The sequence below is a fragment of the Panthera pardus genome, unplaced genomic scaffold, assembly GCF_024362965.1.
Source record: "Panthera pardus isolate Hobbes unplaced genomic scaffold, ASM2436296v1 HiC_scaffold_13, whole genome shotgun sequence".
Lineage (NCBI taxonomy): Eukaryota > Metazoa > Chordata > Mammalia > Carnivora > Felidae > Panthera > Panthera pardus.
Genome location: NW_026526688.1, coordinates 2,473,140 through 2,545,228, shown reverse-complemented (window position 1 = coordinate 2,545,228; position 72,089 = coordinate 2,473,140).

Sequence of the window (72,089 nt, the reverse complement as noted above, 5' to 3'; positions counted from 1 at the left end):
GAGCATGAGCAGGGGAGGGGCAGGGAGAGAGGGAAACACAGAATCCGAAACAGGCTCCAGGCTCCGAGCTGTCAGCACAGAGCCCGACGCGGGGCTCGAACCCACGAAGTGTGAGATCATGACCTGAGCCGAAGCTGGATGCTCAACCGACTGAGCCACCCAGGCGCCCCTCAGAATCTTCTTGATACGCTTGTGCAGGGAGTGAATTCGTTTTCTTCCCTGTCATCAAACTCAGAGCCCCGTGTCGGTTCTCAATGAACAACAGTGAGGCGACAGGAAAACACAGGCCTCTGTTTCATTCCCTGGTACCTCGGACCCTCGGAAGCCTCAGGCGGACCTCCTCCTCCCCAGCAAGGCTGGCCGCTCCCCCTGGTTCCACCAACTGGATGGAGAAATGTCTCCTGTGCCCCCACCCCCGATCTTCTCCAAAGGCCTGAACCGTGAAGCAGGGGGCAGAATGAAATACGCTGATACTGTTAAAATGATCATTTACAGAATATTTTCCGTTAATTTTACATTTTATTTCATTAAAACTGACAGTAAATGCACATCTTGTAAAATTCAGAAGTAGCAAAAGACAAACAATTAACTTCCTTTGACATCTGGGCACCCAGTTAACCTCTGCAGAGTCAAATACTATTACTCATGTTTTTTATGTATCGTTAAGAAATTAAGTTTAAGGATAAATAGTGATTAATTCTGACACAGCATGTTTTTTAAGTTTATTTTGACAGAGAGAGAAAGAGAGAGGGGAGGAGGGGCAGAGAGACAGGGAGAGAGACACAATCCCAAGCGGGGTCCATGCTGTCAGCACAGAGTCCGATGCGGGCCTCGAACTCATGACCCGTGAGGCCGTGACCTCAGCGGTCACCAAGAGCTGGACGCTTAGCCGACGGAGCCCCCCCACGTGTTCCTCTGACAATTTTAAGATGACCTTTTTTTTTATTTACACATTAGAAGAAATGATCATAATCTTCCAAAAAGAACCTATCAAAATACGGACAGAATAATACACATTTGTATTCTAACATCATATATATTATTTTTTAAACAGATCACATGAGACTGTAATGATATCCCATGATAATCCAAATCAGCGTTTAAATAGGAAAATACTCACGGATCTCCATCCCACCCAAATAATTGGATAGCTAAAGCTACAGGAAAGATTAGTGAAAATACATGTTACGTATGAGGCTTAAAATGTGAAAACGGAGAACGCTAAATCTTACGAAAAGGCAAAAAAATAGATTATATTTGACATTTCCCAAGCGGGATTTCCTCCATCTCGAGAGGCATTTCGGATCAACCCTCTTGTCATCTCCTCCCCCGTCAAATCCGTGAGAGTATTCCTTCTCCAGACTTTCAGATTGTTTCTCATTAAACCCGAAGCCCTTTCCCTGGGACGTGGTGAGTGTCTAAACAGTATCCTCCAGAAGCACCGAGGCTGGGCTTTCTCCAGAGTCAGCAAATCTGGTGTAATGGATGCTTTCCACATACAAGTATAATGCAGAAGATCGATTTCCTAACTTTTATACGAAATCAAAATATCGCAGGGTCTCTGAAGTCATTAGCATGCCCCAAAATAACTCCCCGTTCTTCGCCTCCTGCCTCAAACAATTGAGAAGTAGTTACCAGAGGCGGAGGGGGTCACAGGGACAGCAATGCTATCAGGAGTGCCCCGGCCGGAGGGTCATCCCCTCTGACCCCCCTGAATCATGTAGGCTGTGCACCCCGTTACTGGCAGCGAGTAAAGTCTGCAAGACCCGCACCTACGGGCTTGGAGAAGAGCAGGCTCCCCTTGGAGGAAAAGCAAATCCCAGGGGAAAGGAGAACCTGTGAGGCTGATGGAAGGTTGTTCCCAAGCACCTGCCCAGAGGCCACCTTCTTCCCGAGGGAAGGAGTGTGGGGGTGGGGGCACTGGGGAGGGACAGCGCACCTGAGCAGGACACACACCATCGCTCCCACAGTGAGGAATTTATACCTTACTAATTATTTCCTATATTTCAAAGAGGATTGCATGTACGTGCAAGACATGTGATACGCATGGTCGCCCAAAAATCCTAACCCCCTCCAAGAATCTAAATCCTGAAGGTTAGAAAACACTGGCAAATCAAATAAATTATTAAAAATCTACAATTAATGATGTTCACCTTACTCATACTGAGTTTCATGATTTTTTAAATTTTTTTTATATTTATTCATTTTTGATAGAGAGCACAACGGGGGAGGGGCAGAGAGAGAAGGAGACACAGAATCCGAAGCAGGCTCCAGGCTCCGAGCTGTCGGCACAGAGCCCGACGTGGGGCTCGAACTCACGGACCTCGAGATCATGACCTGAACCAAAGCTGGACGCCAACCGACTGAGCCACCCAGGCGCCCCATACAAAATGATCTTTAATTAGCACTAATTGTTATCATTCCAGCAGGACCAAAAGGAGGCCAGCTCAACAGCTTTCCCCTTACCAGCTCTCCGCCTGGGTGACAGCTCAGTCGTGTGCAAAGAAGCAATGACAAAACTGAGAGGGAGTTCCAGTGAACACGGACCGTGTCCCCGTTAGCTTACTAGGTGCCACGTCCATGTGCAAAGAGGGGACACTGATGGATGCCATTCTGCCAGCCACTCCGTGAGGTAAGAGCCACCCCATTCCTGGGGTGCCTGGGTGGGTAGCTCAGTGGGTTCAGCGTCCAACTCCTGGTTTGGGCTTAGGTCATGGGATCGAGCCTCACGTTGGGTTCTGCACAGACACTGTGGAGCCTGCTTGGGACTCTCTATCTCTCCCTGCCCCCTTCCTCTGTCAAAATAAATAAATAAACTTTTAAAAAAAGAACTATTCCACTCCTATATTAGAGAATTCCTAGTTTTGGACAAGGAGGGTTCGAAAGTTCCTGTTAATTGCCTAAGACATGCAGCTGAATATACCAAACCCAGATCTTCGTGCACGCAACTCCTGACTTTGCACACTTAATCGCAATCCATCAGTGCGATGCCGACCTTCGGTTTGTTGAAAGATCGCATGGACAGACAGGTGAACTAACCCCATGGTGTGGCATTTTAAAGGTGAGAGCACACGGCAAACAGACCGGACGGGCCGCTCGTGTCTCAGGTATTTCGGGGACCCCCACGCGAGGCAGAAATAAATGTTTTTGTGTTCCCATCTCCCCTCCACCTGACCCAGTCAGGCCACACTCTCCTGGTAGCTCACCCGTCCACAGATTTCCACCACCACCTGCCCTCACACACGCAGCACGTTCCTGGAGGAGGAGGGGCTGTCTTCCCCCAACACGCTCATCATCTTGTCCCCGGCAGAGTGGCAAGCTGGGCACTCAAAGCCCACAGCCCTTCCGAAAAGCAGGCGGAGGTGGCCGCTGGGAGCCACCCGTGACCCAGACCCTCCTCACCCATCCTCCTGCACAGCTGCGCCCCTGCCTCCCTCCCGGCGCACCCCCCTGGATCCCACAGGATGCGAGAGCATCCAGAGCCCCCGCGGGGGTGGGGGGGGCTCTGCCCTTGCTCAGGTAACACGTCCTGTGGCCTGTATCGTCCGTGAGTTAGATCTAATAGAGGAGATCACAGGATGGAAATTATGTTCCACAAGTTTCTTTTTAGGAAAAACCACCTGCTAGGTTTTTGAGTGCAGCATTTAATTTTTTGCAGTCATTCTCATACATTCTATTGAAAATATAAAGAACTGGGGCGCCTGGGTGGCTCAGGGGGTTGAGCGTCCGACTTCAGCTCAGAGTATGATCTCACGGTTCTTGGGTCCGAGCCCCGTGTCGGGCTCTGTGCTGACAGCTCAGAGCCTGGAGCCTTCTTTGGATTCTGTGTCTCCCTCTCTCTCTGCCCCTCCCCCACTCACGCTCTCTCTGTCTCTGAAAAATGAATAAACCTTAAACATTTTTTTAAATAAAAAAGAAAATATAAGGAACGTACAAGCCTCAAGTCACTTTTGTTTCGTAATGCTAGCACCTTTAACAAAAATTTTCACAGACCACCGCGAGGTGCACAGGCAGTTGAGAGGGAGATCCAGGACGAAGGCAGAAGGGAGGCCCGCAGATAGTGCTGAGTTGGAAGTCGCAGTGGGGAAGTTTCCTCTTTTTCTCCTCCTTCGATTCATTGAGTCCATTCAGAGAGGCTGCAGGTAAGTTGTCTCACAGCCCCTTCCTGCCTGACACCAGCCCACGTGGGCGCCCAGGGGGCTCGAGGACCTTCTCTGCTCATCTCGTGTCAGCAAATCCTACGTAGAAAAAAAATCTTAAACCTAACGCCCAGTCATTTAAAACACGGGGGCCCTGGGTGGCGCAGTCGGCTAAGCGACCGACTCTCGGTTTCGGCTCAGGTCACGATCTCACAGTTGGTGGGATTGAGCCCCACATCGAGCTCTGCACTGACGGTGTGGATTCTCTCTCCCTCTCTCTCTGACCTTCCCCCACTTGGGCTCTTTTTCTCTCTCTCTCTCTCTTTCAAAATAAACAAATAAACGTAGAAAAATTAAATGTACTCACACAACTTAAACATATAACCTTCCTGGATGTGTTTCCAAGGGACCACAACAACCTTCCACTGAAAACTTGCACCTAAGTGAGCACATATCAAGCGGTGAAAGGTATATCAACAAAATGGTGAAGAATGGGAAACACGTTTCCTGTGTATGTTTACGTGATTATGTTCCCGCGGGCCTTCCCAACGGACGCAGGATCAAACCTCCAAAATATTGCCCTGTGCCCTCACGCTGTGGGTTGTCGTAGATGACACATGCAAATATGTATTCGAGTCTAGGAGCAAGGGAGAAACTGTGGGCAAATTTCTATAGGCTCTTCGGAGGTTTCTCATGTTTGCTTGCAGCTCCGTTCTGTGTCTCCCTCTGAAATATTCCGGTAGCCTACGACTAAAAGAGACCTCTCAACAATGTCTTTGTCATTCCCCTCCCCCCACAGATAGAGGTGGGCTCCATTTCCTGGCCCGCAGCAGATGCCGTCGCTGAGGCCCCCACCTTGCACATCTACGGGCCTGGGACCAACGTAAGGGTCACACTGACCTCTCCCCCCACGAGCTCCGAGCTCCTGGAGGACAGATGCACTTTCCTCCCCTGCGTCTCCCACTGGTGGAGTCTATCTATGCGGTAGATGTTCGTTGAATAAATGACTTTATTCGCTCAACAACATCTGAGCAGTTGACCCTTAAATGGCAACATGGGGTCCACACGGACTTGGCTTGGCAGGGTCTTGTAACTCCAGCGTCTCTCCTGGCCACCGATGGCCACTCTACTTTATCTCCTCTCTGCCCCCCCTGCCCCCGCAAGACTTTCTTCAAAGCCTCTCTCTTCTCTCAAGAAGAACCTTGGGCAAGTCTAAGTGTGCAGAGAACCGACTTCCAAAAAATGCCTGTCCAAAGCCAAGGCATACAACCTTCTGCATATAATATTCCACTTCCTAGATTACCCCCTCATCATTCCATTCAGTGTAGGCTAATTTTGTTAAATGTTCGCAGTCAACATGACCCAATTTGAAGAGTTCTTCAAGGATAGCTAAGGGTTTCAAGACGTCATAACCACAGATGGAGAGACAACATGACTAGGAGACAAGTGATTTTGACTCAATTACTAAACCCTGAGATCTTCCAGTCATGCAACCCAAGACCTAATTTCATACGATGTGACAGGAAAACAAGGGACTGTATGATTCACTGAATTCCTTCTGGTCCTAAAATACTGCAACTGATTGGAACATATTTTTAAAATATAACCAAAAGGAATTATTTTCAAAACATGCATAAATCATGTTTAGTATAGCAATTACATCACACTAAATACACTTAAAGATGTCATGTGTCAGTAATGCATTATTTAAATATTTTTAAAAGATTAAAATATAATGCTGTTGCCTATTTATATTATTTAAGAAATTACTATTGTGAACGAAATTCACTATTCTGCCAAGAGTCAAATTTCCATCATAAAGGATCACTATTTCTTTTCTTTCATTTAATAAAGTTTTTTTAATGTTTATTTATTTTTGAGAGAGAGAGACAGAGTACGAGTTAGGGAGGGGCAGAGAGAGAGAGAGAGAGGGAGAGAGAGGAAGACACAGAATCTGAAGCGGGCTCCAGGCTCTGAGCTGTCAGCACAGAGCCTGATGCGGGGCTCGAACTCATGAACCGTGAGATCATAACCTAGGCCGAAGTTGGACACTTAACCAACTGAGCCACCCAGAGACCCCAAGGCTCACTATTTCTTTTCCTTAATCAGTTAGACATGCGAAGCTGCTCATGTTCAGAGAATATTCACTTTGCTACTTTCACAAGTAAGGACAGACCCTGTGTCCCACTGGCCATGGGAAGCACTTCTTTGTGGTAATATATCCACCCAAGGACGCAGTCTGTAAATCTTATTTTACAATCACAGTGTCCTGGGGATTCCCCTCATTGTGTATGCTTTCCATAGAAAATAATTTTCCTCTTGGAAAGCAAAACTTTCCCTTAAGAAGAAAATCATTCATTGTTAATGGAATAAGTCATCCCCATACGGTTGGCTCATCCCCAAGACCTGAATGCCTGAACTCAAAATTGGAGAGTGGAATTAATTTACGAAGCAAAAACAAAACCTATACATGATGACACAAACACTGGAAAAAGAGCATAGCAGGGACCTTCTGGGAGGCCAGAGAAACTTGATGTGATTTCAAGAGGCTCAGTTATTAGCCCATGGGGTGTGATGGTAGGCAGGCTGTCCCTGTGTCCCTGAGATTTCCTCCGGATCCCAATCAGGGGGTGTCCTCTGCAGACAGCCTCCACGGAAGGCGCCCCGGGACACGGAGTAGTCTGTTCTGGAACAGGACTGCTCAGAAGTCCCCGGCAGGCTGGGGCTACAGGGACTGTGACAGCGCCTGGTCCTGGAGCCCAGCGGATCTGCAGGCCTGGGGCTTAGACCAGACAGAAGAGGCACAACTCCGGTGGGGAGGCCGGACATCGGCTGTCACTGAGTGTATTCTGTCCTCGCCATGGGCCCAGGGAACACAACTCATCTCCACAAGATGAAAAACCGATGAGGTCAGGCCACGTGTCTGCTTTTTCAAGGCAAAAAGAAATGACTTCTGAACACATTCCTATTAAAAGCCCTTCATAAGCAGATCAGATCAATATTTTACAATCTGTGGTGGGATTTAGCAACCACTGACCCCATGGGGGGTTCACTTAGGGCTCATCATGTAATTGCTGTCGCTGGTATATTTCAGATGGTATGTATACACCTATATATTTATATGCAGTTAGGTATTTATATTTTCATTCTACTTTTGAGATCGCGGGGTATGTTAGAAATGCTGATGTATCCCACGTGACTGTGCGGTAAGGGTAAAAAGAGAAGAAGTCACAGGAAAGAATCACAGGAAAGCCTATTTTTTTCACGTATTTTACAAAAGCAAAAGTTATTGCAGGTTCCGCAGTAAGGTCTTCGTTCTTTTGGGAAGTGATTTCTCCCTGGGTAGGTGGATCTTAGTCGCTTCCAAGGAAATTCTAATTAAAAATGTTGACAGAAGTCTTTCCAAGACAAAACCCCTTGGGGCGCATGTACTGTCTGGAAATGTGAACAGATGAAAATGTTAGTTTTACGACCTCCGAAATCCGAACCTCATTGAGGTCCCAACCACAAGCACAGCCCTTGTCACGAAGTACACTGGAATCAGAGCCCCTTGGGAAACGCAACCTTGGAGCTGGCTCCTGTTCTGCTAAAGCATCATCCCACACAGACAGAACGCCCAGCTTGCTTGCTGAATGAAGAAATCGATTCAGGTAGGTCACAAGCGACGAAGAGTGTATTCCGGCCATGAAAACGCATCACGACTGAAGTTTGTAAAAGACACAGAGCAGATAATTTGAAATTTTGGGGACACTTGCCCAGCTCTCATTATGGGACAAGAGAGACGCGGATTTCCCCCACTCTTTTTCTTCCCCCACATCATTCATAACACTTGCTCGTTTTCCCAAGGCCCGGCCACTCTGCTCAGCTCTGCAGGCATTCCCCATGCCGGGCCCTCGCCCAGGTCATTCCTTCTGGTTCTTCAGAGCTCCCGTGAACACCACTTCTGCAGGTAATGTTCCGATTGCTCAGACGAGGTCATTGTCCCCCCTACTTGCTTCCATAGCGAGGGCTCCCCTTCCGGTGCTGGAGCAGGAAACAAAACAGGAAGTCAGGAGCAGGTGCCTCTGAATATTACTGAAGCTATTACATTATTGAAGCTTTACGACAACTCCAAGGCAGAAGAATCATCATCTGTTTTGTTGCTAAAGAACCCAAGGTGCCCGCTTCCTGCCGGCTAACCAGGGCCTCACCCCCAGGCCTCTCCGGCCCACTGCCCCGTGTTCTGAGTACACCACCCTTGTCCCTGGGGTCAGGGTCCTCCCTCTGCTCGCACCACAAAGTAACGACCAATTGCTGCGCATTTTCAGCATTGTGACAAGTGGTTTTCAAATTGCCCCCCCGTTGCGGGATCTTTCACATGCAGGATCAGACCCAGTGATGAGCTTCTCAGGCTGGAACAGCATGGAACAGTCTGGAACAGCCTTTTGCTTCTCCTAAAGAGACAAGCAGACTTCAGGGCTGTGTTGCAGCAAACGTCTAAGATGTTCATCAGTGGCTCAGGAACCCAAGGAAAATGAGGCAGATTGTCTCCCACACTTCTAAAGCGTGTGTGCCCTGGGAAACCTAGACGCATAAAGTCTGAAAAGATATGGCTGAACTTACACGTATTTGAAGATAGGTGTAGATATACAGATACAGAACAAATACGGGTGATGCATTTATAGGCAGAGATATAGATAATGCAAACAGAGATGAAGGTGTGGACACATTTGTGTGATCTTCCCAAGAGAACCTGACTGAGCATCAGGCCAGGCCACCAGCTATCCCTCCAGCTGAACTCTCAGGCGGGGAGGGGGCTATCTTGTTGGAGGAAAGACTTACTGGGCCTTATCTTACATGAGGCAAATATTCAACAGGAAATATGGCAAATTCTCCTGGGCAGAGCAGAACTCTTACTGGGCTTTGCAGACTGTGCCCTCGGAGAAAGGTCAAGTTTCATGAGGACTCTTTCTCCTTTTCTGCTTCTCTTCCCTCTGACGTTCGCTCGTAAAGCCTCCATGTTGCCTAAAGACCAAGGTGAACCTGGGATGGAGCCATTCAAATATCCAGTGATCTAGACTCGACCAGTATGCACGGAGCACCTCCCATAAACCTGGGCTGTCTCACACGGCTCTGACAGGTGCACCCGTCCCCGTAGCCTGGGAGTCACCCTCCCTCCTCGTTCGTTGCCTTCCCTGTGGGCTCAGCCATCACCAGAGGCATAGGGCAGGCGCCTCCCCAGACCGTCCTGATAGGAATGCAGCCTCCAGCTCAGAGCATGGCCATGGGTGTCACGGTTGCTGTTATCTGGGGAAGCAACCCCTTTGTACATGACCGCTTATCTTTATATATGTTCTAATTTCACTGCCATTCTGTCTTCCTTTGTCTGAAACAAAATCACTATATACTCCTTTTATTTCTTTAATTCCTGCTTTAAAATTTCCTGGTATCCTTTTCTCCCGAGTGAGCTCAAATTTATATTCCCACAACAGACTTAATCCATTTTGGCTTCAAATATGTATCACAGTCATGTGTCTCAAAAGACATTCTGCAATATTCCCATATTAGAATATATATAAGATATTCATTAGATCTAGCCCACATTAACAAGCAAAGGAAAGTTCAGCGATTTGAAATCCGCACTGGTATTTTCCCCTGAATTATGAATCACTTTATCTAAAAAGTATCTTATTACATGACTTTGAACATAATTTAGGTCAGGAAATTAAAAAAGAAAGATAATATGTGTTGACTGCTTCCTGAACCCACACATAATCGATTTTAATCCTCTCCAAGGCCTGCTCGGCCCCTTAAGAACCATTAACCCCACTTTGTAGCTTTTACAGATGAAGAAACAGGTTCTGAAATGGGACCCAGCTTGGCTGGGCTTTTTGGAAGCTAATATCTAGCGGCCGAACGGTCGCTTCACATCGCCACATTCTGTACCCCATCCTATGGATGAAATGTAAAAATTCACTCCATGAAAGAAATGGTCAGAAGGCAGCTCTCAGTCCTGTTGCCATTTCGGAAACATTTAAGGGTATTTCCTACACACTTTGGTTCAACAATTCAGTCGTGGGTGCTATTGGACATTTGTAAGAGGAATTTATAAATGTTGTAGAAAATATAAAGCTGGGGGTGCCATATTGGTCTGACAGGCTGAAAGTCTAAGCTAGTCACGTGAAGAAGGAGTTACATGTGGTGTATGCATGAGACACCCTTTAATACAAATATTTCACACATGGTTTCAAAATACCAACAGCCCAAGATCAAGGAGACCAAGTCAGGTGCAGAACATAGGCAAATGCCTAACTGACCAATAAGAACTTGCTTTGGAACAAGAGTGTGTTCATGGAGGCTGAGTTAGGCTGAGTTACGAAAAACACAGGATAGTCAATGTCCATTTGAGCAAACTGAAATCTGAAGAAACTGCATGTTTACATGAAAATAGTCGGATGGAAATAACGTGAGAAATATCTCTCACCTACCCCCTGGGGTCTGTGTCTGGATTCTATTACCAGGTCACTGGTACATACAAGAATACTCTAAATGTAAGTACCTGTAATATATCATTAGAAAACATCTAGGTAATTGTCTCTGTGAATGATAAATAATTTAACACATGCAAACCCCCTCTCCCCCTGACAGACAGAAGAAAACCATATTCTTACCATATTCTTGGTGACTCATATGGCTTTACAGACTCTTCTTAAACTCTATTCTGTATCCACTGATGCTTCACCACATCAGATGGGAAAACGTCTGACCCACATGCCCTCCCACCTTCCTTCCCCCCCAGAGATGGAGGTGAGCACAAGAGACTCTTAAATACGGAGAAAAAACTGAAAGTTGACAGATGGAGGTAGGTAGGGGGTGGGCTAGTTGGGAGACGGGCATTGGGAGGACGCTTGTTGGAATGAGCACTGGGTGTTGTATGTAAATGATGAGTCCCTAAATTCTACTCCTGAAACCATTATTACACTAAATGTTAACCAACTAGAATTTAAAATTTAAAAGAAGAACATAAAAACCTCCATTTTAATCCTCACTACTTTGTTTACACATCTGTGTTGTAAAACATAGATTCTTTTGCGTAAGCATGATTCAACCTTCTACACCAGGGATATCAGCCTTCTCCTGGGCTCATCGCTTGGTGGTGCTAATTCTTGCAGAGAAGCAGGTGAAGGCAGCAGCATGAAACCGGCATAGTCTCCCTCCTGCCATTTTACAGGAGGTACGACTTACGGGTGAAATGTGGGGTCTGTCTTCCGTGGCACTGAGGATAAACTTACCCAGACTTCGCCAGTGCACAAGATAGTGTCTAATTTCCACCCTGTAGCAGCAATTTCCTCACTTTCCAATGACATATCTCTTACATGTTTGCGGGGAAAGCACGTCACCTGTCTCATGTCAACAACCAAATGCAAAGAGAGGTCACAAGGTGCAGTTACACATGTGCAACGTGTCAGGTGTGTCCCTCTTAGGGAGGTACCAGTGGATCACCATCGCCGTGCATGTGCACGAGGTCCCAGGGGACACTGTGTGAAGGCAGACGGGCCTGGACGGACATTGAGCAGCGTCAACCAGTAAGCACTCGAAAGACGAAGACAGGACCCAAAAGAGTGAGAGTGAGCTGTCAGAGATGAACAAAGAGAACCCCAAGTTCACAAATAGTAGGAAAGAAAGCGGTAGAAATATTCACAAATAACAGGATTGTTAAGGGTTTCAAAAAAAAGAGATTTAGGAAGAGGTGTTTACCGTAGGAGGTGGCCCCTAGGATGAAATCATTGACATTTTGAGTATCATGATGTTTTAAAAAGCCCTTCTGGCTAGGAAGAGACTGCTCCTCCCAGCTAGCCAGTTGTCCCAGGTGGCCAAGGGCCCCGCCAGGAGCAAGCCTGCAGTGTGCTCGCCAGCCCTTTGGGAGCCGTCCCTCCTCCATTTGGCCTGCACCCAGGAGGCAGTATTCGTCTGCCTCATCCCCCTCCTGGCCAGGCACCAGGAACTAGAGACAACCCCAGAGCCCAAAGCCCAACAGATCTACTTAAACCTGCCAGTCCTCAGAGCTCACCACCCTCTTCCTGCCTATCCCGTGGAAACCCAAAAAAAGGCTGTGGCCTAAGTGCCCCTCTGGCTCCTATCTTCTGCCTCCTGACACCTGACCATGGCTGCCATGGCAATGGCCATGCCCCCTGTCTCTAGGACCTCAGAGTGTAATGGATTCTGATTTCTTGAGTTTCTGCTCTGCCTCCTGTAGCCACACTTGCCTGGCCATCTCATGAAAGAACACATCATCAGGAACAATCTCTTTAAGACAGTCTCCACGGTGGTTTAGCAAGTGACCAAAATGGAGACAAAATTATAGAGGAGTATTTCGGGGTGTTTGTACAGTAAAGACAAGAGATTTAGTTTCAGAGAGGGTTCTGAGAGGGACAGGCAAGAGCATGTTCTTAAATCAATATGAAGGCAACCAAGTAATGAAAGCAAATGCCCACCCTATATTCACACACAAGAAAACACATGTGGTGTCCTTTCCAGATTTTTTTTAAGTTTAGTTATTTATTTTGAGAGAGACAGAGACAACACAAATGGGGTAAGGGCAGAGAGAGAGGGAGACAGAGAATCTCAAGCAGGCTCTGCGCTGATGACACAGAGCTTGAACCCATGAACTGTGAGATCATGACCTGAGCTGAGATCAGGAGTCAGACGCTTAACCAGCTGAGCCCCCCAGACACCTCTCCTTTCAAAGTTTTAAATAAGGTTGTGATCGGATCTAATGTTCATCTCATCTCATAATGACAGCTCGGGCTTCAGCAGGGAGAAGGGACTGTCTAGTGCATAAAAGTTTAATAAATCTGACCAAATAGGAGATTCCCCATGAATCTGATCAAGAGGCCGATTGATGGCTTGAATCAGGGCACTAATGTTGGAAGGAAATAGACACCATTTAGGATGTACTGACTGATGAGATGGCTGAGAACAAAGATCTCAGAAAACTAGATTTTCAGATTGGCTGCCTGGTTGGTGATGCCACTGATGGAAATGGGGACATGCACGAGTTAGTGTAAAGGAAGGTGTGGTGGAGGGGAACAGGGCTTCTCTCTGGGCATGGTAATTGTGAGCCCACGGACAACTCCGGGTAGAAGGGCAGAAGACACCGCTCTGAGATACAAGGCTGTACACACACATCAGGGAGATGTGCCATATACAGACGGTGACGAGGACTCAGTCGTGGTTGCAAATGTACATCTGTTATGCTCTCGATGTTCATGGCTTTTAAGATTTTCTGCAAGAGCCCTCAGTCACCTGACAAGAGCATTGCTTTGTGCGATCGATCTAACTCTGGAAGTTTGCTGGGATGGTTCAGCCTGAAGATGTAGCTACAAGGAGGTTAAGCGGTTGAGGGTGACCCCTGGGGAGTGGCACTCTAGCTGAGTGGTTCCCGCTGAATGAAGGCCAAGTAGAAACTCAAGAACATCGATACCTGTATTGTAACGTTAGTTCCTATGCAACGTTTCTCTAGGAAACGAGGGAGCAGGCGGGCAGAGAAAGAATAGCTACAATGATGAATCATTTTCTGTTAGCTATTTCATCACAATAACTTGTGTTCATAACATATGAAGTATTATACAGAAGCTGATATAGGCACTTTCTCCCTAATATTTATTCTACGGGTGCATGAATTCATTTACTTGTCAAACCCTTCTTGACTACTTGCCCTGTGTCGCATGGCCTTTTCTGTGCTGGGAACACAAAGCAGAAAAATGATGGAGAAAGTTAGCACCTTCAGGACCTCATACAGCCTCCTGTGGAAATAGAAACAAACCCTAAACAAATAAATAACTACGTATTTTCATGTATTGGAGAAGTATTATAACTTAAAACCGTAAGAAAGAGCAGAGTCTTGTGAAATTGATTTCTTGGGCCGCAGCTGACATTTTTGTTCCGCGTAATGCCAGAATGGATTAGAATGTGGCAGGATACAATATGGTGTGTGAAAAAAAAGTCTCAGAGTATAACATGTGCTATAGGTACTGTTGCCTAAACTTTTCTATCACACATACACACTCACACACAGGTTGATCTGTGCCTCTCAGCCGTGTGTTGTGTGTGTGTTTATTGGTTTAGGCATAAAGATTTGGGGATCGTGCTGGATTAGATGATACGATTGCAGCAGGAATGAATTGGGTAGAAAGAAGTGCTGTACCACACAGGGAATCATCTCTTTGAGGAGATCATCCTTGCGCTAAGACCCAAATTACGGGAATGATTTAAATTTGTAGATATTTGCAGAACAGAGCTCAGGGAATGGGACACATGTGTGTGAAGTCTGAAATAAATCTGCCATATTTAAGGAAGATAAACTTGGTAGAACATTGCAATGAGCCAAGGGAAGAAAGAGCTGAGATGAGAAGGAAGCCCAGCCCGTCCCACGTCTCCTCCAGTGACTCCCGCTGGTCTGTCGCCTGTGCGGGGCTCACCCTCGCTCGGCTGTCCTCAGTGCTCTCATTAGACCAAGCAACGAAGACATGGTCTCCTAAGTCAGGGTTCTCCAGAGAAGCAGAACGAATATCCTTATCGACAGGTAGGTGGTAGATAGAGGGACAGATAGATACACAGGTGGGTGGGTAGATACACAGACAGGTAGAGAAAAGGTTCGTTGCAGGAATTGTCAAGCACGGTTGTGGAGGCCTGGAAGTCCCGGGATCAGCCGTCTGCAAGCGGGAGACCCAGGAAAGCTGGCGGTGTGATTACATCCAACTCTAAAGGCCTGAGAACTGGGGGCTGGTGGTGTGAGTCCCAGTTCACGGGCAGGACAAGGTGAGATGAGATGTCTCAGCTCAGTAGTGAGGCAGGAAAAAGGGGATGAACTGTCCTTCCCTCATCGTTTGTTCTATTTGGCCATCGGCAGATCAGATGACGCCCGCCCTCACTGGGGAGGGCCATCCATCCTACTGACCCCAGCATTTCAGATGCCAACCTCATCCAGAAACACCCTCAGACATACCAGAAATAATTTTAATCGGGGCGCCCTGTGGTCAGTGACCCAGCACGTAACCCTGTTCTCTACCCCAGGTGGCCAGGCTAGCGTCACGCCCTGTCTCAACAAAAGGGAGGGACACATGTCCACATATATCTGTGCACATTGTTTTCTGTCTTGAATCAGAAAAAAGCAACATTAAGGAGATTCTCTCATTTTAATTCAATTTAAATACATATTTAACATCCTTTCTAAGGAAAAAATTAACAAGAGGCCATGACTTAAAAATTTCAACTCTTGGGGAGGCTGGGTGGCTCAGTCGGTCACGCGTTATGATCGACTCAGGTCGTGATCTCGCAGTTCGTGAGTTCGAGCCCCGCGTCGGGCTCTCTGCTGACAGCTCGGAGCCTGGAGCCTGCTTCAGATTCTGTGTCTCCCTCTCTCTCTGCCCCTACCCTGCTTGCACTTTGTCTCTGTCTCTGTCTCTCTCTCTCTCTCTGTCTCTCTCTCTCTCAAAAATAAATAAACATTAAAAAAAATTTCAACTCTTAACAAAATACAGGGGGAGAACAGACCCCAGAGTGCACCAGACAGAGATGGAAGGGCTCGGTCTCCTCTATAAATTGCAACCTATTAATTCTCAGTAGTGGTTTAATCGGGGATTTATTGCAAGAGAATGTAACTACAAGTGATGTAGCACAGGACACAGAGGTGACCTTCTTGGTCCAGTCCCTGTGGCAGTGTTTCTATGTAATGGTGTCCAAATGGCCCAGTAAGTGTGGGGCAGGAGAGAAGGTGTGGGTCGGAAAGCCACTGTTGCCATAAACCCCATTAGAAACCCTGATAGATGCAGTGAGCAGGGAAAATAGACCTTTTTAACAGAGCTAACAAATCTTTTAATACGTACATAATCTTTTCTGAGCTGGTGCGTGTTAGAGGTCAGATGTTGGAAGGCCTGAGAAGGAGGACGCTCAGTGTCTACCTGCTGAGAGATTGGATGGGTAACATTTGGTTCCAAGTTAAATACCAAGATTCACTATCTTATTTTAAGGTTAAGAGGAGTTTATTAATAATTTTTTTAAGCTTAAACTTTCACTAGCAGTCACTTCCAAGTTATACGAATGTAAAGCATTAGGGACATTTGAATACGTAACTTGTCCGTGTTATTTAAGAGTCTGGGCTCATGACCTCTGATAGAGAAAAGCCCTGTCCGTGACCGGAAAGTCGAGTCAAGGACAAGAAAATAAAGCAAGATGAGCTTTGCACCATCTGAATAAAACCTTCAACATGCATCTCAACACAAAGCAAGTCAACCAAGCTTTCATCATCTACAAAACAAGAAGAAAGGAAGCTACTAAGAATTAACAGATCACTTCCCACATGTAAAATAATTCTCGGTGTTCTGATGATACCAAATCGTATCGTGATCGTCACCATTACGCTAGATTTACTAGCTGTTATAGAACACGGCATCTTTGCTCATATGTTCAGTTTCTAAATCGAAGCGTGCATGCCAGAGTTACACGCGCACACACACACACGTGCGCACACACACACGCACGTATATTGAACTATATCATTTAATTTTGCTTTTTAATTTTTTCCACAATCATGGCACACGGTTCTGACGTGCCAAAACTGTCCTTTTAGAAAGTGGGCATAATTAGACTCGTCACACTCTTCTCTAGAAGTTGTGAATTTGCCCGTACGTAGTTTGGTTTCTAACCAAAATGATATCTGAAACTCTGGATCTTGCATAGAAGCAGAAGTTCAACTGCCTGCCTGCTCTCTTTCCATCCTCTCTGCCTCCTTCTGCTCTTTTGGTCTTTGATTCTTTCCCCACATTTTTATTGTTGTTGTTTTTTGCTTTGTTTTAGCACAGTGTGTGCGCAAATATGTTAGGAGAGGAAATAATGTCCGAGCACATGAACGAAACCTGTTCTGTTGGATGCCTAATACTTTTTTACAAGGAACGTAATACCAATGACCTTTTTTCTGACTATGAGAGGAACACGTCAGCATTCTGAGTCTGGCATGGACCAGATTCTTCGAGCCGGCCAGGGCATGTGCACAACACCGTATTCGTGTGATAATAATTACTCTGAGCCACAACCGAAGAACACAATGGATAAGAAGAGGCCCCCGGTGCTGTCACCCGCCTGCATGATCCACCCTGCGGTCACCCACTGGAGCACACTGAGGGGCCGCGGTCTGGCTGCTGCCATGGGGTCCATGACAGACCACACACGGCCCTGCCCCGGAGGAAACCCCAGTGCAGCTAGAAGGAGAGCTTCCGAATAACCACTACGGGGCTGAACAGAGCAAAGAGTGCTCGGAGAAGACAGTTAATTGGGCTGCAGTGATGGGGCATCAGGAAGGTGTCATAGATGGCAGAGTTCGGATGGGGAGTTAATTCAGCAGAAGTTTGTCAGAAGAAAGGGCAGTCAGAGGCTCCAGGCGGGAGGAAAACCGGGATCAAAGAAAAAGATGGGTAAGCACCTGTCGGACTTACCTGTGGGACAGGGACAGAGGCCAGTCCCCCAGCGGACGTCATGCAGGATGGTTCCCTTCAGCCGGGGCAACGTGGGCTCTCCCAGGTAGATGATTAATAAGTACCCCCTGATATTCTATCACTTCTACTAAAATAGTGTGTGAATGAGAAGTGCATTTGTTGGGCAGAGAATTTTGGAGAGCCCCGTGTGACGGGACTGTCGTGGGCGCGGGATGGACCTGCCCACAAGGCGGCCTTGCGCTCAGGTAGCTTTCGCTCTTGGAGGAGGAAACGACAACACACTCAGAGGGAAACGAAGATCTGACAGACACTCTGATCACTGGCGAGATCAGCAGGCTCGCCCCCCATCCTCGGGCTGGAGGGACCCCACCCCTGATGTGCCGCAGAGCCCGGAGGGACTGGGGAGTCCAAGAGCGACAGCGTCCATGGGCTCTGCGTGGACACTGACACACTAGTTACAGCGTCTCCTGTCTGTTGATCTCTCCCCATGTCTCAGTGTCTCTGTCTCTGCTCCCCGATGAAAAAACTTTTAAGCCCCCTTCCCCCGGCCAGGGGCAAATGCAGTTGAGACGGAGGGAAGGAACCGGTCTATCATCATCAATCTCTGTTTCTTGAACAGTGAAGGTGCTATGATCGCAGACCTCCTGAAGGGGCCTGCCTGTCCTCCGTGCCCACCACATGTTGGCGTGGCTCTCAGGGAAACTTCTCAGGGTTTAGCGAGTATCTTGCTTCCCTCCCCTGCAAAGCAGAGTGATCCATCTGGGAGGTGATTCTAGGACGCAGAAGCAAGGCAAGGGGAAAGGAGACACCAGTGCAGCAAGGCAGGCTGGGAGGGACCAACACCTGTGCCCAGTCTCTCAGGGATACACAGAAAGCCCTAGAATTTCCTATGCAGGAAGGGGGGCTGGCCCACTCCCCGCTGCAATCACCCTGAACATCAGAGCAGGCTTGCTGGGTGTGGAGGAGGCCTGGGAGCAAAGGTGTAGAAACTTGGTGTGCGCCTGTGGGGGATCTGTTGGTTGGGCCACCTGTTCCAGAACCTTCCACCAGAGAGCAGTGGGAAGGGGCCAGGGGCTAAAGGAGCAGAGCTGCCTGGAGGCCCACGGATTCTGATGTTCTGGGCCACCTCAGGCATCTCTAAAGGACAGGTGCACAGGCCCATGGGCCACAGGAGTTTCCTCACCAACCTCAGCGGGGAAGCCTTTGCTCAGACACTGCCTTGCCATTTGCGATTTGCTTTCAAATGACTGCAGGTTCAGACACAATTGTCTCCTGATAGAAGGTTAACCTGAGCGATAGCTAAGAGCACTAATGATCAAAATAGCGGTCGACAAGATGGACATGTAATGTTAAAAAATGCGGGATTCCGTCCTTGAGGCCACACAGATGCGGAGCTCACATGGAGAACTTAATACTTAGCATAATGCAGACTAAAACTAAGTGAGGGGGTCAGAGACCCTTGTTGAAGTGATGATCCCTGGGGCCCCCCGGGGGCTCAGTCAGTTAAGAGTCCAACTCTTGATTTCAGCTCAGGTCATGATCTCACGGTTTGTGGGTTCGAGCCCCCACGTCAGGCTCTGTGCTGACCGTGTAGAACCTGCTTGGGACTCTCTCTCTCTCTTTCTTTCCCTCTCTCAACATAAATAAACTTAAAAAAAAAAGGATGATTCTTTTTAGCCAATAACGCAATCTCCTTAAATCCTGGTTTCCCCCTCTAGGAGACAGAGATGATAATCATGGTCTTGAATATCCCAACTGATGTGATCACCAGATTGAAGGGTATCCTGGCGCACAAGACCGTTATACCTTCTGTCCATGGCAGAACAAACTCGTCCGCGGCTGTTTTTGGCTGAATTATCTTATTCAGCAGCCGACATAGAAAGTAGGTATTTTGAAGTGTTTGAATAAATATCATTAAGTGTCAACGAGTGAATGAAGCCATCAAGAGGATTGCTTGGGTTTCCATGATGACGTCATGTATGACCCTATGTGCACTTGGTACTTCCAGTCAGTAAGTTCTGGTGCGTCTGCCCCAGACACGCTCCCCTTGCCCCCATGCCCCCGCCCTCAGACGGGCTGTTTTGTGCCCAGCCCACTGCCCCACTCCTGTGCCTACCCCACCCGGTGCTAGACTACTAGGTACGTGAGGTCAAGAACAATTTTATATTCAACTTTGAACGTTCACACCAACACGAGTTGAAAACAGAGTAGAAACTTCATAGATGTTTATTGAGCAGAAATAAACTAAAATGTTAAGTCATGGGCTCAAAAAAACTCAAGCTATTTGATGTGTCATGTTGAATCTGTCATATATCTGATGTGTTATTAACAGTTTGCAGTGAAAACATTGACCATAAATCTGATTAAACCATTCCTAAGAAACCAGGCTATAAAACATGAGCTTTTTTCCCCCTGCTTTCCAAATTTTATGTGCCCATAAAAATAAACCAAATTCAATTTTCAATGCTTATTTCTTAACCATAATAATTTAAATACTGTCCCACCCATAATAAGTTAAAATCATACCCTTCCTATTAGGCACAAACTATATTTTAAAAGCAGTTTCATGAAAACAATAATTTCTTAATACATTGCAATTGAGTCTAAATTGTCAAGTTCAATTATTAGGGACAGTTCTTTAATATTTGGCCAAGTTTTCACTATGGCAAATCTCGCCATCTAATCATAAAACATGGGCGTAGATTATAACCTGTTTTCCAATCTATCACCATTCTCTGGTTTCATTAAAATATTAATCTATTTTCTCTATTGTGAATATTTTTAGCATTCTGGTTGAAGGCATTTCTTTATTAACAATGACACTGGTCATGAATTTTGCATTTTTATGATGTTGCAATTTCCCTGCAGATGCTACTATTAACGTAAATATACTTAGTAGCAGATCAGTAGAAGGCAACAGTTTCAAGTACAAAATCGTAAAATACAATTCCTCATTGTGTTTTGGGGATGAAAGCTTCCCCTAAAATATTTATGTATTAAGAATAATACCAGTTTTATTTTACCTTAACTGAGTTCATTTTAGAACTCCCAGGGACCCAGCGATGGTTTTGCTCCTGGTTTAGAGGTTTCTTGGTATGGAAATTACCTCCCTGTGGTACCGAATATAGTAAATAGAAAATGTCATCCAACGTGAATATAAATACATTTTTAAATGTCCTGAAGTCAGTGGGATTCTACGGACAAGGACTCACCTGCTCGTTTGTGCTGGGACGACAGTTCCATCGCTGGTTTTACGCCCACAGTGTGACTTCTCTTTTACTTACTTACTTATTTATTCGTTTGTTTGCTTGTTTATTTTTGTTTATTCTGCGAGGAGGGGCAGAGAGAGGAGGACAGAGGATCCGAAGTGGGCTCTGTGCTGACAGGCTGACAGCAGTGAGCCCGGCACCAGGCTCGAACTCACAAACCATAAGATCATGACCTGAGCCGAAGTCGGACGCTCAACGGACTGAGCCCCCCAGGCACCCCCAGAGCGTGACCCGTCTTGAACCAGGCAGGCACCCATCACTGGTGGCTGGGGCTTACGCTGGGCCTGCATCCCTCATAATACACAGGGTGCTGCATTATCTTGACAGTTTAAGGCTCCTTTTCTTCACATTGTCACAGTAATTATAGCTTTATTTTCAAACTCTCACCAAGTGACATTTTTAAAAATTGCTTCAGATAGCACCAAGAAACCCCTCCGCTGTTTATTACCTGACAACTAGAATCGATTTCTTCTTCTCCCTACTCACAGTGCAGAGAGCTATTCCTGGGATGGATGCAATTATCGGATGGATATGTAGAAAACAGAAATTCTATTGCAGCTGGAATGTTTTTCCCTTTCAAAATTAAATCTGACAGCTTTGTCTTGAGTGGGAAAATCAAGACCCATTTTTAAATAATGAAGATATAAAAATGATGACCTAAATGGTTGCTTGTCTTGTGATGAAAATGAATACTGGAATTTTAGCAGACCTGTGCTTTTCATCATAATTACTTTAAATACTAACTTTAGTATGGATTTGCTTCATATTTATTTAGTTAAATAAGGTACGATAAATGAAACATTTAGAATGCCCCTGGCACCCAGTAGGAGCTCAGAAGTTTGTGTATATTGTACATATATTTGCACATGTGTTACACATCCATGTAATGTTATGTGAATTTCACATGGTCCTGCATTTTACGGGAAACACTGAGTGGCCTTTTCACACAGTGTAAAAATAAATTTACTTCTGGAATATGATGACACAGTTTTCTTTTAAATAAAATTTATGCATTTAGAGTCTTTTTTACAAGTTCTTTATTTTTAATGTTTATGTGTTTTTGAGAGAGAGGGACAGAGCGTGAATGGGGGAGGGGCAGGGAGAGGGAGACACCGAATCTGAAGCAGGTTCCGGGCTCCCATCTGTCAGCACAGAGCCCGACGCAGGGCTCGAACTCACGAACCCCACACAAAATCATTACCCAAGCCGGAGTTGGAAGCTCAACCCACTGAGCCGCCCAGGGGCCCCTATGCATTTGGAGTCTTAAATGTTACGGCTTCTGTAATGCAAGCATTTTCCTCGGTTATAGTACTGGAATAATAAAACTCCAAGGTGAGCGTAAGTAGTGAGCAGCTTGATGGCTACCTCCAGATTGGCTTCACAAGAACACCCATGTAAAGCACCACAACTGAGTGTATCCACTACAAATCTCTACGTTTAGGTGGAGTGGGGGACACGTACAGGGTTGCAGGGCGCTTTCAAACTCCCTCACACTTTATCGGCTCTCCTCCACCATCACTGACACTCTTACTGCACCTGTGCACAGAGGTTGGCGATTTGAGAAACTTCCGTCAGATGCCTTCCGAGACGAGGCAGCAACGTGCCGTGCTTACGATGGAACACGATCTAAAAAGTGGCAGAATGCTAAGCGGTATGTGCAGTATAGTTGTAAGTATTCCAAACCGTCTGAAACCAGGGAAGACAGGCTGACGAGAAAAGGGCAGAAAGAAACATCAATGACTGAGTTAAGGTGGTGGGACTAGAAGTTTCTCTATTTACAAAATCTCCGTAAGGTCAGTATCATCGTGCAGGGTGACCAGGGAACGTATGACTGAAAGGCTCAACAAAGAGCCCAAACTCCCTACTCCCGAGAAGTGAGCTTTGATGACTAAGTCCTATCACACTTACCCCATGGCTCTGGGCCTGAGTCCCGCGGCCCGTCCCAAGCTCTGTTAGAAATAGAGCATCTGCCATCACGCTCACTTACCTAGCTGCGGGGACCCTTCACACCGGGACTCACAGCGCAGAATCTTTAGAACATCACTCTTTCGAAGGAAATTTGCAGTGCCATCCCAAAAGGAGTACTTGATAAGGGGCATCAAATGAAAATGTTCCATTTCCATAACAAAAAGATGCCTTCCAACCTAGGACTATACATTTTTTAATTGGCTAATTGCTTTCACTAGACAACTTGAAAATATAATTATGGTGGAAATGCAGCTGGTCCGTGAACACGGGGCAACAGGAGAGAAAGGAGGTACGGACGGCTGATGGCCAAGGTCACGTTTGAAAGAGATTTAAGAATGATATACTCACTCCTCTGAATGTACAAATTAGGATATTGAGGCCCTATGTGTGAACTGCTTTGCCTGAATCACGTAGTTTATTAAGGGCAGTGGGATAGCTAGAACCCAAATGTCCAGAGTTCCAGCTCATTGACTTTTTTCATAAGCCGTGAATCTCTTCTTTGAACCATTCATCAAAACTAGTTAAATAAACAAAGGAATGGATTAATTCAGGCTAGGAATGCAGATCGTGTTCAAACTTATTTTTACCAGAAATATCTTTGCTCTTTGCCCAGCTTTCAGGCTGCAGACCTGCTGCCCCAGGGAGGGAACCCCTCTCTCTCTGCCCTACAGAAATCACCCCAGGCACCACTGAGGCTTTGCTCAGTCACCCCCACCCTTGAGAGACATGGTGTAAACATTTGGAGGTAACCTGATGAAACACGACAAAACACCTTCCTGAAATCAACAATTAGGTTAAAAAGATAAGCTCCAAAAAAGAAGATAAAGTAGAACCAGCAGGGAATAATAACCTCGAGTCTGATAAATCCAATGGGCTTTAAAGAGTGTTATTAGATACTTTGACGGATATATGACAAGGATCTTTCACCATCAAAATATTTTCTTTTAATTTCTCTCTTACGTTCCATTTTAAATCTAAGATAAGGCTGTTATGGTATAGGAGTTTTCAAAATGATGGTAATCACCAGATTAATTAACTTATCATTTCAATCGTAGGATCCTTCCATTAATATATGCTACCAGTATCTCCATAAAAGACTGTCCACAAATACAGACTTGCAGTTCCAGGATAAGTCACGGGGATGAAAAATACAGCCTAGGGAATACGGTCACTGGTGTTGTGACAGTGTTGTGTGGGGACAGGTGGTAGTTACTCCTGCCGTGAGCACGGTATATGACGCATGCAGTTGTCCAATCACCATGTTGTATGCCTGAAACTAATGCAACGTTGTGCGTCAACTACACTCCAGTTTTTAAAAAATTAAATAAAGTTTTTCATGACATGAGAAATAAACAAATAACGGACTTTGCCCACAAGCAGCTGTGAAATTGATCAAAATACTATGAAGATCAGGTCAAGTGTTTCCAACAAGTAGGTCATTGGCTCTGTTTGAAATTACTTAAGGGTTCCGTGTTGAGTTAATGTACAATTCAGTGTGTTTCCATGAACGTGTCGGCAGAGGTAGTTTGAGGAACTTTTTCCGGTACGCAAAACTTGTAAATACTAGATTTAGGGGCACCTGGGTGGCTTGGTCGGTTAGGCATCTGACTTCGGCTCAGGTCATGATCTCACAGTTTGTGGGTTTGAGCCCCGCGTCGGGCTCTATGCTGACAGCTCAAAGCCTGGATGGAGGCTGCTTCAGATTCCGTGTCTCCCTCTCTCTCTGCCCCTCCCCTACTCATGCTCTCTCTCTGTCTTTCAAAAATAAATAAACATTAAAAAAAAAGTTAAAAAAATACTAGATTTAAAAACAAAAAGTTAAAAAAATTCAACTTTTAAAAGATGACAATAAAAGGACCAGAATCAACAGGAGACCAAGAAGGAAGAGAAACCCGGAACCCAAGGTCTAGGCAGCCCTGAGAAGGTGCTTCCTGGGAGACCGTGGGTGTGAGGACTTATGTTTTTAGGGGCTTGCCCTGCCCTGGGGACAGGAGGTGATGCTCCCAAGTCTAGCGGAAGGTGGACAGATTGGTTAGAGACTCTCACGGAAAGCTGGTGGTCCAGCAGGGCAACAGTGCTGGTGGATGAATTAGGGATGTTAAACTCCGTCACTGGAGCAATAAGGGACGAACACTGCTCTGTGCCTCTGATCTGAGTGGCAGAGTGAAAGCAAGGACTGGACCGGGTGCTGTCCTGATCGTAATCCTGCACGTGCACAAGTTTAACGACAAAGTCACAGCACCAAAATATCCCAAAGTTAGAACCATCTTCGCACCATTTTTAAAATTTTAGACCTTTTTTAGTGCAATGTCAAATTCAGAGCAATTTTAAGTAAAAGGCGCAGAGATTCCCCACGTACCCACTGCTCCCTGCACACACACAGCCTCCCCCGCCACCAGCACCCTCACCATGTCATGCGTTTGTTAAAACTGATGAACCACATGCACACATCGTCGTCGCCCAGAGTCCACAGTCCACATCAGGGGCCCTCTGGGTGTCATACATGCAGTGGGATTGGACAAATGTATGATGACATGTGTCCATCATTACAGTGTCACCCAGCGTGGTCTCACTGCCCCCAACCCCTCTGTCCTCCACCTGTTCATCGTCCCTCCTCCCACAGCCTCTGGCAAGTATTGATCTTTCTATTGTCTCTGTAGTTGTGTCTTTTCTAGAATGCCATAGACGTGAAATCATGCAATACGTAGATTTTCAGATTGCTTCTTTCACTTAGTGATATGGATTCAAGAGTCCTACATGTCTTTTCATGACTTGATAGCTCATTTACTGTTTGCGCCGAGTGAATGATCCCATCGTCTGGATGTACCCGTTCATGTATCCATCCAACTCTACAGGACAACATCTTGGTTGCTTCCGATTCGAGCCATAAGAATAAAACTGTTATTAGCACCCATGCAAGTTTTTGTGTGACCACGTTCCAGTTCCTTCAGGTAAAGAAAAGGAACATAATTGTAAGATTGTACGGTAAGAGGTTGCTGAGTTTTGGAGGAAACCGCCAAACTGTCTTCCAAAGTGGGGGCACCATTTTGCATTCCTTCCAACGACTAGTGAGAGTTCCTGTTGCCCCACATCCTTGTCGGCCCGTGGTGTGGTCAGTGCTCTGGACTTGGACCATCCTCATAGGTGTTTACTGGCTCTCCTCATTATATCAATTTGCGTTTCCTTGATACGATGTGGAACACCTTTTTGTGTGCTTGTTAGTCACCTGAATATTATCTTTGCTGAGGGGTCTGTGAATGCCTTTCTCCCATTGCTTAATCAGCTTGTTCCTTCTCTTACTGTTGGGTTTTAAGGGTTCTTCGTATATGGTGGACGACAGTCCTTCATTAGATGTGTCTTTTGTAAACATTTTCTTCCAGTCAGTGCCTTGTCTTTTCATTCTGACGGTGTCTCTCAGAGAGTCTACATTTTTTATTTTGATAAAATCCAGCTTACCAATTTTTTTTCTTGGAGTATAACTGACATACAATATCTGTTAGTTTCACGTCCACATCATAGTGATGCTGTTGTATCTAAAATGTCATCACCAAACCCAAGGTCCTCTGGATTTTCTCTTTGGTACCTTTGAGGAGTTTTATAGTTTTTCATTTTATATGGAGGTCTGTGATCCATTTTGAGATAATTTTTGTGAAGATTGGGGAGTGTGTGTGTAGATACAGTGTTTTGCACATGGACGTCCAGCTTCTCTAGAGCCATTTGTGGAAGACATTATCTTTGATCCATTGTGCTCCCTCCCTCGCTCCTTCATCAAAGAGCAGTCGGTTATGTTTATGCGGGTCTGTTTCTAGGCTCTCTACTTCGTTCCGCCAATCTCTTTGTCTCTTTCGTGGACACCACACAGTCCTGATGAGTGTAACTGTACAGTCCGATCTTGAAGTTGGGTAGTGTCGCTTCTCCAATTTTGTTCTCCTTCAATACTAAAGGAGATTATTCAATACTAAAATTGTAAAGTGAAATGATCTTGGGCTGGTGGTGGCCACAACACACGACAGAATTAAATGTAAACTCTCTCTAGAGGATTTCCCTCACGGAATTCCTGAGGAATCCAGGCACCTATGTACACGCCCACGCACAGCCACAAAGACAGGCACTCACATAAACACACACAAAGTCACTGCCACCAAGAAACAAGCCATCACGGCTCAAAGTCAACAGAGCAATAAATGACAGCCTCCAACAGGTGAAATGTAAGTGTTCTTGAGTTATCGACACACAACAGAAAAAGGTCATGTTCAAGTCCATTAAAGAAGTAAAAGAGGGAGCTTCTGGGTGATGGAGAAACCATCAACATCGACAAAGCAGATTTGAGAAGAAATAAAATAGACCTTCTCAAGATGAAAGCTACTCTAACAGAAAGAGCCACAGACCGGACGCAGCTGAAGAGCACCCGAGTCAGCTGCAGTGTAGCCCAGGCCTGACCTAACACCACGGGACTGACATGCTCACACTCTGTGAAACGACAGGGACACAGGCTATGTTGTGTTGGAATAGCGTTGGCTGGGTTCCTTGTTTTCTTTCATTCTTTTTAGAGTCGAATGAACAATGAGCCCCTATGAACGGAAGCTTTCAAAGAGGACCAGGTATGTAAGAACTAAATTGCATTTGTATTCACACCAGAAGTCCTCAAGGAATTCAAAATCAAAAAATGCTTATTTTTTTTTTAAAAAAAGGTTATTTCACTTCTCAGGCTAAAGATTACAGAATAATGAGAAATACAATATTTTCTCACACGGATGCCTCTGGAAAGACATTTTTGCTCTTCTAATAATGCATCAGTTAGTAAAACTTAATGACATTTATTTTTAACAGTTATTCACCGTGGTATCTTACAGGCACCATTTTATAATGTTCAATTCTATAATATATGCATAAATTGACCATAAGCTTTAGAGGTTTTCACAGTAAGATATTTCATTTACCTGAATTTCATTTGTAATTTTTTACATCAGTATAACATTAGTGTTTTTGTTCTCACAGCATTTTATAAAATAAATTTTCTGTTACTCAACATGGGTTTAGTTCAATTGATTCAATTATCTTATACAGTTGTATTTCTTGAAAATATTTCAAAGTCTAAAAACCAATGTCAAGGAAATATATAACTTTGCGTGTATTAAAGTATGTTCTGTATCAAACAATGACAATAGTCATGACAATATACATGCCCATTAGACTAAATATTGCTAAAGCTTAAGTATATCTGGTGGGGCACCTGGGTGGTTCCGTTGGTTAAGCATCGGACTCTGTTTCAGCTCAGGTCATGATCTCATGGTTTGCGAGTTGGAGCCCCATGCCGGGCTCTGTGCTGACAATGCAGAACCTGCTTTAGATTCTCTCTCTCTCTCTCTCTCTCTCTCTCTGCCCCTCTCACCCTCTCTCTCAAAATAAATAAATAGACTTTTAAAAAGCTTAGGTATATCTGAATGACAAGAAAAACTTTTAAATGGTCTCTCATGACATATCACATGGAAGTTGTCCGTCAGTCATTCTTTAAGGAACAATCACTTTCTATGAAACAGTGGTCAGTTCAGCTTACCGACCCTACAATCACACGGTGTTTTTCTTTAAGACCAGCATCGTATTTTGTTATGTATCGGAAGTGCTTCATGTTGGTTATGTAGACCATTTAGAAGACGTGTATTTGCAAGGATATTTTAAGTGAAACCAATAATTTATTGTACTTGAATGTTTGGTGTAAGTGTGTAAAGGTGAAGGCGTACAGTGTGGTCGTACACTCTATTTGTATCATTGTGACAACAGCCGACATGCTGAGAACGACAGATGACCTCCTAGTGGACATGATGATCTTAAAAATGGTTTTCGTTATGTAAGGATCTTTGACACAAACGGATCTGTGGACCATACTTTAGAACCTCTAACATACGTTGGTATCTAAATATTACAACTAAACTTTATTAGAAAGAATATGGGTCTATAAAAATGCTCCCTCAAAGAACCAAACACATCTCTTGAATAATTACATTCATTTTCTCTGCAATCTGATTCACCTTCTATATTTTTAACCTACATTCTTTTATATTCTCATTAAGAGGGAAACTAAATGACTGAAAACTAAATATACACCCATATCAAGTAAATGAACACCTGCCCCTTTTAATTCTTGGATCAAAATTAGACCATCATAAAATGCTACTATTTCGTTTGAATTTTAAAACAAAAGATTAATATTTTAGTAACCCATTTCATTTTCTTTTTGTTTTAATTTTTTTAATGTTTATTTTTGCGACAGAGAGAGACAGAGCATGAATGGGGGAGAGTCAGAGAGAGAGGGAGACACAGAATCCGAAACAGGCTCCAGGCTCCGAGCTGTCAGCACAGAGCCCGACGCGGGGCTTGAACTCACAGACCGTGGGATCATGACCTGAGCCGAAGTGGGATGTTCAACCGACTGAGCTACCTAGGCTCCCCAACACATTTCATTTTCTTGTTGGTCTGTGACTTCTCCAGTACTAATCAGCAACGTGCTTCAGGTCTGGTGTATCATCAATGCTAGTGTACCAATCCAACAGGAAGGAAAACTTACTTCCACTCAATGTGTGTGTGTAATTGTTTGCTGCTCATTTATGTCTGTCACAAATAGGGTCAGAAGAGAGATCTCTGTTTGAATAGTTACTAGCCAAATCCCTAAGGTAGTGACCGTGACTTTGCTGAATATGAGCTGTAAGGTATATCAAATGTTATATCTTTACTTTTTAAAGTGGTTCTGCTTTTTCCATTACGGAATCGGTTAAAAAGGTTATTACACAACAGCACAGAAAATGAGTTAGGCACAATTACAATAATCCACAGGCAGACTTTCAATAATAATAAAATCTGCCACCAGGTGAAAGATAATGTACACATTATCCATCAACTTCCCTGGAGATTAAAAAAAAAGAAAGAAAGATAAATCCGGAGGGGTGAGATGTAGTATATTCCACTTATACATCATATTTATGACAATGTATCAAATCAACGGATGATTTTAAATATGCTCTGCACCTCATGATCTGAATAATTCATGCCTTCAGAGGCTGATGTTAGCTTCCCTGGATCTTAGGGTTCGTATTTCAAACTAGTTCAGTTCTCCCTTAAAGAAAACAAAATGGAACACGACAGAAAAGTGCTTTATGTTAATCCCTGCCTGAATGGACCAAGTCAAGCCGTCCCTCCCATTGTCAGATTCCATCACGTGTTGATAGTTATGCTTACCATTCACCCTCTCCACTCGGAACTCCACCACCTTGTCCAGCCTGGGCTCCTTGTGCCTTACGAGCTCTGGAGTCAGTGTTGTAAGCTCATCCCTGAACCACCGTGACCCAAACCCAGAATGACCTTGTGCAATTTCTCTCTGTTAATGTTTATTTCTTTATTTTGAGAGGGAAAGAGCACAAGCAGGGGGAGGGGCAGAGAGAGAGGGAGACAGAATCCCAAGCTGGCTCTGTGCTCTCAGCACCGGGCCCAACGCGGGGCTCGAACTCATGAACTGCAAGACCATGACCGGAGCCGAAATCAAGAGTTGGTCGCCTAACCGACTGAGACACCCGGGTGCCCCAATCTTGTGCAATTTCTAAAAGAGCCATTTGCACAGCACCACGGGTCCCCCTTCAAACATTTGTCTTCCTCAAGCCAATCAGAACTTCGCAGAGGTGTATGTGCTGATGTTGCATAGCTGTGCCATCTGTTGGACAATATGTAGGATTGCGTAGCACGCAGCATCTACAACAAAGTCCTTCAGACATGACTAACCCCAAACTTCACAGTGATGACAACCTAATCAAAACATATTGGCCACTAAGAATGCATCTCTCCACATCACGTATCAAAATTGCCCCATAACACACACATTCTGGTGCCAGGACGTGTTGTGAACAGTGAGTGTCTCCGATTATGAGTTTGGGCTCTTGTCAGCCTTTTCTGGAGCGAGGTCACAGGTTTGGCTCATTTTGATCTCGGGGTCACACAAAACCTCTACGTGATTGTCCACTTTGCCCGGCTTCTCTACTCCGTGTCACGTAAGCAAAGAGCTCTTGTACATCCCTATGTAATAACATCCCCACAGCAGGAATCATTTATTCCGGCCCGCTGGAATATGAACCACAGTTCCCTTCTAAACATATTCCCTAGATTCATCATGCAGCTCATTGCCCAGGAATTATTTGAAACTACAAAGACGAGAGAACATCACTTACGTTTGTGTTATAAGTAGACATTTGTGTCCATTGGGAAGTGACTGAAAGCCCTGACCTTCAGCTATTTTCCGGTATACTCACCTGCTTAGCAGGTATGTTCTGTTGGGACAACTACATAAAGAAATTTGTCCATAAATAAATTTGACAAGAACGTTTGCCCACACCCTGTCAACTCTGTAACAGGAAGGAGAGTAAGAGGGCTAGGGAAAATGGAAAGGAAAATCAGGGCACATTTTCTAATTTCCTTTGCTTTCACCTGATGATCCTTTGAGGGTTATCTGCTGCCAACCTGAGCTTCGATCATCTTTGAGCACCTTGCTTTGCGGTGACGAAGACACAAAGTGTCAGCGGAAGCTAATTTCAGCATCCTAAAATGGCCTCTAGCGCCATGATGCAGCGATGCCCGTGGCTCTCCAAACCACACATGACTACAATGAACGCGGAAGCCTGGTAACCACCGATCCAGGTGCCAAATGAAGCAGACTCCTGTGGCACGTGTCCATGTCTCCCTGCGAACGACAAATGTCCTCGCCACAGGTGATGCCAGAGTTGCATGGATGCTAATACATCTGCAGCTGAAACTTGGCTCTCAGAGACTTTCGTTCCATAGACCATGCCACCCCGTCCACCTCCTGTCCCCCTCACTAGGTTATCGGCATGGGCACTCCACGTGGCCACAGCAGACTTTCACCTCTCGTGGACTGTGCACGCACCTTCCCTCCCCCAAAGAGACAGTCCGCAGCATCATTAAACAGGGCACTTCTCCTGCATCACAAAATGTTTTCTTTCTTTTTTTTTTTTTTAAATTTCACCACATTAAAATTTTATTTTCTTCTTTATGACTTGACATTATTTCTTGAAGCCTAATAAATGATTTGGTCTTGTTATTGATGTTCAACTCAATAGAGGATATTTTATGAGACTCTAAAAAAATCAATCCTTATGTCTTCCGTCTATTTTATAACTACCTAAAGTTCGTGTGGATTAATTTAAAAACCAAGAAGGAAAGCCAAAGTGAAAGCTGTAACTCCTTGATTTAAACATTTCTCTTTGATTTCTTCTAAACTTTGCAAGGTTTAATTCAGTTCAATAGGTATATAATGAAGTCCTTTGCAAAGCCCCTGTCTGGACCATGGATACAGAGACGAAACGTGATTCCTGCTCTAGAAGTCAGTATGAGTCGGCCTTTCTGATTCTCATAACTGGAAGCTCGTTGATTTAAACCATTCTCCCTGCTGAGGAAAGTGGGAAGACATGAGCTTGAGAGGATCAGAGGATCAGAGCTCACAATACAGGGAAGAATTACAAATCCAGAGCTGGGGTGGGCTGCGGTGGAGGTCCAGAGCCGTGAACCCAGCATTCGGAGCCTGTGACGCAGGACTCAGATGCCAGTTCTAGATGGGAAAATTCAAAGGCTGAGTTCCACTGTGGAAAACATCAACAGAAGGAGATACAGGAAGCAGAGACTACGGCTGAAGGTGACCTCCTCTCCATTCAGACTGGGTACCCAAAGTTCTGCAGTCTAGGAATTCAAGTGAGCTAGAAAAAGACGTGTATTCACAAGGATTCAAGCTCAGCATTAAACTATCTCAAATTCCGAAATGTGATTGATTAGAACCAGGTAGCCAAGGCTTCTAAGAGCCTGGCAGAATCTGTTGCAATGATGCCTTGAAAGAAGAGAGCACCTTAGTCTTTCATTTGTTTACTCAAATGATTTTACATATAAAATGTCCCGCATATAATAAAAATAACGAGACACACACAGATAAGACCAAGCACTTGTGATAATCGAATAAATGTTTGCAAAATCAGGGAATAGGAGGAGACCCATGTGGGGTCAGAAAGTAAGGAAAAGTGCGGAAGAAGGAGCAGGTGAAGATGAAATTGCCTTTATTTTTCTTTTTTGTAAGAAAAATAAAAAACTTTATTTTTCTCATTCTTCATGGATCTCACAGGTAACAGTTTGTTCAAAATACAAGTACAATGTAACCAATTATGCATGCTTGTGTGTATATTTTATGTCTATTCCTGTGCTCTTGTAAGTGAGAAGAGGGACAGTAATGACCCAAGGGGAGCAGGGAGGAATTAGGATTTCTTATTAGGAGGCACTCATCTTTCCCAGGAAGTACTATTGTGCTATTTGAAGCTGGAACTTGGGTTGTATATATATATATATATTGCAAACTCTAAGGCAACCACTAAAACATGTGTAATAAAAAACTATAAATGATATGACAAGAGAGGAGACTAAATGGAATAATATAAATGCTCAGTCAAAACCCCCAAAGGTAAAAAAAAAAAAAAAAAGTTGGGAAGGCAAAAGCAGAAACAAAAATCAAGTGCGAAAAAAAAAACAAAACAAAACAGAATATGGTGGCCATTACTCCAATCTGGGCTGTGGTTACATGGGCATTCCTTTGATGAAGACTTATTGAGATGTCCCTTACAGGACAATTTTCTCATTACAACTCAATTTTTTTCTAATTTATGTCTTTGTTGATACATATTAAATGAAAAATGTCAGGGGCACCTGTGTGGCTCAGTCGGTTGAGCGTCCGACTTCAGCTCAGGTCACGATCTCGCGGTCCGTGAGTTCGAGCCCCGCGTCAGGCTCTGGGCTGATGGCTCAGAGCCTGGAGCCTGCTTCCGATTCTGTGTCTCCCTCTCTCTCTGCCCCTCCCCCCTTCATGCTCTGTCTCTCTCTGTCTCAAAAATAAATAAACGTAAAAAAAAATTTTTTTTTAAATAAATGAAAAATGTCATTATTACATTATCTTTAGGGCAAATATAATTTCTCATCCAAAACAGGGCACTTTCGGCTCTTAGAAAGTATGTTATTAGAACTACCCTGGGACAACAGATGTAACCAAGACACCAAGACTGTCCCAGAAGGACAGGTGTCCAGGAATGATGGTCCCTTAGCTCTAGTAAAGAATACTTCAACTTGGAAAGTGACTGCAGGCGGCTAAAACATTTAAGAACCTTTGATGTCGTGCAGGTGACCCATAAATCCAAAACACAGCTGATTAATATAGTCTTAGACACCAGTCATACTTGCTTTAAAAATTTATGAGTCAGCTACATTGTGCCAACTGCTGTGCTCGTCTCTAGGAGTATAAAAGAATAACTAATACGTGGTCTAGTGGGAAAGAGAAATCCACGAACGAATAATGACAACCTGACAGATAAATGCCAGGAAAGGAAATGCCCGATTGCTAAGAGAACCCGGTGGGGAGACTTACTATCTCTGGAGTGACTGTTTTTTCGGAACAAAGCCTCAAAAGCTAAAACTAGAAGTGAAGAAAATATCTTGAAGGGAACATATGAATTTGAAAACTAGGTAAGGGATAGGAAATACTCTAAGCAGGGAGGAGGGACCACCGGGTTGGCCTCTATAAAGCACAGGTGCGTCCCTCCACGCTGCATCCGTAGTCTGACAGACCCAAGTGGGAGCTTACACTTTGCCACCTCACTCAGCACCTGAGACTCACTCGACATTGGCTGACACTGTGCTGAATTTTATGCTATGTTCATGCAGAACACATGAAACTTTATACAGAGGGCATTCTCTTTGTTTCCTTTTTAAACATTTTATCATTTCTATGTGTTTTTACTCAAAGCAAAATCTGCCCTGGCCTTTGCCATTCGTTTAGGAGTGAGAGTGAGCATCGGATTGTACAAGGGACGCCAGAGGCAGGGCCAATTGGGAAAGACACTACCATCCAGCCTGGGTTTCTGTATCTCTTGACCTATTATGTTACCAGTATCATGATCGACAGTGTGTCCTGAGGTATCACAGAAATTGGATGAAACATGAATGAAAGTGGGTTCTGTTTGTTAATTATGGAGGAAAGCTCTTGGATTCGTGATCCTGTTGGTTTTGTTTCGTTTTGTTTTTTAATGTTGTTTAGGTAAGAGTTCACATGCCAATGATATTCCAGGTCTCGGTGACATCAGCGATGCTCTCTTTCTTAGAGGAATAACGTACAGTTTTTAGGTGTTTTGGTAACATTCCCATCTTTGCCTTGGCTGCAAAAGAAGTCAGAGTGTGGTTACAGAAACTGTCTTTTTTCTATGTGATTCCTCAAACTTTGGATTCCACTGGCAAACATACCATGTTTTTTTCCAAAATGTAAACCTCTGTATATTATTTTCAAGTAACTGGAATGAGAACTATAAATATATTACTAAAAATGAGGTCTTTGGCCAGAATCAGGATTCATATATCATTTCATAATGCCTGCAATGAGTTTGTGATATATTAATGGCAAAAAAAAAATCTATTTTAGTGGGCTAAGAGTGATTCCAAAAAGATATGACTATGTCTTATCTTGCGGGACTTACACATGTGACCTTATTTGGAAACAGGGTCTTTGCTGATGTACTTTAAGTTGTAAGTTAAGAGGCAAGTTAAGAATCTGAGATGAGATCATCCCGGAAATAGACTAGACTCTATGTTGAATAACAGGTGTCCCTATAACAACAACAAGAGGGAGATTTGGACACCCAGACCACAGAGAGAAAGACCATGTGAGGACTGGCAGAGATAGGAGTGATGTGTCTACAAACCAAGGATCCCACCACCAGCAGAAGCCAGGACAGGGCCTGGAACGGGTCCTCCCTCAGAGCCTTCCAGGGATCCCATCCTTAATGACAGTTTGGATTTCTGATCTCCAGATCTATGTGGGAATTCATTTCTATTGTTCCGAGTCAGCAAGTTTATAATAATTTGCTATAGCAGTCCTAAAAAATGAATACCTCCATATCCTGATGGACAGAATTACCAAAAAATTAGTTATGTTATCAAATCTCATGGCTACCTCTGTCAAAACAACTTGCATTAACATAATCAGGTTTTTAAAATTAAACACATTGATATAATAATAATAATAATAATAATAATAATAATAATAATTCAGCACTGGTAAAAGAAAAAGTCACCTAAATTCCCATATTGGTCCAATGTCTTCATCAGTGAAATAAACGCATCAACTAAATAATCTGAGTTTCTTTGAGCATTCAGTGCCCTAAGTCATTTTTTTATTTAGTAATCATGATTAAATATATATATATATATATATATATATATATATATATATGGATACTTAGGATGATATATATTGGAAATATATATACACACACACACATATATATAAGATATAGAGAGAGCATATATATGGACATAGGATATAGGAGGATATGTATAGAGATAGATAGATAGATAGATGTACATGAGACGGAGAGATTTTAAGGGATGGCTTACACATTTGTGGGGGCTGGTGGGCCTGAAACATGCAGGGAAAGACAGAAGACTGGAGACTCAGGGAAGAGTTGATGTTGCAGCTCAAGTCCAAAGGCAGTCTGCTGGCAGAAGTCCCTCTTCTGCTGTCAGTCTTTGTCTGTCAGGCCTTCCACTGATCGGACGAGGCCCACCCACATGGTGGAGAGTAACCCACTTTACTCAAAGTCTGTCGATTTCAATCCTAATCTCATCTAAAAGACACCTCCGCAGTAACATCTAAGCTGGGCGTTTGACCGAAGGCAGGTGTCACGGCATGGCCAAGCTGCCACATAGAATTAACACCACATCTACGGCGATCGGGATTGCTTTTACTTCTTCACTAAGCGTTTGTGGAACTAGTATTTGAGTCTACTGTATTCTAGTGGAAAGACAGGCAGAAAGAATTTCAGCTGGGGAACGTGGCCACGCAGGACACAGGGTGACGTAGTGTAGATGGAGAAAGGTTGACGGGAAGAATCTTGATGTGGATTTCCAGGTGTGACCTCTGTGAGGAGGGCACGTTTGGACCGAGACGCGAGTGACAGGAAGAAAACCGTGCAGGATCGAGGAGCCATCCCCTGTCCACCGTGGATGTGGACTTCTCATCACGACGGGTGGGTCTCGGGTTGGCTTTTCATTAAGTTCATTAACCTCCTGAGCCACGTCTGAGGGCTGGCATTGAGGGAAACTGAGGCAGACTGCATGTGTGTCCTGTGACCTCTAAAGGGTCGACTCTGGCAATAAAGCGGCCGCTACCCCCTTCCCCGGGAAGGACAGTGACACCGGTAAAAGAAAATGTGCACAAAATAAAACAGTGAAGCGGAAATGAGAAGCAAGTTCAAGGAGGATTTTATTGTATTTTATTTTACTCTTTAAAAAAATTATTGTTGGGGCACCTGGGGGACTCAGTCGGGTAAGCGCCCGACTTCGGCTCAGGCCACGATCTCACGGTTCATGGGTTCGAGCCCCGCGTGGGGCTCCGTGCCGACAGCTCAAAGCCTGGATCCTGCTTCGGATTCTGGGTCTCCCTCTCCCTCTGCCCCTCCCCCACTTGCACTCTGTCTCTCAAAAATAAACAAACATTTACCAGACAATAAATAAATAAATACATAAATACATAAATAAACAAACTAAATAAACTATTGTTGTGAGAACACGTAACAGCAGACCTGCCCTCCTCCCAAACTGTAAGCGCACGTTAGCGATGACCTCAGGTACAGTGTTGTGCATCCGGTTTTTAGAGCCTGTTCGTCTTGCTTGCCTGGAGCTAGATGCCTGCTGATTAATCGTGCCCATTTCCCCTCCCCCAGCCCCTGGCAACACCACCCCAGTCCTTGAGTTTACGCACTGGCCTGTTTCAGATGCCTCACAGCAGTGGAATCGCGCAGTATCCATCCAGGTCGCTGCCCACAGCAGAAATGCCTGTCTCTGCAAGGCCCCCAGGACCGCACTGTACATATACACCACATCGCTGTATCCATGACTCTGTCGATGGACACTTACACTGTTTCGTATCCTGGCCACGGCCAACGGTGCCGCAGCGAACACGCAGTGCAGGTATCTCTTCCAGATCCGAATTTCGATACTGAGGATACATCCCCACGAGTGCAATTGCTGGGTCGTAGGGCAGTTCTATTTTTCACTTTCTGAGGAATCTGCACACCGTTTTCCGGAGAGGCTGCACCAGTTTGCGTTCCCCCCAACAGCGCAAGAGGGTTCCCTTCTCTCCACATCCTCGCCAACACTTGTGGTTTCTGGTTGTTTTTTGTTTTTTTTTTTATTATTTTAGTCATTCCGACAGGTGTGAGATGATATCCCCTGGTGGTTTTGATTTGCGTTTTCCTGGTGATGGGTGACGGTGAGCATCTTTTCATGTGCCTGTTGGCCATCCGGATGTCTTCTTTGGAGAAATGTCTGTTCATATTTAAAGAAGGATTTTAAATAAATCCTTGAGAGCCAAAATAATTTCCACATTGTCTTTTTTTCTCTTTTCTTTTTTTCAACGCATTACATGACCATCTGCTATATCACTGACCTTGAGTTTGTAAACCCCGTGGCATCAGCCTGGAGGCTTCTGTCTGCTTTTTTTTTTTTTTTAATTTTTTTAATGTTTATTTACTTTTGAGAGAGAGAGAGAGACAGAGCGCGAGCAGAGAAGGGGCAGAGAGAGGGAGAGACACAGAATCCGAAACGGGCTCCAAGCTGTCAGCATAGAGCTCGACGCGGGGCTCGAACTTATGAACGGTGAGATCATGACCTCAGTCGGACACTTAACCAACTGAGCCACCAGGCGCCTGTCTGCTTGTTTCTGTGTGACGTTCAGGGAGCTGGTGCTCTGTATAGTAGCTGCTCATGGAAAGCAGGGCCCGGACCCTCAACACTAGCATCTACCCAGGATGCTTAGCCAAGCATAGACATGAAGGAAAAAGAAGATAATATATTGCTAAAATTCAGAGGCTGCATCATAAGCCCCACATAAAATTTTGTATGCCAGTGTGTGTAAAAGTACATCAAAGTTCTTGGAGAGAAACTCAGAAGCAGGGGAATTAGTTAATAAACTCGTATATATTTTTTTTATTTTTTTAACGTTTATTTACTCTTGAGACAGAGAGAGAACATGAATGGGGGGAGGGTCAGAGAGAGAGGGAGACACAGAATCAGAAGCAGGCTCCAGGCTCTGAGCTGTCAGCACAGAGCCCAACGCGGGGCTCGAACTTGTGAACCACGAGATCATGACCTGAGCCGAAGTCGGACACTTAACCGACAGAGCCACCCAGGCGCCCCAATAAACTCGTATATTAAAGCAAGGTGTGAAGGGAAGGAGAGAGAGGAACGTTAAATTAGAATCATCAAACGTACGATCTCATGACATTTTAAAAACATAAAACAAAGCAAACCAGAACTGAAAGGGAACGGGTCCTGCAACAGTCCTGCATAAAAGGCCGCCTCGTGCAGCAGTCAGAAGCGACGTCCACTTTGGACCTCTGTCACCCAGATTCTGGCCTCTCGTCCTGTTCTCTACCAGAAGCACCAATTAGTGCCTGATCCGTGTCTTCGGGCAGAAAATCAGGACGGGTCTGGAATGTTCTGTTGCTGTTAGAATGAAGTAAAGATGCTTCTAACGATGCCTAAGGCTCGTGCTACAAACAGGGGGAGTCCCGGCTAAAGAACAGACAGCCGGGCATCCAACCTTGACAAACAGGCAACGTGGCCGCTGAGATGCAGCCCGTGGCAGCTGAGCGTGGTCGGGGCCAGGTCTGGCATGGGCATGAGGACCCGCCTGGAAAAGCAGGAGCGGGTATGCAAGGAGAGGGGCATGCAAATGTGGCTGTGCAGAACTCCCTTACCTGGGGACATAAACAGCACCTGCCTCTGGTTTAAAGCCAGCAGATTTACAGGTGCACCTGAATGAGAGTGTGTGCTATGGGTCGGCTGAAGCCCCGCCTGGCCCGCCCGGAGGATCAGGGAGAGGGACAGGACCACCTGCCACGCGGACCCACAATGTCCTGAATCTCAGGCATAAAGTCTGTACTTTTTGTCTGTCCAGTGGGTTTCCATTCCGACCCGTCATGTTCCAGTCATCGGCCCTGCACCCCTGTGATCCTGTTCACCTCGGAAAAATCTAGATCCATTGGCAGAATCGTAAGTGCTTCATGACACTCATGCGGGTAAAGTAACACAGCGTGACAGAAAGTGGTTCAAATTCCCACGTGAATTTGCCGTAGAATTTGTCGAAATGGCACGTGTTGACCAAGTTACGTTTACCTAAGTCTTAAACCGAGGTCCTGCTCAACCACTGAGTTTTCCATCATACACCGTCCGTGACAACACAAAGCACATGCTTCGAATGAATTCTATACCGTAGCTTATTAGTCTTACGGGAGGAAATCAGGAAGAAACCAGTGTGAGAACACACACCGCCAGCAGCCTTTGTGTAAGGAGGCGGCATTTCAGAAAAGCACCTGCAGAAGGTTAGGGGATTGGATGCACGTAGTCCTGAGTGGAAATAAGTGTTGCCCTACACGGTGGAAGCTAACGGGCACACTTATAAAAGAAATTATCAAGTTAACAGCCAAGGAAAAGCGTCTAGGACGGCAGGAGCTGGCGGTTGGGAAGGAGGAGGTGCACGGGTGCAAGGTGCACGAGTGGGATAGACAGAGAGCTGGCGTGCGCTGCCCTAAGCGGGGCCCCGCTCCGGGCAAGGCTGAGGTCCCCCTGGCCTCGCTGACGCTGGGCGTGTTAGGCCCATTGCACTACAAGGAGGAAATGATGTGCAAGTGAAGGCAGTGACGGCTTGAGGCAGAGAAGCTCACCTCGGGGGGACGCTCCGGCACTCAGGTCGGTGGCCGGCGAAGCCCAGCTCTGCGAAATAGGGGCGTGTTCTGGGCAGGCTGCTCGGCCGTCCTCTGAGGCCGTCCGGGGATCGGCGACGACCAGAGGGCAATGCCCGAGACGCCCACCATGGGTGAGGGGTCCGGGAGCCAGCAGATACCATGACAAGGTCTTCTGGGCCATCGGCCCCCGTGTTGCCACGGCAGCCGTGAATAACAGGCACGGTCTGAGGACCAGAGAGGTTGCCTTTGATTTCCCAGGCTCACACAGCTACCAAGCGGTGGGCAATGGAGCCCCATCCGGGTTCTGATTCCAGGATCCCACGCTCTTGGGCGGCAAGAGTCCGCCTCTGACAGTGAATGGGAAAAGAGGTACCAGATGCATAAGGGGGATCAGCAGAGGCGCAGGTAGGGAGAGGGGACTGTGGGCAGGAGAGAGCACTCACAAATGCAAGCACACTCCTGGCCCAAGGGGAGCCTGGGCCGGGCTGGGCTGCACAGGCTTCGCATTTGGGTGAGCCGGAGGCCGTGTCGTGTGGGGAGGCGGACGTTCGATTGGGATGACAGTTGAAGTCCTGTCTGAGATATCTGGACCTCTTATCCTGAAAGAAGTGAGAAACCCTTAAGGCTTTCCTGCCACGTCCAGATTTGACATAAATGCTGTTCCGGGCAGGCTAGCTTTGGGGAAGGGGAGGGAGACAAGGCGGGAACCCACTGGGAGAACTGTGAGACAATTCGTCCGAGAGGGTCCGGACGAAACGGAGCCCGAGCACTTGTCTGGCATCCCGTGGTGCTGCTGACGACAGAACAATTCAAGACGCACAAGGGGTTTGAGGTTTTCAGCTGCACGCTTATTGCTGGTGAAAAAGACACAAAGGTTTCAGAAATCGCGGAGATCAACGGACTGGGGAGTAATTCTGGGTCCTCTGGCTCACCTTCAGAGATGGGGCCTCACTTTCGTGTTCGGGACACTCATTCCCGAGGGAAGCCTGGCAGAATCTGGGCGTCACTGGGCTACGGCCGTTAGGGGACACGTGTGATGTCACCTTGCGGTTCTATTTCTGCTGCTGCAAAAGTTCCTGATGAGATGAGCACGGACGCGGGCGGAGGAGGGGGGACAGGGGACAAGGACGGGGTAGAGAGCCCGCCCCCACCCCACCCTCCCGGTACCTGCAGCCCGTGACTAGACAGACTCCACCCTCCCTGACACACGGGTTGTTACGGGCTGGGCAGATGTGTGCACACGGGCGACACCGCCAAGTGTGATAATGACACAAGTCTCCATGATGCCTCCGTTGCCGCCGCTGCCCCACGTGCCTGGAGGTCACACCCCAAGTGCAGCCTGTCCGTGGGGCCGTGGCCACTTGCCGTGTCCTAGGCGTCAAGCCCGAGTGTCCCCACCTGTCCGCATCCTCTAGTGGACGCTAACACAAACCCCTGCCTGATCCCGCGGCAATGCTGTGATGTGCAGACTGTGCGGGTGGCCCTCGGGTGACCCCGTTCGGAAGGATGGCCTCTAAACTCACCGTCTTCCCGCCTCTGGTCCTCGCGCCTGCACCCGGCCTGGGGCCCGCCCGTGCTAGCTGCACACCTGTCACCGGGCACTCTGCCGTGCCCCCCGCGGACCCCTCACCCCAGAACAAGCTGCTTCAAGGGGTCCGGGCTCCGGAACTGCAGAAGACCCTCCAGCTGCTGCCAGTGGTGAGTGTCAGACACGCAGGTGGATGGCATCGCAGCCCGTCGGGGCCCCTCGGAGGACAGCAGGGAGGGAGGGTCCAGGGTCCCTGTCCTTCACCACGGTGCTGCGGCCGCCCATCTGGAGGGAAGGACAGGGAACGGTGGGCCCACTCTGCGTCCCGAGGCCAGGGGACATTTTCTTCCGTCATCCCTAGTTGGTCCCGTGGTTCCTCCTCATCGTGACAACTTTGCCTCGTCCCCGGTGACATCCACGGCCACTCCGGGTGCACCCCACGCGGCCCCAGTCTCCGGTTCACATCCGTCCATCCCTGCGTCTCCCTGCTCCCAGCCCCTGCGGGACGCCGCGCCCCAGGTGCCGTAGGGACCGACAAACGTTTGCAGGTTGTGTTGCTGAACAAATAAACGCACATGAATAACCCACCGCCTTGCGGCCCCGTCTCAGCCACGCACGGTCCTAACAACACGCCCTCCGCCGTTTATTCTCAGCCCCGAACCCTCTGTGTGCCACCGCCGCCCAGGTAGCAACACCACCACGTTTTTCTAACGCCCAGTACGCGGTATTTCTTCCAGGAAATGACGGCATCTCGATGCTGTGGTGTCCAAAATTAAGCTGGCTTCTGGGAACCATCTTCTTTGCAAACAGGCAAGGAAGGCGGTTTTCCCGGGGTCGCTTCCCCAAGTCTCACAGCCGGCGACGGGGCCATCGGGAAAAAGGCGAGGGAGAGAACACGTGAGCCACTATCTCTTGGACCATCTGCGCAGCAGCTTGGGTTAGGAGTGGAGACGTCCATGTGGTCTCGTTCGTGTTTCAATGTTGTAGACAGACAGCAGAAACCTGCTGTCCTTGTACCCGTCATTAACTATCCCTGAGCCTCCCTGGAGACTGGACTTCACCCAGGCTCTGTCGCCTCTTACGCGGAGCGACGACAGACGAACAGTCTCAGCTCTGGGGTGCCTGGGGGGCGACTTTTGATTAAGCTTAAGCACCCGACTCTTGATTTCGGCTCAGGCCAGGATCTCACAGTTCGTGTGTTTGAGCCCCGCGGCGGGCTCTGCGCTGACAGTAGGGAGCCCGCTTGGGATTCTCTCTTTCCCTCTCTCTCCGCCCCTCCCCTGTTTGAGCTCCTGCTCTCGCTCTCTCTCTCTCCCAAAATAAATACATTTCAAAAAAAAATGTCTCAGCTCCAAAATTCCGTGCTTCCTTTGTTTCTGTTGTGAAAGGACTAAGAAGCCAGAGAAAAATCTGGTATTCTGGAGTCTCAGAAGCTGTGTGGACATGTTCCCATTATTGCTGCTGAGTCGCAAAACTCACTTAAGTTTCAGAACTTTTTTCTTTTTTCTAATTTGTAAAACTGGGCTGCAATATTTATTCCTTGGATGGCTCGAAGGATTCATAACCTAATAGATTTGGTATCTGGCACATCTCTACGTATCAGTCATTTTCTCCAAAAAACTTAGAGGTCAATTATTTGTGCTACGCCACATTTCTACGTTCGAACATGGATTCTAATGCCCCGACGATCTGGGGGCAGTCCCCACTAAAATAATATTGATCAGGCCTCCAAGACGCAGCCGTGGAAAAGGCAGGGATGCATATGGGACTTTCCCACCGCCCAGCAGAAGCCTGTGTCACGAAATGTCATAAGTACAGGAATAGAGATGATGAAAGTGAAAATAGAACCAGATCATTAAGATTAAAGAAATGAGGTTTTCCATTATCGGATGAGGATAAAATGCCAGCTTTCGTATTGTTTTTGTAAATCATTTAGTGAACAGCCTCGGGGCCGACACAGCAAGGCAGCAATAAATCAACAGCAGTCGAATCTCATTATTCTCTCCACTTCTGCTTTGATCATTCTGGTCCTGCAGCCCTGCAATGCAGCAGAAACGGGGCCGGGGCCGTGGGGTCTGCGTCCCCGGGCTCGCTGGCTACACGATGCTACAGCGGGTCCCTCGGACGAGCCTGCAGAGCAAGAGGGCAGACACGCCAGGACGGTCCCTGCGTAGACCCAGTCCCCGCACGGTCTCGACATCGGCCGGTCACGCCCTAGATGCCGGTGCCATCCTCCCAAGTGTTGTCCTACGAGATGAGACGACTGAGGTCCGGAGAGGTAAAGTCGATCGCCCAAGGTGGTCCTAGGAAGTTACAAAGTGGGGCTGCGAGCCGAGGCTGGCAGCTGCAGAACTCTGTGAGTTAAGTGGGGGCGCTCCTCTAGCCACCCTGGGATCCCTACGTACCTTCTGACCTCACGTGGGGTGCAGGGACCCCAGGCCTAGCCGGCGCTCACCTCACTAGTCACCTTCTGTTGAGAAGGTCTCTCAGAACGCACAACACCGCCTGCTTCTCATCCCTACGCTCTCCCCACAAAGTCCCGAGGGGACCCAGCCGGTGTCCGCCCTGACCCAGGAAAGGACAATCATACGACCCAGCTTAGTCCATTCGAGCTGCTATAACATGACGCTATAGACTGGGTGGCTTCTCAGGCATTTATCGTCCCAGTTCTGGAGGCCAGAAGTCTAAAATCAAGGCCATCAGCAGATTCGGTGTCTGGTGAGAACCCCTTCCCGGTCCACACTCGACCGTAGTCTTCTCGCTGGGTCCTCACATGGAGGAGGCGGGTGTGTTATAAGGGCACTAATCCCATCATGGGGTCCCACCCGCATGACCCAGTCACCCCTCCAAGGGCCCCACCTTCCAACACCATCACCCTGGGGGTTAGGATTTCAACGTGTGAATCGGAGGGGACATATTCAGTCCATAACACGAACCCAGGGGTCGAGGTAAAGAAAGCCCCCAGGGTCCTGCCCGTGATGGAGAAAGGAAGGTTCCTTTCATGCCGTCTTCCCTGAACAATCTGCTCTGGCACAAACAGAATATGCCAACCTCTGGGGGATTTCAATATGAAATTATTAATCATCACCCTGCTTCGGAATCGCTCACGGTTTCTGCATGTTAACTTCCTTCCAGAACTCCCTCGTTGGCAGGTACGTTGGCCTCCTGGTACCCTTCTTTATTTGCCGGTGAAGAGTAGGAAAACAACAGCTGGTATTTATTGCTTTGAATACATTAAACAGACATAAACCAGGAAGACATTGGATATAAAATGTCAAACTACACAATGAGTTCCCTCCTCCCTGGTGAAACGTAGTTGCCGTGTGCCCTTCTATCTGGTCCCCGGTCTGAGTGTTTTCCTTGAGTGACGGGGTCGCAGCTGTTTTCTTGATTCAACCTGCCTGACCCCTGAGTGAGGAGGAGGGGGGTACAGACACACACAGGGCGTGTTGTTTCGCAGATTACTTCTTCGACATTAAAGAAATACATTCTAGGCTTTTAAAAAAATTCTTCGACGAGTATACATCAGAAAGCTATCTTTTTAAAAATCCTCGTCAAATTATCTAAAAAAAATCATCAATATTTTTATTTAATTAGCATATATTGGGGGGGAAGCAACTTGATCACATTTATGTTTTTTTTGATAAGTAACTATGAGGGGTGCCTGGGTGGCTCAGTCGGTTAAGCATCCGACTTTGGCTCAGGTCATAATCGCACGGTCCATGAGTTCAAGCCCCATGTCGGGCTCTGTGCTGACAGCTCAGAGCCTGGAGTCTGCTTCAGATTCTGTGTCTCCCTCTCTCTCTGCCCCTCCCATGCTCTCTCTCTCCCTCTCTCTCTCTCCCTCTCTCTCTCTCAAAAATAAATAAACATTAAATTTAGAAAAAGAAAAGTAACTATGATACACGTAGAAAAAATGCAATTCAGACCTTGAGAATTAATTAACAATTGTACTAAATAAATGACTAACAAAACCCAGTAGTTCCGAATATCAGCACTCATGTTGTTCCATGTTATGTGTGATGAGTGTCTAGAATTGCATTTCTATCTGGAATCAATACCTGGCAACCACCCCAGCACCTGCTTCTTTTCCAAGAGATTGCAGATAAGCGGAGAGCTGAGGTGTGGGGGTGAAGGGCAGAGTATTTGCTCCAAAACACACACAACCAATTCCTGAGGCTTCCCCAGAAGGCAAGGCATCCGACGGGCCGTGCTGAGCAGAGGCGGTGGGCATTTCCAGGTCTCAAGCGTGCTGCTTGCACCAGGACATTTGAACTTCCTCCCAAAGCGGGCTGTGGTCCCACGTAGGTTCTGGGACTCCAAGCCACGTGCTGCGCTTCACAAGAACGGGGCTCCCGTGACAGGGTCATGCTCACAGTGGCCCTGAAGCTGCCCGAGGACGTTCCTTTGCGTTGCCCTTCCTTCCGAACAAGTGGTCCTTTCCGGTTCCTCTTTGTCATCTCTTAGTTCCGTTGTGTTCGATGGAACACATCCCTCTTACTCATTTTTGTGATGAAATGCATCTTTGTATGTCTTTTGTTTTGCTTCATTTCATTTGCATTTCTCAAGGAATCATTTCTTTCCCCAAACGTCTTCCCTGTTTGTCCTTTGTCTATAATGGCTGAGTGAGCCACACCCATATGGAAAACGACCAGGAAAGAATGAATAACTTGGGGCACATGGGGAGCTCTGAGTTGGGCTCAAGAAGTCTGGCCATGCCGAAGGCTATTCCAGCATCTAGAGCTCAGGCAGGTGACAGACTGAAACGAAATAATTAGTGACATGGTTTGGGGTAACCAATAACCACAAGATCACTTTTTATCTTATTTTATTTTATTTTATTTTCAAATGTTTATTTTTGAGACAGGAAGAGAAAGAGAGAGAGTGGGAGAGGGGCAGAGAGAGAGGGAGGCACAGAATCCGAAGCAGGCTCCAGGCTCCAAGCTGTCAGCACAGAGCTAGACAGGGGGTTGGAACCCACAAACTGCAAGATCATGACCTGAGCTGAAGTCGGAACCTTGACCGACTGAGCCACCCAGGGGCCCCTCATTTTTTATTTTATAAATTCATACTTTTCATGGTATGCTCTGAACAAGGTACTTAGAATACGAGCGCTCTAATTTTCCCCCAAGTTGTCAATCATTTCAGAATGCATTTTTCTCCCATAAGACATACTCAAAAGAAGGCAGATATTATATACATTCTTCACTCTTGCCCTTTTAATCCTTGAATAAAATCAGACTTGTACATCGTCCTGGGTTTGAAGGAGCACATGTGATACTCAGCATTTTTCAGATTCACCTGCAATAGTTCCTCTGATTTAGGGGCTTTGTTTTGTTCTGTTTGTTAGGTTCACAGAGAAAATGGCTTTCTTCGCCTCATTTTATTTAGGGGCTTTGTTTTGTTCTGTTTGTTAGGTTCACAGAGAAAATGGCTTTCTTCGCCTCATTTTATTTTATTTTATTTTATTTTATTTCATCTTTATTTTTACTTTATTTCATTGTTATTTTGTTTTATTTTCTTACCATTTGCCTTCCTCCATATTGTTGCAATCACTGTAAGACATTTACCTAAAGTCATCCTCAAGGAACTCAAATCATATCACAAACTTCAATTACCAAATAGACCTCAATCTTCACAATGCCCCTGTGCGGTAGCTGGAGCCTCAAAAAGCCATGGATAGGTGCAGCGCCCTGGCTGGCGTGGGGAGCACTGCCCCGGGAGACAGGAACAGAAGGAGTCACGAGTTCACTGTTCTGATTGCAAGAAGAAGAGGGCGAGATTACAACCAATTCCCTGAGACCGTTTTCTCAAAACAATCAGGAACCAAACCCAGCCGCTCACAAGACCTGCAGCTCTGGGTGGAAGCCGTTTCCAAAGGAAATGTGTCTCGATTCTCAAAAGAAAGGATAATGCATCCAGGGCTCTGTTCGGGACGGACTGGACACTTTCATCTGAGCACGCACAGTGCCATTTGCTTTCCCGCCAGCACTGGCGACTGGCGGGCAGGAGCCGTTGGCCTAATTCGGTGGACGAGCAGCCCAGGATGGGGTGGGGACTGTCACTGCTGCCAACAGGTGGGTGTTGGTCCTGTAGTCTGATGCGCTTCCTGCCACAAGAAGGTTGCCCAGCTCTACGGGCACAGAACTCTCACAGGATTTTGATAAGCTACCTCACATTTACTTTCTAATTTCTTAACATTGTGGTCGAAAAAAAAACCAAAAAACAACCCTTAACAAAATTCACCATTTCACGCATACTGTTCAGTCGTGTTAAGCACGTCCACGTTGTTGTGAAGCAGCTCCAGGACCTTTCCGTCTTGCAAAACTAAACCTCTGTACCCACTAAACACTAACTCCTTAGTTTTTATCCCCTCGGTCCCTGGCACCTAACATCCTACTTTCTTTCTTTTTTTTTTAATTTAATTTTTCTTTTTTTAATGTTTATTTTTGAGAGAGACAGAGACAGAATGTGAGTGGGTTAGGGGCAGAGAGATTGGGAGACACAGAATCCGAAGCGGGCTCCAGGCTCCAAGCCATCAGCACAGAGCCCGATGCAGGGCTCGAACTCACGGACCGTGAGATCGTGACCTGAGCTGAAGTCAGATGCCTAACCGACTGAGCCAGCCAGGCGCCCTTGAGACAGCGATTCTCGAAGCAGGACATATATCCTCACTTCTCTTTCTTCTGTGTACACTCCACAGAACAGCAGTGCGGTTTAATAAATGATTCAGGTACAGTCACTGAGCCGCCACAGACCAAACTTCCCATGGGCTGAGGTTTCCGCTTGGGGCCAAGGGCAGTGGAAGCCCACCGACCTAACCCTATCATGGTCTGTGCAACCTCACGGAGCATCCTGGCCACTGTGATGCTCGCTCTGGGACTGATCGAAACGTAATGCTGTGGGTCCTCCAGAAAAACCCCACTCACTTATGCTCTCTCCTGCATCTATGCTTCTAACTCCTTCTTACCCCTCGAATTCATGCACCCTGAGATCTTTCCCCCTGTGCTGGTCTTGCCAGGAAATAAAACAGAGTCTCTGTCTCAGCCCTGTGCTGGCAACAGGGCCTGAGCAGAGTGAGAGCCATGAATGGAAGCAAAATGCATATGTTCACGATGCAAATACAGTAAAACCTTGGTTTCCGAGCATAATTCGTTCCAGAAACATGCTTGTCATCCACAGCACTCAGTATCTAAGTGAATTTCAAGAACCATTGGCTCAGTTGGGATCACATGACGTTCGGCGGCACGTACTACCCGTATCGAAAGACATCGCTCGTGTATCACGTTAAAATTTGTTAGAAATGTTTGCTCATCTTGCGCAACACATGCAGACCAAGTTACTCACAATCCCAGGTTTCAGCGCTCTCACAAGATGGCCCAGTTCAATCTACCCACACGAGACCGCTGAACACTGAGCTGGAACATGGTACTAACACAGGACTCTTGGGGCGCCTGGGGGGCTCAGTCGGTTGAACATCCAACTCTTGATTTCTTGGGCTCAGGTCATGATCCCAGGGTCATGGGATCAAGCCCTATGCTGGGCTCCATGCTGAGCATGGAACCTGCTTACGATTCCCTCCCTCTCTGCCTCTCTACCCCTCCCCCATTTGCACACGCTCTCTCTCTCTCTCTCTCTAAAATAAATAAATAAAAAATAAATTTAACACATGAGTCTTGAGAACCTGGTGCAACCTGGCTCCTTGACCTAGCTCTGGGGTTCCTTGCTACTGGTGCAAAACCCTGGAAAGTGTCTTTGGGTCAGATGTACCTGGATCCGTGCCCCAACTTGGACAGCTGCCAGCCGGGTACGCTTGCACATACCGATAAAACCTTCTGAGACTCAGTTTCCACACAGTGCAACACGTGTACATGCCAAGTTTTATGAAAATTACATGTAAAAAAAGATATGATATGTAATATATATTATTACATAGATAGCGATATGCGTATAAGTATATTAGCACAGTGTCTGATAGACTTGTTTACTCTTGCGTGCAGACATTGTCTGCTTGGTGGGATTTCTTCCCATGACCTGAAAAACCCCTCCTTAAACCAATTACCTCCTGTTCTTTCTCTTTCTCCTGGTTTCCTATAATTGTCAGAACTCTCGGTCCTTCACTTGTGTGCGTGCTTCCCAGTTTCATCAAATCCCAAAACTCATAGAATGAAGCCCTAAACCTCCCCTCCAGTGACTGTATTGAGAGATAAATAAGTAAGGTTAACTAATTAAGTAGATAGTTAATTAGGTTAATTGGGTAGGTAATTGAAGTTATGTGACATCGTAAGGGAGGGGCCCTGATCCAATAGGAATCCTGTAAGAGGAGACACCAGGGGCATGTGAGCTCAGAGCAAACCCCATGCGGGCACCGGGAGAGGACGGCTGTCTGCACGCCAAAGAGAGAGGCCTCAGAAGACACCAGCCCTACGGACACCTTGATCGGGATTTCCAGCCTCCAGAACTAGGAGGAATGAGTGTGTGTCGTTTAAGAGCCAGTCTGTGGGATTTTGTTATGGCCATGAGCAGACTGAGACACTCCCTTAGCCATACCGATGACCCAAGATGAAAGAACGGGCTCCTCCGTGAGCACCCAGGACTTTCTGCACGTCACACCCCTGCCACCTGAGCCCTGGGCCCCGTAGTAAGAGGGACCCAGAGAGTACAGCAACCAAAATGAGAAAGGGGGCTTGACCCAATGCAGAGCACTCTGACCTGTGCCCACTGGACAATGCCCGGACATTTGCTCGTCAAGCGGTGGCTGGAGAAAGCTTCCATTTTACTGCCAAAAAGTAAAATGCCAGCGTGCACTCCATCTAAGTCAAATGCTTAGAAAGAAATAACACCTGTATTATCCAGCTCTTTCTCTCTCTTTGGGTAACACTTACACAGAAATATGGTGATGAATCAGATATTTCATGATTTCCTAGAATTTGGATAGGTTTTAAGAGTCCTCTACTCTGTGTTTGCAAATTCCTCGCTGCTCACACTACCGAATGCCTCACTTCTTCCAGAAGCCTAAGCACCCAAAATATTGACATTCACCACCAGGAGATAAATGTATTTTTAATGTCCGCTTTAGCTAGGGTCATTTTCAGAAGCCAGTTGTTGAAATGCATACCACTAAGAAAACATTAATTAAACAACTTTTTAGGCATCTCATTCATTTTAATAGGAAAAATTTTCACCTATGAAAAAGTAAGGAATGAAAGATAAACACAGATTTAAAAAAACTGTATCACCAGGGAGGCAGGAATTTAGAAGTCATCAATTATCACAGGAAGAAAGAAGCTCATTTTATTTCTAAAACATAAGTTATGGTCCAAAACTCTAAAATTTTTATTGCCAAAAACATCTGTCATCTTTCCCTTAAAATACAGACTTGAATCAAATATGTAAAAATAAATTTGTACCTATAATATCCATATACATAACATAGTATCAATATTTACTACTAATAAAATAATATAATATGCATTGATATATGTTGGTAAGTTGATATAGCTGTAGAACAACAGATGTAGATAAAGACAGATATACACTTTGTTCATCAACAGTAAGCATCTTGTTCCAACTCTGTGTTCAGCAGACACTTACTATCACCAGTCATCAAAGAGAAAATATTCAAATGCATTGGTAATTTGAGCAATACAGATTAAGATAACCGGATTCTATGCTTCTAGTACAAAATTTACAAACATATTTAAAATAAGCAGGTGATATCAGCATCACACAGATATAAGAAATCAGATGCTGCTGGCAGAAATACAAGGTACCTGAGTCTTCAAAATATGTATACTCCTCGAGTCAGCAATTCTATCCCAAGGAATGTATCCGATTGAATAATGACAAAACCGTGCTGCAATTTAGCTACAAAAACCTGGAGCTTTGTTTGCAACGTGTAAAATTAGAAGATGATCTAAATCCCAACTACAGGGGTTAGCCAAACAAATGTGGGGGGCGTGTGCCAGCGGTAGGCACACACAGTCGTAAGAGATGATGCACAAACCGCCTTTCCCTGAACTGTAAGAGTCATGAGGACAGGGGTCATCTTTGTGTTATTGGCTAACATAGAAGACTCAGAATCAGGTGGAAAGTGCCGATGCTACATTAAAAGCAGCTCCAAACCAGTAAATTGGATATGAACAATTAAAAAATAAACATATTTAACCATTAGTTAATCTGGCACAGGTTTGTGGAACCCCTTTTCCATGCCAGAAACTGCCCTAAGCTGGGGAGAGCAGAGAAGAAGGCAGCCACTCCCCCCTACAGCTTATTATCCAGGAAGAGCAGACGCAGCCACCATCCAGCAGGTGGAATTAAGCTGTGGGTAGGAATGGATGTGGGCAGCCAAGTCCTGCCATGTGGGGAAATCCACCCTAGGTGCCTAGGACATCAGGGAGGGACAGACAGGCACCTGCCTGGGGTGGAGAGCAGCCCCCTCCCTGGCTCTGACATGAGGTCCAGAGTTCCCCTGGGTCCTGCAGCACCTCCCCCCCAGGAGCCGCCAGGACATCCCTACCAGAAATCCTCACTGTGCCCTAAGCTACCTCCAGCTGGGTGTCTGCCTCCTGCAACTTAAAGACCCCTGGCCAGAATCCTCTCCACTTCCTCTCCTGTTGCCTCAGCCACACCATTCTGCATTCTTTACTTCCAGAACCTGGCTACAAGCTTTTCCACTGCAATTTCATTTTTGAATAAATAAAAAATGACAAAAAACATTACCACTTTGTCAGGCATTTGGGTCACCCTCTCCCCTAACCACCAAGCTGGGCCAGTCTCTATTTGCCCCATCTGTGGGGACCTGTAGCTCCAACTAGGGCAGTTGACAAGAAGAGGAAGAAGAAGGAGAAGGAGGAGGAGGAGGAGGAGGAGAAAGGGAAGAAGGAGGAGGAGAAGAAGATGATGAAGAAGAAGAAGAAGAAGAAGAAGAAGAAGAAGAAGAAGAAGAAAGAGGATGAAGAGGAGAAGGAGAAGGAGAAAGGGAAGGAGGAGGAGGAGGAGGAGGAGGAGGAGGAGAAGAAGAAGAAGAAGAAGAAGAAGAAGAAGGAGGAGGAGGAGGAGAAGGAGGAGGAGGAGAAGGAGGAGGAGGAGAAAGGAGGAGGAGGAGAAGGAGGAGAAGGAGGAGAAGGAGAAGGAGAAGGAGAAGGAGAAGGAGAAGGAGAAGGAGAAAGGGAAGAAGGAGGAGGAGAAGGAGGAGGAGGAGAAGAAGATGAAGACGAAGACGAAGATGAAGAAGAAGAAGAAGAAGAAGAAGAAAAAGGAGGAGGAGGAGGAAGAGGAGGAGGAGGAGGAGGAGGAGGAGGAGAAAACAACCGCCCCAAAGAAAATGTGAACAAAAGACCTGAACACACACCTCACCAGAGAAGATGTGTGGATGGCAAGTAAATGTATGGAGCAATGCTCAGCATTACACATAATTATGGGGGTGCAAATTAAAACAAGACACCACTTTTAGAAGGGCTAAAATCCCAAATAGTGAGGGGAGGTGGGATTCCCATTTATTGTTGATAGAAATTCAAAATGGTGCAGCCTCTCTGGAAGATATTTGGAAGTTTCTTACATAAATAGGCATAGAATCATCATATGATCCTTTAATCCCGCTCCTTGGGATTTACTCAAACGAGTTGAAAACTATGGTCACACAAAAACCTGCACATAGACACTTGTAGCAACTCCATCCATAATTGCCCAAAGTTGGAAGCAACCTAGATGCCCTTCAGTAGATGAATGGATAAATAAACTGTGGTCCATTTACATGGCAGAGTATCATTCAACGCTACAAGTGAGCTACCAAGCCATGGAGAGATGTGGCACAACCTTACGTTCATGTTACTAACTGGAAGAAACGGGTCTGAAAAGGCTATCTACCATAGGATTCCAATTCTATGACATCCTGGAAAAGGCAAAACAATAGAGACGGTCAAACAATCAGTAGGTGCCAGTGGTTGGATGAAGGGAGGAGGGATGAATAGGTTGGGCACAGGGGGTTTTAGGGCAATGACCCTACTGTATGCGATGCTACAATAATGGATACATGACACTGTGCATTTGGCAAGACCCACGGACCTGTACAAATAAACAGTGGACCCTAATGTAACTATAAATTTAGTTAATAATAATGTATGTGACAATGAGGTGTCAATATGCGTTCATCAACCATGACAAATGTACTTCATAGATGAAAGATGTTAAGAGCAGAAACAGGGTGCGTGGGGAGTATGTGAACTCTGTGCTTCAGCTCAGCTTTTCTATAAACCTAAAACTGCTCTGAGAAGCGAGGCTTATTAATTCTCCAAAAAGGATTTAAGGAGAAAAATAGGGCATATTTAAAAAACATTCTACACTCGTGTGAAGAAAATCAAATGAACGAAGAGGTCACGGGTCAAATGAAAACTCTCTGAACTGAGTATGCATCTTTGCTTTGCCTGAAAATTCACAGCGTGACGATTCACAGGGGGGACTCGAAAGCTTCAGCTTCAGCTCCACAGACGGTCTCCACACGAGGGGTGGGCAATGCTGCTCTGTGGACCATTGGGAAGGGAGTTTTCCCCTGAGAAATCTTCAGAAGCTCCCCTCCGTGGGAAGATGGCCCAAGAGCTGGAGGAAGCCTTCCCTCTGTCAAAGATGACCTGTCCCATGAGAAAGATGCTCCAGAAGCCACCTGGCCACCCTGTCATCAGAGAGGAATCATAACAAGCTAAGAAAAAACACCATTCCCCGCAACAGCAAAGCTGGACCACAGCAGCATTTAAGTGTCCGTCTCTCCCCCGTGTTCCTCTTGAGCTTCTACTGAACAGCGTCTATGAGGAAGGGCTCTGTCAGGACGTCTAAACCCGCCTCGTCCACATCAGCATCACGCTGTGGACACGGGGGACCTGGTATCTTACTTCCCTCTGTCTCCTGATCAATACACATAAACGTAATTTCAATTTTTCAGGACGATCGAGTACCATCAATAGTAGTGTAAAAATAATAACATACATTAAAATACTACTGCGATCCACACGGAGGAGGTTGGGGGAAGCCTGAGAGAGCAGTACTCAAAACAGCAGTGCTGCCGTATAAATTCCTACATCCGTGCTTTGATGGTATTTTTCTATTTGCCCTCCTTACCAGGTTTTCGACATTTCTGTCTCTGGCAAACACATCTTAATTTGCTCTTTCCGCTTCGCTACTTCAGATGTTTAAAAACATAAAAGTTGTGGGGGCGCCTGGGTGGCTCAGTCGGTTAAGCGTCTGACTTTGGCACAGGTCATGATCTCACGGCTCCTGGGTTCCAGCCCCGCGTCAGGCTATGTGCTGACAGCTCAGAGCCTGGAGCCTGCTTCTGATTCTGTGTCTCCCTCTCTCTCTGCCCCAACCCACGTGCGTTCTGTCTCTGTCTCTCTCAAAAATAAATAAACATTAAAAAAATTTTTTTAAATAAATGTTTTTTAAACATTCTTTAAACTTTATATATAGTGTAATGGCCTCAGAAGCACACTTACTCAGGCGGACTTAACCATCTGCCAAACCTAACACATGTACCTTATTGAGAGAAGGGCCCTCCTGGGTCATTTGGTTCCTCGTCGCCGTGCAACAACCACAGAGGTTCAAGGACATGTCACAAGAAGCATTTACTTTGCACTTGTAGGGGGCCTGCTGATCAGGGCTGGGCTCAGGTGGACATCCAGGCTGCTGCCTAACTGGATCAGGTCCTCATGTCTCTCTCTGTCCTCCCTAGACCAGCAGGTTGGTTGGTCTTGTCCTCATGGAAATGACAAGGGAGTGTGACAGCAAGCAGCTGCAGGCTGTGCTCTCTGTAACCCACGGTGTGGCCTGCACAAGGTGACCCGTGCCCACCGCGTGCTCGCTGAATCGTGTCTGATAGCCAAGGCTCAGGGAAGATGCGGAGGAGTCCCCTGCCTCCAGTGAGAAGGTGGCAGGTCACAGGCAAGGGACATGGGTATGGGGGGCTGGGAGCTGAAGACTGGGGGCCACTAATTCAGACGGCACAGCAGGTACAGCAACAGTCTGCACCTCACCTTCAGTAGGCCCCCAGGGCCAATGATCACCCCACAAAACTATGGCGCAGCTTCTCCCTGCCTGGAACAGCAGGTGTGGTCTGGACCAGTCAGGCTGCCCTGATCCAGGCTCAGGAACAGCCTTACAGAATCAGTAGGTTCTTCCAATACCTACAATTCTTCACTCTATCCACAAATCCCACGGTGGAATTCTACTATGTCAATTTAAGTGATTTTTTTAATGTTTATTTATTTATTTTTGAGAGAGAGAGAGAGAGAGAGAGAGAGAGAGAGGCAGAGAGAGTAGGAGAGAGGATCCCAAGCAGGCTCCTTGCTGTGAGCACAGAGCCCAATGTAGGACTTGAACTCATGAACCAAGAGATCGTGACCTGAGCCAAATCTGAGAGTCGGACGCTCAACCAACTGGGCGACCCAGGCACCCCTCAAGTGACTTTTAAAAGCCATGCAGCGTCTCTGTGTCCCTGGCAGCACGCCAGGCCACTGCATTTAATCCTGCCAATGGCCCCATGAGGTAGCTACCAACACCATCCCCGTCTTCCTGGTGAGGAAACTGGGGGCACAGAAAATGTAACTGTCCTACCACAGAGAACCCTAACACAATCTTGAAGCCCACTGTCATCACTACAAATCACACCACGACTGAGTTCACTAAACACCTGGGCCTGTACATAAATGAGCACGTCTACGACTGACCACCCTCATACCCACTCAGGACCCTCCACCAAGCGTTCTCATCGGCAGAGAAGCCTGCACGGGGACTCTCTCCATTCAGCGTCCTCATGGTGCATTTCAGGGACAGCACAGGTCCTTCCTTTCCAGGAGACCACTGACCTGGCCAAGGTACTCGAAGGTATGATTTGTCGAACGTACTAGAAGATATGTCTTTCTCAGAATTTTGTTAATCTTTCTAGAATTGCTACCACATCACTACACTTCTGCCCTGTGCTGCTTGCCTGGGCCACCAATGCCAGGAAGTCCCTTTACTCTGGCCACTGGTGATTTTCTTCATTGCATGAAAATCTTAAACGGTCACCAACATGTCATGGCTGCAAATCATTTGCCTTTCCGGCGAGGTGTCTAACCTGACCTCTTAAATGAGCAAGAAACATCATCCACCATACACAGGCCAGGTCATGGTGGCTGCAGCGGGCAGGCCCAAAGCCACCATGCCTCCCTCCCCCACTCCCTCCCCCCTCCCTCCTCCTCCCCCCCCCCCCCCCCGTCCTTCTGCCCCCCTTTCCCCCTTCTTCTCCTCTCCCTCCTTCTATATTTCCCTCCTCCCTCCCTCTCCTCTCCTCCTTTGCTTCCTTCCCCTCCCTCCCTTTTCCTCTCTCTTCCCTCCCGCCCTCCCCTCTACTCCTTCCTCCCCCTCGCCCTCCCTCCCTTCCTTCCCACAGCCCTGGGAGAACACCAATCTGGGTGACCACGGTATTGATTCTTCCATCCATTAAATATGTGGGTGTTGTTTGATGTCCTCTCAGCTCCCGGTGGCTTGGCCTACTTATGCTGCAGTGACACTTCTGGCTTATTTAAGAGCACAAATTACTGAGAATCAACTTCTATAAAAACACATTAAAGCTGAAGTCTGGAGACCTGAGGGATAGGCTGGCTGTGTTGGGCGAGGAAGGCTAGACTGGGTAAGAGGAATGCTCGTACAAATTAGATTCATGGCCATCAACTGTGACATTCTAGAACTTACAACTGTTTAGTATATTAGCATCTAACATTTCCCTTGCTGCACCACAGAAAAATATTGCCCCTAGAGAACTAATTACAAGAAATTGTAACCATAACTCTACAAGCACAGAAAAAATTGAAATATGGATTTAAAAAATCCACACGGGTCACCTTCACATTGTGTGATCATTCACATCGAAGCAGCCAGGTACATTTTTTAGAACGCAATTAACTATGCAGTTATGCAAGACAAATAAGTTCTGGAAAAATACCGTACAGCAAACAATGCCTGCCGTTAGCAATATGGCTGTGTACATTTTTTAAACCGTTAAAAGGTAGAACTCACGTTAAATAGTTTCATTACAAAAACAAAAGCAAACGAAAAACAAGTAAGCCCCCCAGGATTGCATTGTGGGATTGGCACAGGGAGGTCCGTCCATTCGTTCATTCAGCCAGTGTTTGTTGAGGACCTCCAGTTAACAGAGTTAACCAAGCTTCTGTGCTTTTTCCTGCTCCCACTCTTATTTTAAGTTGCCAGGAAACATGCATTGACTCATTCATCCAGGAGCTATCTGTTAAAACATTTTCTTGATGCACATGAGTTGGTCATATGTTCTTGTGTTTTCTCACTTCAAGTTTATTCACTCAGTGAACAGTTTTTGAGTACCTACTGCACGATATTGTGTGCTGAAGGACAGAAAAGCAAAAATAAATAAAATATTTCCCCTGCTCTAAGGCACGCACCGACTATCAGGGAAGAGTAGCGTGCCTGAAATGACCTACGGACAGTGGCTACACGCAGTTTGTAGTGTTTGCCTTTTCCCAGAAACTAGGGAATACCCCAATCTGGCATGATCCTGGGAATGTGATCAGCTCGTATGCAAAGTTGGAGGCCTTGAGCGGTCGTCATTAGAACAGAGCTGTAGGCATGCGGTAGAATAGAAGAAAATAAAAATGGGGAGCTGTTGGGTAGTTATAACTAGAAAGTGACGGATTTTTGTCTTTGCTCCCTGAGTATCACAGTGGGGCAGGACAACAGTGGACACATCGAGACCAGCTAGGAGGCTTTAGGAGCTGCCTGGGACAGAGAAGATCAAAGTCCAAACTCAGGAGAAAGTGTGTATGGGGGCTTGGAGGTGGACCCCAGAGCTCTCACGGGGGGCCCACCCGTGGCTGGAGAAGCAGGGTCGGTGACCCAACCATCCTCTCTCGAAGGCCTAGGCGGTGGCTGATGCCAAAGACTGAGTAGAAAATTCGGGGGACACTCTGTCTGGAGGCGATGATAAAACGTGTTTTGAGTATTCAGACTGCAGCAGAGGAGAGTCCGTGAGGCAGGCACCTCATCACTTCCTGCTGAGCACAGGAAATCCTCGTTCGATGAACTGGGAAGAGTGCAAGCTTTACTACCAAATGCTCGAGAGCGTATTTGAATGAGTGGAGCCCTAACCCAGAGGGTTCGCAGTGTTTCTCGCGACGACCATGCTGGCTCTAGACTCACAAGCACCTGCTGGCTCAGTGGCCCCACTCCTATGAGCTGAAGGTTCGAGGCTTCAGAGGCTCCCGCTTGGTTCTTAAATGTCTCCCACACCTGTCTGTGGACCTTCTCAACCACGGTACCTAGTTGCTCAGGACCACTCTTTAAATGCCCCCTCTGAATCCTTCCTTTCTGGTACTCACCAAATCCACTGGGTCGGGGGGAGGCCTGCTAGCTGTATCCCCCAGATAGATCTCCTGTCCCTCCACTTCTGTCTTCCCTACTACCTCCGTCCACACTGCCTCTCAACTCACATCTGGCTGGCTCACCGGACTCCTGCAAGACGCTTACGTTCATATTTCCCCCGCCCCCCACCTGCTATAATCCATTCTGCACGGAACAGCCAGGCTGTGCAAGACTGGTCCTCCAAACTGTCAATCAGACATGTCACGGCCCTGCTTAAAATCCGTGCACAATAGGCTTCCTTGACTTTGGGGGACAGCCAAACCTCTCACCTCACCGTAAGCCCTCTCCCTGCCCTGGGTCCCCACTCACCGTTCTCTCTTCCTCCACTGCTGCCTCCTTCCCTCTGCTATCTCTAGGTCACGCCTCTCTGGTCTTTGATGGCCAGTGTCTTCTCAACCTTGGAATCCCAACGCAAACGTCCTACACTGAGATATCCCTCCCCTCCCTATCGATGGGCACACACCCCAACCACCCCAGCAGCCCCGCATCATCACCCTCTTGTTCTTAAATCCTCTCCGTATGTGTCTGCTCTGGCCTTCCTCTGTCTTACAACCATTTCAGTTGGGCAGAGAATCTGTTTATCTCCCTTCAAGGATCTAACAGCATCAGGGACATCTTAGCTGTTCGGAGATTTGTTAATCATGTCATCTGACTCACTAGCACGGAGCAACTCCTTGTTGAGTCAAGCGGGGATCCATGCAGAGCCCCGTGCTGGATTTCTGACAGTGCGTGTGCATGGTCGCGATCAGCGTGGCAGCCGGGAGCCCAGGTACCGACTTGTATGGGTGCCGGATGGAGCTCCTAGGAAGTTAGTCTTGGTGAGGAAAGACGGAGCCAAGTCCGGCCGTGGTTCAAGGTCTTGGGCCAGTGTTGGCCAACAGACTATTTCTGGCCCTGACACCACATCCCATGACCTGCTGGACCTCATTTTAAGGAAGCACGTAGTAAATGAAAGAGCTGTGCCATTGAGAAGCAGGACACAGGGGCATTAAGGGGGCCAGCAGGAATCGGCCACAGTCCTTGTGGGTGGCCGGATGACACAGCTGCCCTCCGGACTCCGGGATCTACTGTCACCGGTGAGACTGTCATGTCCTGGCGATAATCGTGGCATTGGCCACAGCAAATGGAAGAAGTAAGGCAAGCGTACCAGCCAGGAGGGAGAACCAAACACCACTGTATGTACTCCAAACGCAGCAGGAGTCCGGCCCATGTCCCTTTCCTCTCTGAAAGGGTAAAAGTCCATACGGGAATGCCTACTTTCTCTGGGTAAGCCCCTGGTATGCTGAATCCTAATATAAAAGGATAAGACTCCATTTTATTTCCTTTTAAGTTTTTTTATTTATTCTGAGACAGAGAAAGAGAGAGAGAGACAGAAAAAGAGACAGATTGCAGGGGAGGGGCGGGGAGGCGGGGAGACAGAGAGAATCCCAGGCAGGTTCCATACCGTCAGTGCAGAGCCTTACTCGGGGCTCCAACTCGGGAGCCGTGAGATCATGACCTGAGCAGAGACCAAGGGTCTGACACTCAGTTGACTGAGCCACGCAGTTGCCTCCTTTTCTTTTTTTAAAGAAGACCTCACTTAAAAAAAAGGTGTTCATTTATTTACTTTTGAGAGGTGACAGGGGTGAAGAGAGAGAGTGAGAGAGAGCAGGAGCAGGATAGAGGCAGAGGGAGAGAGGCAGAGAATCCCAAGGAGGCTCCATGCTCAGTGCAGAGCCTGATGTGGACCTTGAGCTCACGAATTGTGAGGTCATGACCTGAGGGGAAATCAAGAATCAGACACTTACCCGACTGAGCCACCCAGGCGCCCCAAGAAGACCCCACTTTAAAGACACAAATATTAGGGATGCCTGAGTGGCTCAGTTGGTTAAGCATCCAACTGGCTCAGGTCATGGTCTCACGGTCCGCGGGTTCAAGTCCCGCGTCAGGCTCTGTGCCGACAGCTCGGAGCCTGGAGCCCGCTTCAGATTCTGCATCTCCCTCTCTCTCTGCTCCTCCCCTGCTCATGTTCTGTCTCTCTCTCTCAAAAATAAATACTTTAAAAAATTAATAAATAAATAAAAAACATAAAGACACGAATATTAGGCAAATTTTAGGTCATTTATGAAAGCTTGTCCTTCCCAGGACTGTCGTAAGGAAAAGTGTCAACCGCGAAGGAGTAGATGGTCTCACAAACCCAACACAGCGCGAGATCCCGCCTACTACCCATCAGCACGTTGTCCTTCCTGACGCATGATACAACTGAGCTATGATTTATCCATTGCCTGTTTTTACTTTTGTTTATACATACTTGAAAACGAATTTTACCTACCTATCAGATGGATGCATATCTAAAGAGCAAAGTTTCATTTTAATGAACGAAGAGTAAAATAGTTGACGTGTATTGACATTGCGACTTATGAATAGAAATCTGAAAAGACAACTTTACGGTAGCTCACAGAGCACAAGATTAAATAGTGCTCTCTTTGCAGTCAAGAGTACTGAGAATCTACGGTCGCTTTGCTCAAGTGAGGTATCTGTAAACAGTTAACTAGGATCATCTGCTCATTCCTGCTTGCCTCCACTATCTTTTCTCTCTACTTTTTGGTTCCAAAGCAAACAATTCATTTCCACTATAATACAATCTGAAAGAGATGAATTAGCAATCGGGATTAGGAATCATACATTTTAACAGGAGCGAAGCAAAGACTGTTTTCATAGTCAATAACTACAAGAAAATGGCATTCTTGTTTGGCCAACCCTTAGCACCTGGTCAGTTCCTCTTGCTGGGGTTTGATTCCTCCATAAAAATCTCCAGATTGTACTAATCCTTCCTGTTTCTGCACTAAAATAAAAATTTGTACTGGGACAATATTCACGTTAAAATAGATGGAGGCAGAAATGATGAAGAATTACACGCATTTCGATACACTTGGACCATGAAGGAAAAGGCATGAGTAGAAAGAAGAAAGAGTAGGAGAGAGACTGGGTGGCAGGTGGCAGGGTGGGCAGCGTCTTCCGGCCCCAGGCCAGGCTGGCCACCCAAACGACCACAGTGTATAAGCGGCCCCAGGACTATGGGAGCCCAGCCAGGGAGGGCTCAGCCGATGAATCCCCTTTTCTGATAGACCACTGAGACCCTCAACTAGAAAGACACCCCTCCTCCCACTTCGCGGTGGCTGAACTTCATGCCCCACCTGCCCGTGTACCTGCAGCCAGAGTCCTAAAAGAACAAAAATTCGTGAAGAACATTAAGTTATAATGTGTATAGCATCCCTGAACCTCTGGGGTAAAACTCATGCCGTCTCTCTATGTTTACATTGTTTCTAACACCCCAATTCTCCAGATCCTGGGGCATTTGCAACAGGACTGGGATATGAATGGGCCACCGGGTGGCTGATAGACACAAGCACCCCATTTATCAACCGAGTGAGTCTTGGGGATTTTCACAGTCAAGGTGAGTTTAGTGTTTTCTACCACTGGTCCTAAGCCATGCTACAGTGGGACAGCAGATACCCACGAAGTTGTGTCTGCTCTGAGGTCTTTGTATGCAGCCAATAATTAAAACAAAACTAAATACGAGGAAAATATTTGCTGGATGAAGTGAGAATTCAGATAGGACCAAAATGGTCATTGTTACCAATGCATTTCCTTTTATAAAAGAAATAGCAGACCCAAGTACCTAAAAATCCCTGGTCACTGAATACAGACCTGGGCCTCTTCTTAGTGAGGAAGCTCCAAAGGTGGCCATGTTTCATGTCTAGAAAGGTGAAGGGTATCGAGCAACGGTGAAGACGTGTTGTCCCCCACCTGTCCCCCGCCTGTCCCCCACCAGAACCCTCAAGACAGACCCCAAACTAGCCACTGTCCTGCCTTGGCCAAGACAAAGAAAGGCATCTGCCAACTTGGACAATTTGCAAAGACAATTAATTTTGGTAACAAGGCAAAATGTGTCACTTGAGCAACAAATGTTAATTCTTCAGCGTAATTGAAAAAGAGATTGAGTTCAAGTCAATTCACGTGAAAACAAAATGCTATAAAAGGAGGCCAAATTATAAAGTTAGAAGACAAGTGACAGGAAGTTTTTTCTTCCTACCCCAAAGCCTTATTTGCAATGACTTTCTTTAGCCTTCCTTGTTAGATTAGTCAAAGCCCACTGTGAGAGTACACAAGACTTCAACCCAGCCAATCTGGAATAATCACTGAGTTGACAGTCATTACCTTAACTTCCCAAGTTGATCTTACATTTGGCCCAGCCCTTGAGATTCCCAAAGAGTATGTTTATTTTTGAATTTGAAAGGTTCTTTACATACTGGCTTCGGAAAATGGTTATCTTCAATAGCGTTGGGGCATTTACTTCTGGGAATGCAAAATTTGAAATCTCACGGAGGAGGACTCGGGTGTCAGCTCTGTCAGGCAAGGACTATCAAATCTCAGATAATTTACGTATCAGCCACTTTGCCACTTTTAATGCTGCCTACAATATTTTCCTTGCTATCCCTACTCGCTGCCATTCCTACAGGCACGATTTCTTCTCCCTCCAGCTGTACTGGGATTTTACCCAACTTAACTCTTCTCCATGCCCTCATTTGGGCTTCTTTTCAAGTTTCCCTTCTCTAAGCCTGCCCCAAATGTTGCTATAAAATTAACCTTTCTTTTTACCCTTCTGACCTTCCCACCCCTTCATTGGTTCCCTTCAAAGTTGAACCAGACATACCCAACTTTCTCATCTTCCCCTTTAAGGTCCTGCAGTGGCCAACAATGTCCCCTCATCCTCTGGAGCCAGCAGGGGCCACATACTTGACTCAAATCTCTCTCTTTAAATATGACCTTGGCTTCCTCAGCACCTACCTCCCTGTTCTGCCAACGGAGTTACACCATCAATCTTTGTCAAAGATCTTAGAATACTGCACGCTTTCCACTGAACTGATTCTCGTCAAGAACAGTTTTGAGGAATTTGCTAACTTTTAAAGAGGTAGATAAACCAGTGAATCAGCTGTGTGTTAGCCAAGTCAGATCCTGTGTCGGTGTGAAAGCAGATCACCATCTCCACCCCAGCTCTAGATTTAAGGCGAGCACACAGGTGTTGTTATGCATGTATTTTTTTCGTTTTAAGTTTACTTATTTATTTTGAGAGAGAGCACAAATGCGGAAGGGACACACAGAGAGAGAGAGAGAGAGAGAGAGAGAGAGGGTGAGAGAGAATCCCAAGCAGGCTCCACACAGAGCCCAACACAGGGCTGGATCCCACAAACCATGAGATCATGACCTGAGCCGAAATCAAGAGTCAGATGCTCAACCTACTGAGCCACCTAGGTGCCCCATGTGTCTTCTTTATCCCAGATTTTCTGCTGTATATATGTTAGATCCTTCACATGGGTAATAGCCAATGTATTCCTATGCGCTGTAGTGATGCGGAGTTACATACGATCACTGTTAAATATGCTATAAAAAACATTTTCCTTCACGGATTTTTGTTGTACTTACAAGATACAAGTAGATTCGATGCCTCGTGAGTTTTATATGTAATCTGTCAGAGTGGGCCAATCTAAAGAATGTTTGGCTTCCTTCATTCAGAAAACATTATAACCCTGTGCAGAAATATATGTCAAACTGAAAAGTGAGCTGAAAATTCAAACAAAAAGACACTTTCTGGGGAAGCATCAGCAGCAGACACCCCTTTTCTATCAAACGATGGAAGATGGAGATAAATGAATCATGTATGCTGCTCTCCTCCCTGGACACCAATCCAGTGGCCAGGTCATTCTAGATTTAGTTACATTTCCCTTTCTTTTTTAAAATTTTTTAATGCTTATTTATTTCTGAGAGAGAGAGCATGAGCCAGGGAGGGGCAGAAAGAGAGGGAGACACAGAATCTGTAACAGGCTCTCAGCACAGAGCCCGATGCGGGGCTCGAACACATGAACCATGAGATCGTGACCTGAGCCGAAATCGGACGCTTAACCAACTGAGACACCCAGGCACCCCCATTTCTCTTTCAAAAATGCCCAGTTTGTATAAATCTATTTACCTTAAGCATTTCTTCATTGCGCATATCACTTCTGAAATTGAGATTCTACATGCGTGTAATTCTTCCCTGCTTATACTATTAGAAAGAAAATTCCATGGGCAAGAGACAATGTACACTTTGCTCCGATACCGTAACAGGTATCTCAAAATCATATCTGGATTCCCTGCTCCTACCTGAAAGAAAGGAATGAAGGAGGAAAAGAAGAAAGAGGAAGGAGGAGAGAAAGAATCCCATTCTTCTCTCTTTCTTCTTCATCTACGTCAATGGCACACGACCTACCAACGTGTTCAGAACAAAACTCTAAGAAATCAACCTTGACTCCTCTCGTCCCGGCCAGAGTAAGCCCTGGAGACACAACCTCCACAATACGCTCCAAATCCAGCCATCACCAGCTCCTGAACCCTCGGTCTTAGTCCAACCCACCAAAACATCCGCCTGGACTTTGTGTCAGCATGTGGACTGAGCTAACCTTCCTTCCCTCCTCCTCACTCCCCTGCAGTGCATTTTACATAAACCCACTAAGTGATTTTTAGAAAGTCTAAGTTGTTGGGGTGCCCAGGTGGCTCAGTCAGTTAAGCCTCCGACTTCAGCTCTGGTCATGATCTCGTGGTCCATGAGTTCCAACCCCACACCAGGCTCTGTGCTGACAGCTCAGAACCCGAAGCCTGCTTCGGATTCTGGGTCTCCCTCTCTCTCTCTCTTCCTCTCTCCCACGCATACTCTGTCTCTGAAAAATAAATAAACATTAAAAATTTTTAAAGTAAAGAAAGCCTAAGTTGGTATCCTATCGTACTCTACTTGAAACATTCTAAAAGCTTACAATTTTTACTAAGTTATAATTTTTTTATTTATGTTTATTTTGTTTCCCCTGGTGCAGTGGAATTTCGTGAGGAGAGGGGCTATCCTGTTGCCACTGTGTTCATGGAGCCAGGACTTGGCTCAACGTGGGCACCCAGCAGGTGCTCACTCTATGAGTGAGTGAGCGAGTGCGTGGATGGACCCACAGAGCAAGTCCCCCCACCCTTCCACATCCACAGCCCCACACGGGTGCAGAAACACCCCCGCTCGTGGGGCTTTGCTTTACCGCCACCAGGTAAGGCTGTGGATCTGAAGTGTCTCTGTTGCACACCATTTGCTCAGCTCTCCGCATGACAAAAGACCCACAGACCCCGTGTAATCCCTCACTCAATCCCATAAATTTTGGAACACGTGAAACACGGTTTCTAGGCTTTTCGCAGAAAACAACAGGCGCCCCCCCCCCCCCTCCATGGAGACAACTGGAAAGACGCCAGCTGACAGCTTCCGGGCAACGGTATTCTGTCTGCTAACTCTTTTCTCAGGCGAGCACACAGGGCACACGCCTCTGAAAGGCCAGCCCTCTTCACAGGCACCCAGGTGAACCCAAATCGTTTGAGGGACAGGGGACCGTCTCCCTCGAGCAGCCACAAAACGGCACTGGTGACCGGGACGATATATTCCCCCGGCTGTAGTTCCAGTTCCGTATCTAGGCACCCTCCACCCTGTGGGCTTCTCAGAGCACAGCCCTGGACCCCCGAGGTGAGGCCATCAAAACTGCCAGCGAGCCAGAAAGCAGTGCAGGAACTTTCCACGTCGAGCCACACAAGTGCCTGTTTCCAACTTAAAATGGAGACACTCACTCTCCAGTGCTGCCTCCTGCCGTTATTCCAGAGCCCAAACCCCGTACGTCTAGAAAAATACCCGCATTCTAGCTGTTGTGTCAGCCTTCGTGTGCACCTGCGTGCATCAGTGACAGGCCCTGTAGAGACGGAAGTGTATTGTACGTTGTATCATATATCATGTTTTTTACTAAAAATCTAAGCAGGAAAGGCAAACTGACTGCTGAATTTGACTACTGACTATTAAGTAGCAAGCATACAGTAGTAAGTATGCAAGGTATATAAAAATATAAATATACAGAATATAAATATTAAATATACAAGTATTAAAGACACGATTCTAAAGTCGGAACTAGCCTGCACTCAGGAAACCAGAACCCCCTGGGACTATAAAATTTCATTCCGGCATCTGGGCAGATAACGAATGAGGGGTGGGTTGACTTCAGACTAACGTGGAATTCTGGGCATGGTGAGTTGAGGGTCGCTCTGGGGTCACGTGCAGGAAGGTCTGGGCAACACCAGAGGACTTCATTACAACGCTCCCCCAGCACGAGCCCAAGCAGAGTGTTGTATCAAAGCTCCAGTCTGTCTGGGTACCTTAGCCATTATTTTTCTTTGTCTAATTTAATAAGACTCTCCTTCATATTTTCAGGTTACCACGTTTGACCTCAGGCATTTAAATACCTTGTGAAAACACAATTCAAAGAACGATACAGTCTAGGATTCCAACGGTCATTCTTCATCACCAGCGGGGAGGAAATTACCCTCCATTTGGCGTCCCGGGGCCACGCTTGTAAACTTCCTGCCTTTTTCTGGTTGCTTTCTTTTTTCAAGGCGGGAGAGTCGGCCCATCCTCGTATCGACTTCCAGCACAAAACAAATTCTGTCGCTCTGGTCTGCCATGTCGCTCGACGCACAAACTCAACAGCCCATTAAACTTCTGCATCAATATGCCCCTTTGCAAAAGGAAAAAGATTTTTAAAAAATAAATCTGCCAATATACAGGATGATGTGTGCCCGAGAGGCGTGTTCCTGGGTCACATACCGTACCGTATCTTAGAACCCTGAGGCCCAGAAGGAACACTCCAAAGGCCCGAGTTTAACGAATCTTGTCCAGGGAGGGAAAACAAAAGTTATGACTGTGCTCACTCAGAGCATCTAGGACACCAGCTGTGGGTTTTTTCCCCACACCAACCAGTGCTCCAACACAAGCATGGGGATCCTGCGGTTCAGCTCTGAGAGTAACCACCGGAACCAGTATAGACCCCACCACGGGTTAGGGGCCCAGCCCCACAAGAGCAGCCCCACCTCAGTTGCCCCCCTACTTCTCCCCGGCCAGCTGGAAACCAGAGGTTCCCACGACCCTCCTCGGGTCCATTTACTCACTAGAAGGGCTCACAGCCCTCAGGGAAACACGTCTATTCCAAGGGTACGAGTCGGGAACAGCCAGGGGGTAGGGATGTACAGGACCAGCTGGGAGAAGGGGTGCTGAGCCCTCTCTGGGAGCACTTCCTGCCAGCCCCTCCATACGCTTACCAGCTTGACGCCCTGCAAATGCCCCTGTGGCCGCAGGGGACTAACTCGGGGTTGGGGGAGGGGGGCTGAGAGGTTCAGCCCTCCTCCTGGAAACCGGCCCCATCCTGAAGCCACCGCGGGGCCCCAGACACCGTCATCTATCTCACCCACACAAAGGACACTCATCACTACACCAGGCTGTCAGGAGCTGCGCCAGACCAGATAGTTAGCAGTTATTTCCTATTACATCATAGCACTAAGGTCCATGACCTGGGTCTTAACGAGAACACCTCCGACCAGAAACCCCACAAGAGATCGTGCTGGTGTGGCCACCGGCGTCCCCAAGTCCCTCGTAGGGCCCTTCCCACCACAGAGTGAGGTCCCCGGGGGCCCAGACTCGCAGAAAACAGCAGCGTGACCACCTGAACCCCCCGGACACGAAGCCTCACTGAGACACTCACGCACTCGTGAGCGCCACATATATGCACAACCTACATGCATGCATCCCCTGGGGGGTCAGGCCTCAACGTAGGGGAGTAGTGATGAGCCGGGCCAGAGACACAGCCCGCAGGGATGGCCAGGAGGCCAGGGGGTCAGAACGACAGGGCAGGGTGAGGCGGGGGATGGGCCAGCTGTGCCGACATCAACAAGTGGGACCCCTCCTCCCCTTCTCTCGGGGACCCTGGCCGTACGGCTTCCATCTACCCAAGAGCACGTTGTCCCCCGGCACCCCCCCCTGCACCTGGAGCCTTCCCCACATCCGACCTGTGTCCTACGGTCTGTCCTCTTCCACATCCCACCCCCCGGGGGGAAGCAGGGGCCGAGTTGGAACCGCCCTCAACGAAACGGCCCGACTCCACCAAAGGGGCTCCAGCCAGCCCGAAGGGCCAGGACCGTCTCTCCCGCCGTGGAAACAAGCCACACGGTCGCATGACAGATACTGCATACGTGGGATCCTATCAGTCCCCAAGCGGGCGCCCCGTGAGGTCACGGCCGGGAACGCTTATGGCCGGCCCTGAAGTGTTACAGCCGGCACTGGACATTGGCACTGTCCTTGTGTCCTTCTTCTTCTCGACACACGTACATACACACGCACACACGCCCAGCTCCAGACCAGGCGGGAGGCAGAGGTGCCAAAAGGTTCTAGAAAACAAATCCCGAAGGCCCTCACGCAGACGTCCCGTGCCGGCCCCGGGCTGTCGCTGCCCTGCGCTTGGTGCCAGGGCCCCAGAGGGAGAAGTGACCCCTGCCTGGTGAGGGGCAGGCACATCGCGCACGGGTCCCGCATAAGGTCCCGGAGTGCCCTGTGCCGGCCAGGGCGCCCGGAGGAGCTCAGTCCGCAGGCAGCCACCTGCCAGCCCACGGCACCCCGTCTCCCTCCTGGGGCCTCCCGGCACGAGGACACGGGGGAGGCCACGTCGAAAGAGCACCCTCGAGAGCTTGCCAACAGGAAACCTGTTGTGATTTGAGTATTGCCACATCTGCCTACTTCTGCTTATTACCTAAAATGCATCAGAGGCGCCTGGGTGGCTCAGTGGGTTGAGCGTCCGACTTCGGCTCAGGTCATGCTCTCGCCGTCCGTGAGTTCGAGCCCTGCGTCGGGCTCTGTGCTGACCACTCGGAGCCTGGAGTGGTCTTCCAATTCTGTGTCTCCCTCTGTCTCTGCCCCTTCCCTGCTTTGTCCTGTCTCTGCCTCTCAAAAATAAACAAACATTTAATTAATTAACTAATTAATTAAATGCATCATTCGTGGAAGTAATGGCCCCCCAGACTTCTTCCTGTAAACACAGTATTCAAACCTCTACCTAATTTGGTCTCTGGTGTAAAATCCTCACGTCAAAGGTGACATTCTTTCTGTGATGTCAGGTTTTCTATTTTAGAAGAGAAAATTCATGGGGCAGCGAGCGGGGGAGAGGGAAAGCCAGCGGGGCTTTTAAAGGGCCCACGTGTTTTCCTCAAAATAAGTTATCTTCAGCTCTGGCTACCTCGTCTGCTGTCAGCAGAGGTTAGGAAGAAGTGTGGGTTGCTTCTAACCGTCTCTGTCCCTTACACATCCTGTGGGTCATGTCCCTCCCTGACTCACAGCCCATCTGCTCAGGGCACCAGAGACAGAACACGTGTAGTTACATGCAGGTATAATAAACACCCCAATTCAACACTGGACCATGCACGAAAGCATAGCCGCCCAACTACGAAGTGGGAGAGTCAAGTCTGAGAGGACAAAGGCACAGCGAGATACAGGAAGGTAGCGGTCCCAGCCCAAGTGCCGTGGGTGTGCGTGTTCAGGGAGGCCGTGTGTGGTTCCCAAAGGGAAAAACCTCTCCGTGCTTACAGGTGCTGTTCTGCACACTGTTATTCAAGGCCATCGATAGGGTCCCTGCATTCTCCTGCCTTTTCTAGACTAGAATCCAACTCAAGTCCTGGCAAGGTGAAAATGGAAGAAATTTCCCTGGCCCTGCGAGCCTGTGGCGAGAAGGCAGGCATCGTAATATGAATACCTAAATGTCATCGCCTCTTTAAAATCACTTCCTGAAGCCCGGGGGTGCCTTCAGGGAGCCGAGGACACCTGTTGGTGCGCTGTTGACATTGCCTGCCTTCCATTCTAAGTAGAGCTGTTTGAGACACAACGTGTTCCTAAGACCATGCAATTTTCCATCCTGACGCAGCCCTGTCTCTGAGGACCCGGGCATGCGTACAGAGGGTCGGGCCGGAAGAACATTCATGGATCCTCCACCCACATCTCAGAATCCCTGATCCTTCTCATCCGCATGTGTGATGCCAGGGAATCCAGAGCCCATGGATCCAGTGGGACGATGCCCCCGTTTCCGCCCCTCGAGCATGGGAGATGTGTTGGGTGAACAGCGGCCCCCGGTCTCTCTCTTGGAGGACAGGAGTGTTAAGCTCAGCCAAAGCAGTTAGGATGGGGGTTTCTAGCCACGTGCAGGGCCGGTGGCCAATCGCATGTTCCAGGAGGTGGGAGATTCAGTGGTGTGGCCATGCCCTGTATCTGGCTGGCCGTACGGTCCAGAGGATCATGTTTGCGCCTTGTTGCTGTGGCCGTTGTGTCAGCTAGTCCTTAGCGCTTTCTAAAAATGCCTTCAGTATATGTTACTCAAGAAGGCTACAGAAGTTATTCAGTTTCAAAGTCCTTAAATACCTGAAACGTACTGTTGCTATTTTAGACAGAATGCGATTTGTCTCGGTGACCAGAATCGCGTTCATTGAAAACTTCATGTTTTGCCCTAAAACTTTTTCTATTGATTTCTGGAATTTTGAAAAGCTGTCTGGGGAGACTTTGCTTC